General features: G+C 31.9%; 6 protein-coding genes across 7 annotated transcripts in view; 3 read left to right on the top strand and 3 right to left on the bottom strand.

The window, feature by feature from the left end:
• Positions 1-10,996: 10,996 nt before the first annotated feature.
• Positions 10,997-14,506, bottom strand: LOC108473096 (putative indole-3-acetic acid-amido synthetase GH3.9). 2 transcript variants are annotated; one of them, XM_017774658.2, is made up of 4 exons: positions 14,034-14,506; positions 13,810-13,911; positions 11,968-12,791; positions 10,997-11,725 (listed from the first exon to the last, which is right to left on the bottom strand). In XM_017774658.2, exons 1-4 carry the CDS (start codon positions 14,321-14,323, stop codon positions 11,154-11,156), a joined length of 1,788 nt encoding a protein of 595 aa, XP_017630147.1. In that variant the 5' UTR covers positions 14,324-14,506; the 3' UTR covers positions 10,997-11,153. The 2 variants fall into 2 exon arrangements, with proteins under 2 accessions (XP_017630147.1, XP_052878031.1); XM_053022071.1 differs by lacking the exons at positions 13,810-13,911; positions 14,034-14,506 and adding an exon at positions 12,877-13,040.
• A 4,918-nt stretch (positions 14,507-19,424) lies between these two features.
• Positions 19,425-23,974, top strand: LOC108470706 (protein LOW PSII ACCUMULATION 1, chloroplastic). Its single transcript, XM_017772140.2, has 9 exons — positions 19,425-19,848; positions 20,550-20,653; positions 21,017-21,152; positions 21,310-21,541; positions 21,682-21,839; positions 22,514-22,702; positions 23,026-23,126; positions 23,346-23,442; positions 23,744-23,974. The coding sequence occupies exons 1-9, from the start codon at positions 19,612-19,614 to the stop codon at positions 23,816-23,818; spliced, it is 1,329 nt and encodes a 442-aa protein (XP_017627629.1). The 5' UTR covers positions 19,425-19,611; the 3' UTR covers positions 23,819-23,974.
• A 1,084-nt stretch (positions 23,975-25,058) lies between these two features.
• LOC108471085 (protein RALF-like 33) lies at positions 25,059-25,660 on the top strand. The gene has a single exon (XM_017772665.2). The coding sequence runs from the start codon at positions 25,151-25,153 to the stop codon at positions 25,496-25,498; it is 348 nt and encodes a 115-aa protein (XP_017628154.1). The 5' UTR covers positions 25,059-25,150; the 3' UTR covers positions 25,499-25,660.
• Positions 25,661-25,998: 338 nt separating this feature from the next.
• Positions 25,999-27,860, bottom strand: LOC108471086 (heat shock factor-binding protein-like). The gene is made up of 5 exons (XM_017772667.2): positions 27,709-27,860; positions 27,164-27,217; positions 26,932-26,955; positions 26,825-26,867; positions 25,999-26,375 (listed from the first exon to the last, which is right to left on the bottom strand). The coding sequence occupies exons 1-5, from the start codon at positions 27,709-27,711 to the stop codon at positions 26,230-26,232; spliced, it is 270 nt and encodes an 89-aa protein (XP_017628156.1). The 5' UTR covers positions 27,712-27,860; the 3' UTR covers positions 25,999-26,229.
• A 1,181-nt stretch (positions 27,861-29,041) lies between these two features.
• Positions 29,042-31,083, bottom strand: LOC108471218 (xyloglucan 6-xylosyltransferase 2-like). The gene has a single exon (XM_017772837.2). It carries the CDS (start codon positions 30,797-30,799, stop codon positions 29,420-29,422), a length of 1,380 nt encoding a protein of 459 aa, XP_017628326.1. The 5' UTR covers positions 30,800-31,083; the 3' UTR covers positions 29,042-29,419.
• A 29,150-nt stretch (positions 31,084-60,233) lies between these two features.
• Positions 60,234-69,820, top strand: part of LOC108473551 (uncharacterized) — a 9,886-nt gene continuing 299 nt past the window's right edge. The window contains exons 1-27 of the mRNA XM_017775196.2: positions 60,234-60,650; positions 60,784-61,009; positions 61,126-61,262; positions 62,442-62,558; positions 62,637-62,783; positions 62,929-63,563; positions 63,975-64,096; positions 64,206-64,297; positions 64,478-64,697; positions 64,809-64,875; positions 65,193-65,341; positions 65,440-65,510; positions 65,602-65,775; positions 65,869-65,940; positions 66,350-66,451; positions 66,520-66,609; positions 66,968-67,043; positions 67,320-67,416; positions 67,539-67,608; positions 67,731-67,910; positions 68,010-68,132; positions 68,227-68,310; positions 68,405-68,589; positions 68,676-68,814; positions 68,897-68,956; positions 69,402-69,506; positions 69,720-69,820. The exon at positions 69,720-69,820 is cut by the window's right edge and continues 299 nt beyond it. Coding sequence (XP_017630685.1) covers positions 60,561-60,650; positions 60,784-61,009; positions 61,126-61,262; positions 62,442-62,558; positions 62,637-62,783; positions 62,929-63,563; positions 63,975-64,096; positions 64,206-64,297; positions 64,478-64,697; positions 64,809-64,875; positions 65,193-65,341; positions 65,440-65,510; positions 65,602-65,775; positions 65,869-65,940; positions 66,350-66,451; positions 66,520-66,609; positions 66,968-67,043; positions 67,320-67,416; positions 67,539-67,608; positions 67,731-67,910; positions 68,010-68,132; positions 68,227-68,310; positions 68,405-68,589; positions 68,676-68,814; positions 68,897-68,956; positions 69,402-69,506; positions 69,720-69,820 — 3,731 coding nt within the window. The 5' untranslated portion in view covers positions 60,234-60,560. The remainder of the gene's footprint in view (positions 60,651-60,783; positions 61,010-61,125; positions 61,263-62,441; positions 62,559-62,636; positions 62,784-62,928; positions 63,564-63,974; positions 64,097-64,205; positions 64,298-64,477; positions 64,698-64,808; positions 64,876-65,192; positions 65,342-65,439; positions 65,511-65,601; positions 65,776-65,868; positions 65,941-66,349; positions 66,452-66,519; positions 66,610-66,967; positions 67,044-67,319; positions 67,417-67,538; positions 67,609-67,730; positions 67,911-68,009; positions 68,133-68,226; positions 68,311-68,404; positions 68,590-68,675; positions 68,815-68,896; positions 68,957-69,401; positions 69,507-69,719) is intronic.

Below are 69,820 nucleotides of genomic sequence, written 5' to 3'. Positions count from 1 at the left end.
CCTCTAAGGCACCAATGCAAAGCAAAATGGAAGCAACTCAAAAGATGAACGAATTTGAAAGAAAAGAAAATCCACAAAAAATCAAAAGCACAAGAGAGAATATTTGAGTGAATGCTCTCAAGAATTCTATTACTCAATAAAATTATTTACAATGAGTGGGAAAGACCTCTATTTATAGTTGAGCCTCTCAAAATCAATGGTATAGATTAAAGTACATCAATGACTAGGATTAAAAGCTATCTATAAATCAAATCTCTAATATTACAGAATCATATTTTCTGAAACTATATATCATCCCAAGATTGCGTATAGTTAAATATTATATTCCATATTTGTCATACCTTGTAGATAGACATTCAATTCTTCCAAACAACAAATCAATTTTATTGAGCCATGTGACCTCTTATGAACATGATGGATCGATAAAAAATGTCTTATAGGTTCTCATACACAACCCATGACATAAGTAAGGACATGGAGGCTTCATCATGACGGCTTCTTCTTGACCATGACATAAGTAAGGACATGGAGGCCTCATCATGACGGCTTCTTCTTGACCAAGTGGCTGTCATTAGCAGTTCATTTTAATCTTTTTCATATTCTTACATTGGTTTTCCATGGAAACTAATTTATTATTGTTCCTAAACTTTTTTTAATGTGGGGGGGGGGGTGTTATAATGGTATGACTGATGGTCGATAAACATGACTATTACATGGCTTTTCTTTTATATGATTGTATTACCTTCATGTTTTATGTTAGTTGCAATTTTCAAATTAATGTTAAGTTAAGCAGTGATATTTGGTATGATTGTTGATGGGTTGCTTTGAACAAGATAATTGCTAGAAATTCAGTCGAAATTTACAACAACAAAGAAGAAATGTTACCAGCAGAAGCTCTCCCATCGTAAGTGTCATTGTGACAAAAATAAAAAACACAAAAAAGTTATTTATGCATATCAATTTTTAAATTCATTATCTTTAACCTCGTATTAATAGTGATTTAAGTCCTATCACGCACTAATATAACATTCTCATTTTTCAACTAAGATCTAAATAATTCTTAAAGAATAGGTTAAGTGTTAAAACAAAAACAATTTTTTTTTTACAAATATGGGTATATATACTATACAGACGGAGATAAGGGATATGCAAAATTTTATCTTAATTTCTTTAAAATTTTTAATATTATATAAAATTATACATTCATCCCTCAAACATAAAATTTTCACTTTAAAATTCTGAGAAATGCCTTAAAATTTATAATTTAATTTAAACCATTTTTAAAAATAAATTATAGCTTTGTCCCTTGTAGTGTTGAAAACGTGAGCTTTACTTTTAGCAATTTGGCCTTTTTAATTTAATATAAAGACATCTCATAATGGCTAATTTTTTTAGGGAAATCTAAGACATCACCTTAAAATAAATTCGTTTATATTTTGATCCTTTTAAATTTTTTTGTCAATTTAATTATTGTCATTAGAAATATTGACCAAAATAATCACTCAACCGTTAAACCCTTAATGAATTGCGAATTGGACTTGCAAAAAAAGAAAAAAATGATTCTTTTAGTCCTTTTAAAAATTACAAAATTTCAATTAACACCATTGCTATATTCGTGAAGTTTTAATTTTTTATGTTTAGATAAAGAAAAAGACAACGGTTTACTGTAGCTCTACCCTCTATGACATCATCACCATCCCCGCTCTGTTATCTTTCATCCGAACAAAAAATCTTTGTTATGATTTCTGTTTTAAAGAAAAAGTCGAAGTAAATCAAATGAGGAAAACATATTGTAACACTGTAACTTGTCTCCATTACCAGATTAGGATTACGAAGATTACGACACACATTCAATCAAATGACATAACAAAACCATTCAATTATTAATTTAAATATGTGCATTCACTCCACACATTAAGCATAGCATACATACACTTATAGGCCTTAAATCGAGCTTACGATACATTAAAAAAAGTTTGGAAACAATCCGTGACTAATTTGAACAAAACAGAATAACATAGAAAATTTTGAAAAACTTTGGAAATAGGGATCACACAGCTGTATGACAGAACCCAGATCACATGGCTCAGAAATATGGCCGTGTGGCCAAATCATGTACAATTTGAAATTTGGGTCGTACAACCATGTCGCAGACTGTGTGCCCGCCCTTGTGCAAACCAAAATATGGTCACACGACTATTTTGCAAACCGTGTGAGATTCGAAATAAGGTCATACGACCGTGTCTCTAGGCCGTGTAACAACTTGATGCCATGTGGAAAAACTTGCACTTAAAATCAATAAGACACATGGTCGTGTGAGGTGACCGTGTATGACACATGATTGTGTGACAACTTGTGTCTCAAGCCATGTGTGCTAAGCCAAATAAAAACAAGCATTCATATACCTTTAAAACACATTTAAATAAGCTTAAAACATACCAAATCATACAACCTAAGTGCCTAACCAGTGTGCCCTTAATGGCACCACATTTCATACACTAACCAATTCACATTCAAAGTTCACAAGTACCTATTTTAAACATATATCAAACCTACAACTCATCCGTTCCATTCATATCTAAGTCTACCATAACCTATTCATTCACAAGTAACCTAAACAAAAATGATCAAAACCTATACATATGGACCTTTACAAGCCAAAAACCAAAAGCCCAAACTCAAGTTTAAACAACATTATCCATGTATAAGATGTATCATAGGTAATAAGTATCCAAAATATATATATAACACACCTATTACATGCCATATAACCCAAAAGTAAACATGTTAAAATCTACCAAAAGATATCTGGATTGTGTGATCTTCAAATTGATCCGATCGTCCAATTCCACAAAATGTTATCTACAAAGAAACGGGAAAATGATACAAGTAAGCTTCAATAGAGCTTAGTAAGTTCAACAGTTGAAACGATAAAACTTATCGTATAAACATAGCAATTACACATTAACATGGCTAATAAAAAATAATCATGTCAACCACAATCATTCAACATGTGAGTTTATATATATACGAGTTGCATAATATATGTAATCACGTAAGAACGTTTGATATCAAGTCACGATAATATCAGAAAATCATACGAACATTTATATAATTCAATAACAAGTCATCTACCACTAAAAATTTACCCGATGAATGATATAACATATATAGATACGTGGTTATCCACTCGAAACACGCCAGAAAGCTCAAACGAGCTAAACAAACCGAGAACACACCTTGGCATCAAATGCCTAGCCCGTAGGCTAACATTACTTCGGAAACACACCTAGGTACCAAGTGACAACCCTGAAGGCTTTACATCCGCCCCTGATAACACTCCAGAATCACTGTAAATATAATACGGCAGTCTGTAACAAATGCTAAACTCCGATATATTTAGTGGATAATAACAAGTTAGGAATCATCATCTCATCACAAGTCAATCCCGTACAACATGCAATATAACCTATTGGCATGCCAATTGTATCCTATCCTATGTTCATTCGAGCTCAATTCACATATTTGTATAATCATTTACATTTCAATCATTTCCTCACCAATTCAATCGTAACATTTCAATTTATAACCAATGTCATCGAATTACATAATTTTAATAATAACATTACTAGAATACACAAAATAATTCTATATGAACTTACCAAGGCTAAACTGCAGAGATAGCAAAATTCAAGTACAAATCAACAACTTTCTCTTTCCCCCTATTATCTACTGGTTCTTGATCTATAAAATAATTTATTTAAATTTATTAGCTTCAATTTCATGTAGTATTCAATTTAATACATATGTTTTTCTATTTACAATTTCTCACATTTGCCCCAAACTTTTACACCTTAATCAATTTGGTCCCTAAGACCAAAACAAGATTATTTTAACAATTAATCCTTATACCCAAGTGCCAAATTCATTTACACCCAAATATAGTCCACACATGCTCGAAATTTTTTCAAGAAAACCATACCTATTTTAACTTGTTTTCAATTAAATCCTTGAATATAAAAACTAATGAAAAATTACTTTACAACTAGATCAAAACCATCATCAAGAAAATTTCAAGAACATCAATGGCAAACTTTATAAACTTTGACAGTATTTCAAAATAATCTTTAGGCTAACTAGATTAAGTTACAACGATATCAAAAACATAAAATTTATGAGAAATCGACAAAAATAACACTTACATGCATAAACTTTTGCTTGACAGAAACTTAAGTTTCTCTAATGGAGTTTCTTTCTTCTATTTTCAGTGAACAAATAAGGCAAAGATGATGCTTACCCATTTTAACTTTTGTTTTATTATTTTAATCATCGTATTTTAATTAAATTAAAACATATGTCCAATAGATTAACTTCGTGACAACCGGCCATTAACAAATATATGGCTAATTTGCCATATAAAACCATTATACTATATTTTGTACTCAATTAGCCTAATTATCCTTTAGCAAATGATTTTTACAAATTTTATGATTTAACTCTTTTTCTTTAATTAGTCAACAAAACGTCAAAATTTCTAAACCAAATTTTAATACGATATTAATGACCTCGTAAATATTAAATAAATAATATTATAGACTAACATGTTAAAATTATGATCTCGAAGCCACTGTTTCTAATACCATTGAAAAATAAACTGTTACACGTATGATTTGAGTGGCTTGGCATGATGTTGAACTCAATTACATATTGTTTTTTTATTACTACTACCGTTGTTGTTGTTGTTTTGGTTTATTTATTTTATTCATTACTATGATTTATGTGTGCCATTTTTTTAAGGTTTTTATTCTAGAACACACACCCTTGAAAGGAGGCAAGGCATGAATTTCCTGAAGGAGACTGTAGCAGCTCAATTTTTAGTGGTGTTAAAAACAGTGGTTCGAGACCACTAAATCCTACGAGTGAGTTTGAAAGTTTATTATTTATTATTTATGAGTTAAGTGTGATTTTAGAAAGATTTTTGAATTAGTGATTTGTGTTTTAAATGAATTTATTAGGTTAAGTGGTTTTGAAAACGAGGTATCGAGACCTTGATTTCATAAATCGAGCCGTAAATATTTTTATAAATATCTACGGAGTGTCATTAAGTTAGTATTAAAGTTTCGATAGAAAATTTTAACGTTTTGATAGTTAATTAATTTTTAAAAAAAAACTAAATTAAAAAAGGTACAAATTTTGCCAAAGTGATAAAATAACCTAAATATTAAATGAGGAAGAATTTAAGGAACAATTATGCCTAAAATAAAGGCATGAGACGACGAATAAGGATTAGAGGTGTTATAGGGACAAAAAGCATGAAATACAGTCATGGTAGAAAATTCTCTTTATTTTAGAAAGTGACCTCCCTTTATTTTTTCTCCCTTTAATTTTGAGAAAAAGAAAAAAGAAAAAGTAAGAAACAAAATGACAACATGATAATAAAACTACAACTAAGCATTCATTAGCACTCTGAAAATCATTAGAGTTTGAATTTCACTAATTATTAATTATACTTTCTTGTGGGTACTTTTAGAAGTAGAAGAAGAACCCCGACCACCGTCAAGGTACCGAAATCTAAACCAAAGTCAACGGCGGCAACAATGGAGGAAGAATAAGGTATTGAACCAGTGATGATGTTTTTTAGGGTAGAAACCATGATAAAATTTTCTTGTTCGGATGAAAGATGATGACGAGAAGACAATGACAACGATATAAAGGGTGGAGTTACGACAAATTGTTGTCTTTTCTTTAGCCTAAGCATAAAAAATTAAAACTTCGCAAGTATAAGAATGGTGTTAATTGAAAACTTTTAACTTTTGAAGGGACTAAAAGAATAATTTTTTTTTCTTTTTTTTTGCAGGTCCAATGACGGTTGATGACCATTTTGGCTATTTTTTTAATGGCGGTGATTAAATTGAAAAAAAAAATAGAATGGCCAAATTAAAAATGACACTATTTTAAAATAGATTCCGATGTAATTTACTTATTTTAGTATAAAATAAGGTGGTGTAGAAGCTCAATTTAATAATTTATAGGTAAAATGAGAAGAATATATTAGTTAATTGTTAATTGCTAGAATCTTTAATCGAAACTAAAACCAGTTATGTAGGTAAGGCGAATGAATTTTTATGTTTAAACTCGGGCCATTCTTTTTTGTTCTTTTTCTAATGCGAAACCCACTCATGTTAAAATGGGAATATCAAGTCATTCAGTTAATATTCTTAATCTGCTCCCATCTGATGAACCTCCTTATCCACAATAAACATTCTCCTTTTGAAAATTGCAGGTCACTTTTTCAATTTTTAGGATAAATTACACGGTAGGATACTTAACTATGTCTAAATTTCTTTTTAGTTATTTAATTATAAAGAAAACTATAAAATAATCACCCATTATAATTGTACTTTACGGTATTAAAATTAATATAATAATTGTGTCAATTTGATCATAATTTTAAAAAATTAATTTTGATGTTTATATATTATCTCAATTTGATCCTAAAAGGATTAGAGCTTATAAAATATTTAAAATTTTTAAACATAAAGATTATAAAAGAATTTAAGTAAAAATTAAAAGAAAATGAAAGCTTTCAAAATTTTTATTCTTATTTTTTCTTTGCGCTTCAAAAGATTGGAGCTTACAAAATTATTGTTCCTTTAGAAAGAAGAAAAATCTCATTTCTAACATTGATTGAATTAGGAGAAACTCAAGAGGTTTTAAAATTTTTAATATTATCTTTTTAAATTTTTTGTTTTTTGTTGTTCCTTTGGCTTTGTTTCATGGGATTAGAATTTTAGATTGTTAACTTGTGCGGCCTTACGTAGTAACTTAACTTTAAATTTACTTAGGTCAGTTTTATTCTTGAAAAGTGAAAATTTATAAACGAAATTCCCTAGAGTATTGAACTTAACAGAAGCAAACTCAAAAGTAAATAAGCAACAATCGAATAGAAAAACTACAAGGAAGCACATAGCACGTCAAGTATTTGAGTAACTGCTCTCAAATATATTATATTACTCAATGATGAAGTGATTACAAATGAAGAGCAAGAACTCTATTTATAGTTGAGTTCCCCACAATTCATCAGTATAGTTTAAAATACATCAATGGCTGAAATTAAAAATAATCTACAAGTTAAAATTCCTAAGGATTTTAGATACTTTACAAGATCTTTTTAAGATTTATAATATTTATATTGATAAAATACAAATTATTGAAGTGTTTATATATCCATCAAGCTAAATAAATGAGTATTAAATCTCTTCAAATAATGGATCAGTTCTGGCGGGCCAAATAACTTCAAGGGAACAAGATAAACTATCAAAATATGTTTTTATTGTAGGTTTCTTTACACGGCCTATGACAGTTGCATGCACCTAATGATGACAGAACTAGTAGAGCCTCTTGATTGCATAGACTAGTAGGGGAATTCTTGAATAATTAGCTTGCATATTTGACGTGGTTTTATAATGTTTTAGTTGCATCTTTTTTTGAGGATGATTCTTGAGATAAGGTGATGTTTTTGGCTGAATTTTTTTGGTTTAAAATATGGAACGCCGGTTTATGGTTTCAAATTCGTTTAATTCATTGATGTAAGAGTAATTACTAGATTTGATCATTTGATGCTTGAGATTCGACTTTTTCTGTTCTTTCTTTTTTTTTCATTTTTGAACTAACAAAAAGTTAATCTAATGTTTCAACTTTCTATATTTTTGTATTCAATTCACCCAACTATTTTCTTAAAGTTGAGCTCAACTTAAAATTAAAATGAAGAAAATACCCCAAGTACTATAATGGTAACTAATTATGAATGTTAACAAAATACCCCAAGTTTAGCTAAAAGTGGAGAATCAGATGAGGTTTTGGTTCATCTTTTATATGCTGTTGCTGCATTTTATTTGGTTTGGTAATAAACTTTGCTTTGTTTGATAAAAGGTAATTGGGTCCGCTCTTTATTGTTATTTTCATTAAAGATTTTTAAATTTTAAATTTTCTATAACTTTTTTAATAAATTTTGTTTATGATTTTAAAAATAAATTTTAAATTTTAAAAGCGGTTTAATTGATTTTTTAAAATTTGTTATTAAGGTCTTTTTGACCTTTTAATCTTATAAATTTCAAAAAAATTACTTTTAATAAAAGAAGAGTGGTCAAATTAAATAAATGTGTAAAAATTGATAGCTAAATTATAAACATTAAATTTTAATAAAGACTCTATTTTACACATTTATTAATATATAAAGACTAATTTACTTTTTAATAGTAATTTTACCTAAACTTAATCAATTAATATTTTATATAAAGAGCAATAAGAAGAGGAAGTCGAGGGATTCTGAGTTTATTGGGTATGACTTGTATGGGTTTTTTGGGTTTTCAAATTTATTGGTTTCCTATTTTTTATGGCAAGTTTTAAACAATGGATTCAATATCAAGATAATATGCAACGTTAAGTATGTGTAAATGGTGAAGTCTAAATTTATTATTTTTTAATTTTTGTTATTGTGTTATATTATTCTAGATATATAATTTTGGAGAAAAGATAAATATATTAATTTTAATATTTCATTTTTTAAGTGTAAAGTCGTAATAGCAACACAATTTGAACCTAAATCACATTTGATGTAATGAACACCCTAACTATCAGGCCAATACATGGGATTCATTTATTTCAATTTTTAATAAAATAAAATCTTAGTATTTTCTACACTAAATGATAAGTAGTTACCTAACTACCTATCTTATTCAACATTTTTCTGTTGAGAATTTTTATCAAGCAAAAATTAAAGTTGAAAATTTTCAATAATTTATCATACACACCCAAAGTTAATGAAATTGGAGTAAAATAAATAAATATGATTAGTTGAATGACTATTTTATAATTTTTATAATTGGATGGCAAAAACTTAAATATAAAATAATTAAGTGTCTTGCAATGTAATTTATCATTTTTTATATTACGAGAAACAGCATTTTCTTTTTTGGTCGGTGTCGATTTTCCAACTACTGATCGAATCTGAAATAGATCATATATCTTTTGTCTTTGCCTTCTTATTACCCTCTTGTATTTTGTTTGGACACTACGCATGAACTGTTTTGTTCTTCTTTGAAAATATCTCCCATTTCGATCACAGACCCAGTGTGCAAAGATCCTTTAAATAATCGTCCCAATGAATCCCCTCAGTCATTCGATGAATTTAAGATAATGATCCCTTGCTAATTAAATCGTACCCACCTTAAACAAATCATTAATCTTTCATTATTCCCTTTTTTTTCTTTTTTTTTCCTTTTACAGCATGTGGATCAAACGCCACATGAAACTGTTGGATTTGACATCATTATTGCTGAAAGATGCTACTGCTATTCATATTATATATATTCCGTACTTTTAAAAGCCGTTTACGAGTCCTTTTCTCCTTTTTTTCTCCTTGTACCCCATGGATTTCTTTTGGCAGTGGAAAGTACAGTCATGACACTTCATGTGGTGAGGGGAGCGAGACGGACTGGGACAATACTTTATTTACTTTTCATAAAAGAAACTATATGCGTGTGTGTATATATATATAAGTATCTGGAACATTAATTAGGGTTTAGTGCTGGTAGTTCATACACTATATATAACAAATCCCTTCCGTTTTAGAGAGATTACCTTGTATATATAACACACTAGATTTGTGTGTGCCACAGTTTGAAGAATAAAGTGTGATTAAATTTTTTTTTTGCAAGTTCATTCATGCAAGACCAATATGTGAAACACGACAGATTCCAGGCAAATCTGTCGAAAAAGCAAAGATTTGAAGGTCATATCTGGTAGCCATATTAGGCACCTCTTCTCCAATCCATCATTTCAAGCTGAAAGCGATGTAAAAGAAGAGGGGATGCATGCGCATAACATATCATAAGGCACGCACGCTAGCTGGAGGTAGAAATGTTGGGAGTAAATGGCTGAAGTTATGATTATGTGCAAAGACGCGCACAGCGTTGCATGCAGGGATTTCAAACCGGCAGTGTGGGGCACATGTTTAAAGAAAGGCTATCCAATACTGGAAAAGCAAGGGGGAATGCTACAGCCAAATATATATAATTAGTTGAATTGCACAGTTGGATTAGATTGATCAATGGATAGGAACATATACGATTGTGATTGAAAGAAAGCTAAGTGCCAAATTATCCGGAAATCTTTGTCAAGAATAAATCATTGTGAGACCTTGGTGACACATGCTTCTCCCAAAATATCGCAATAAAGCTCATAGATCATGATGCTATACGCTATGGCTGTATACATGCACATGCGCACATGCACATACATATGCATGCACTCAATAGTTAAAGGTTGTCACTCTGCCAAATGCTCTTAGCGGAGGAATCCTATAGAACGATGGATGCATGTTAAAACTTTGGTGATTATATTCTCTCTCCATATCATCTATATATATTTACCTAATTAAGGATTACAGTAAACCCGAAACTTTTGCGTAACCCATTAATGCTAATCCGATATCTTACTTCTCTCGGTTCTGATGTGCACGATCTCTTTTTGGCTGAAATGTTGTTGGAATCAAAATCAAACTGTTAGTGCCTAAGCGCCAATGAAACAAAGGGAAAATGGCCATTATCAGAGTGTTTTTCTTTTTGATGTCTTGTCAAATTAATGTTTCGTTGAAGAATAACTGTAGAAAGCAGCTTTCCTATTCCTAGTTATCCAGTACCATACGTACTCCTTTGCAAAGACGTCTGGAAAGAAACTTAATCGCTTTATACTACCATACAACTACAAAGCACTTGGTGTTCAAAACACTTTTTCCAAATTATATATATCATAAAATTTTGAAGTTAAGTGCTCATTCACCTCTCATCCACTGTCTTTTGAGAAAATTACATAATCAAGCATTTTAATCAAAGAATGGTATGGAAAACTAAAGTTATAATATTAATCTTTTCATGAAGACACAAATTATATATGTAAGGTATTGGAGAGTAAGGTAGAAAACAGAAATAGTCAATTGCACATAAGATGAAGGTTACATTCATAGCTATAGTCTGATAAACTGGGTCATCAGATTGCTTGTGATACAACCCACTAGAAACTATAGCAATAATTTAGATAGCTAGACTGAGTGGACAAACTAAACCAAAGAAAACAAAGTTAAGATTCGTTTATTAGCCATTCAAGGGAATCCATTTGGGATCCCTAGGACTAGAGAATGAAGCCAAGGCATGAGAATTAAGCAACTTAAGAGCAGTACTTGACTTGATGCACCTTGGTGTTTTGTACTGATTAATTGAGCCCCCTTGGCTGATGATCAAATCCATCAATGCCTCGAATGTCCCAGGCTCAACAACCCGTATCTCAAGTGGTCCTATGGTCTTTTCCCGGCTACGGCATTGCCTGTAGACATAATCGAGCTCTTCTTCCACAGTAACACAACATTCTTGTAGCAGCTTAGCATCAATGGAGGTGGCTGAGTCTACCATTTGAATTTCCCAGAAGAGTACGTAATGTCCAGGGACAGAGGATGTATCGGCATAGCTGGTGTACTCCACAAGCAAGGCGTTGTAGGGTTCTAACAATTTCTTTGCTGTGGTGATGCTTCTGTGAAGATCTTCCTCGTTGGTTTTGTCATTGTCAACGCTAAGCACAACATTCCTCCTGCATATGAATCGGAATTGTGGGGCTTGGTTGTGAAATCCAGTCACTTGGAGCACATCTCCGATTCGATATCTATAGAGACCTGAATCATTAACCAAGCATCAACTAGTTCAGATGGTGACAACAACGATAGCAACATGCAGAGACATATTTGTTTTCTAGAAAAGACTTGTTTAATTGTGATAAAATATTTTATCAGTAGCAAACTAAAGGAAACATGAGTTTTCGCGTAGAATTCATGTGAATTTGAAAGCTGACGGACTTAGAATTAATGACATACCATTTTTGGGCTATTTAATTGTCTTAACAAGGTACTGCTCTTACCAGAGAAAGTAGTAACCACCAATTCATAATAGCAGCCAACTTTAACATTCACCAAATCAACAAGCCTGTCATTTGGCACTGCCTCCTCTTCATCTATGTCCATGGCAAGTGCTCCATTTTCTCCCAAAGGTAAAAATTCAAAGTAACCCATGTTAGGCAAGAGAGTAAATGCTACTTCTGCAGGGTCACATATTGGTTTCAAGTTGACACCAAAGTAACACTCGGATGAAGCATACATAGTACAAACCAAAGGCAACTTTCCTGCACTGTAATACTCGAGAGGTGGTATATACTGTGCCATGGAGCCAGTAACTACAGCCTCGATGTATTTGGCCCTGGGCCATAGGTGACACAGGATTCCTTTCCAAGATGGACGGCTACAGATGCTCTCAATCTCATCAGCCAGATCGGGGTTAGGTGATGATAGTATAGACATCATTGCTGACCGGCATGCAGGGTCTATTATCGACAGGTCAAGATGGCCGGTGCGGATATCATTGCATAGTTGAGCCCATTTACGCTCAAGAAAAGATATGGCTCGGAGGAGAGCCGATGCAAATACAGCCCCTAATCTCATAACCTGGTGACGATGTACTAGACCAGCAAGCAACTGGCAGTACATGCTTTGGTTGCTATCATTGCACAAGATTGCCTGATCTGGGCTTGTAAAGTCATTAAATGGGTCTCGTGTTCGGCACTTGAAGTGCTTACTCTTGTAGTAGCTGGTGAGCACAGTGCGAAATGGCAGACCACAAGGTGTAGATAATTCAGCCTTGACAAAGTATAGATACATGGCCTTGCCGTCATCAAGACCGGGAATGTACCTGAAAATCAAAATGTCAATACAGGCATCATTGTAACCAAAACATCTACATTTAATTGGAGAAGTAATACTTAGTGTGTGCTTACTGAGAAATTCATTATTCAGTGATCTGAATATCTTTTACGATCATGATACTTGAGACACTATAATAGTGCTTTCATTAACCTCAATGCTACTATGCAAAAAGTCTGAATGCGGATGAGAGCAAAGTTCTTTTTCATGCATTACACGCAAACTTGCACTAATAACATCATCTAAATTCTAAAGACTGAGCAACTTGTGAGTGGATAAAAAGTTCTTTTACACACGCACAAGCTTTCTTTCTCTCTAAATCAACAAAGGAGACAGTAAATTGAATTTCACATGCAAGTACTAAACCCTACACTTTTTTTTTTCTGTCAAAATAGAGAAAGAGGCTATGAGATCAGGGACTAAAACAAAATATTCTCATACTATTCTGGCCCACCACGAGTCAGATGTTATACTAACAATGCTTTCGGTCTTTGGAGGGTTTTCTCGTGCACTAACCCCCGCATGATTCACCAATATTCATTTTAAACTGAAAAGTTTTGGTGGCTCAACTCAAGTAGGGATTGTTCCCACAAATACTGAGTTCGTAGCAAATTCTTCTTTCAGTCTTGTTAAAGGATAGTAGTGCGTACAGTTTACCCTTCAAACACTACACGTTATGGCTTTTTTCTATGCATCAAATCACATTCATCCTTAAACATTGCTCAGAATGGAGAATCCAAAAACTTGTGGTGGATGGCAGAGATCCAATAAACTTTTTTAAACAAAAATATGGAATAACATCTTCTCAAGAGCAAAGTGATAGAAACCACTTCAAAAAAGAATAAAGGATTAAAAAAAAATACCAAGATGGTATTAAGCTGCTACCAAGTCCAAGAAACGATCAAACATGCATGCACAAATGCATACACACAGAGTTATAATTGGCATGATGGAATCAACGGAAAACAATATAGAGAAAAGAATAAAGGAAGAAGATGTAAGATAACTGGTTCATAATTGGCATGATGAGATTATAAAGAAAGGTCCGACGGTCAAGATCTTCTGCTATTGATGGCGTTAATTTAGGCTCTCCAGCAGATGTTCCCGAGCTGCAAATTGAGAAACATGTTTCAATTAACTTACAACGTAGAACATAAAATATGTCCAAAAATAAAAACAAAGAACAAGCCATAAATGGTATAAAGAGTTGAGACAGTAAGGGAGAGGAAACCTGCACAGAATTTCAGTTATGGTTTGACCAGTGATGAGGAAAGAGTCTTCACCATTAGCAATTCTCTGGATATAAGGATATATATTCTTGTAGGTAATAACCGGGACACAACTTTTAAACTGAGAAACATCTATAGATCCTTTCATATACTTATTCAAATACTCAGTTTCTGCATTTCGCTTTAATATTTCTTTCAAGATGCCATACTGAACTTCACCAGCTGTCGTCGTTAACTTTTCAATCTCCTTCAAGGCATTTTCACCCTTGTATTCCAGTTTCTTCCCATCCATGTTATGATTTAAAGGAACAAGTAGAGAGTTCACAAAAGAAATAACAAAAGCAATACTTCTTTGATCACAACTAACAAACTAGAGGTTCTATATATAACAAGTTTGGTTTGTCATGTGCCTGGTGAATAATAGACGTATTTTCCCCACATTTACAAGCCGATCATTTGAAGCATATGGTGCTGGTTTGGTATTTTCTTTTCAGATAAATCAATATTCCGCTGATATGATCTGTACTGTAATGTGGGCCCTCACTTGTTTTTCTTGATTAGAAAACAATGACCTCATCCAACAATATAGTGGAAATGGTCTTTCATGAATTATACAATAATTCAACTAATAGTCCATCATTTAATGTAATGATTTAAGAGAGAAGATTCTAGTTTCTGTAGCAGCCATTTGAGCAAAAATGTTGAAGGATAAGTGTAAGGAACTAAGACGAGTAAAAGAGCCTTTCATCAAATATGAAACTATGAGTTTGCATACCTTGAAAAGTTGTACTAAATGGTCATGATATTTTTATGTGTACTGCACAACAGTATATCATACTGATTCTTCAATTTGACTGCAACATGTGACATATTTCATAATCATACATAGATCGTATATTCTGGTCAGTGGCAAGGTAGTTGGTATCTGGTTCTAATTCTAACATCAGTTATTGTCCATAAGATGGAACTTTTCATATTTCTTTTCCCCATAAAGGGATGCAAAAGGCCAAGAAAATCAAACTCCTTCCGTTTAGTATCTGTTCTCTTTCTCCTTCTATTTATTTTCCCCATAAGTGACATGTATAGCAACAAAACTGGAAACCATTCTCCCTCTCAATAGCCAAGTCTAATGGTTAACAGGCTGCCACGGAAGGTAATTCAGAACAAGTCAAGTTGCAGGTATAAAAGGGTCAATTACAACTCCCATTAACAAAAAGTTATTCATCAGTACCATATGAATGACATGGAAATGAAATGTAAGAAATTCCATCCTTGTCCTCAATGATAGAATTTGAACAAAAGCTCCTAAAGAAAATAAGAAACAATCTGGACCAGTCAATCAAATTTGAGATGCTCAAGGGGATTTGCCATTATTAGGAAATATCCTTATACAAGCGAGCCTGTATGCATTAATCAATACCTTTAGAACATATGCATTCAGTAATATTGTGTCTGCATCATCTGTTTTATAGAATGGTGAGAGACACGTATGCTGAAGAAGTGCCAACAGATCCAATGTCCCTCCCACATGACAAATTTGCAAACTACACTGCGGTTGAAATAAAAACTTTTTTTTTTCCATATCTAGGAAGCTTGTGATAGTGCAGAAGAAAGTAAGTCTACTAGGCATTGTTTTCCAATGACTCTCTAATTGGAGCATAAGGCATAGCATCACTAAAAGTATGATCTCCTACAATATATACCCACTTGAAATTGAGTCTGTGCAATTTTAATTTCAGCAGACTCATCATAGTAACTCGCCATCTTTTCTTTTGATTCTGAAACGATTTCTTTTCACAATCCTAAGATAATTTGGATGTTTAGTGCTTTGAATACAAGCATTTAGTTTATTTTATGGTCCACCACCTTTACTTCAAGAAGTGCACGAAATAAAAATAAAGATGTTGAAAGGAACCTTAAACTAAATACTTATAAGTGATTAAGGAAAAAAATAGTGGTATTACAATTTATATGAATTGTAATAATTGGAGAACCAAAATAAATAGTGCACATTTCTTCTTGTTCAAATGGAAGTAACATTTGCCAGAGATATAAATAATTTACCAAAGGAAATCATATCATTTCTTTAAACAGACAAGGTTTTAAATGGTTCCACTTCATTCTGAAGTCCTATCAAATCTACTCAAAGACAAAATGCAGTCATGGAGGATGCATGCATGAATGATCACTGTTACTGCAACCTATATTATTGAGCAAGACTTCGGACAGAAAGAAATATAAAAGAATGTGCCAAATAAGATGTACAGCCAGCTTTGAGGGAAAGGTAGGTTTTTTTCTTTTTTTCTTTTTTGAGAAATATGTGAGAATGAAAAATGTCCCTCCATAAACCTTGGCTCATTGATCAAGGTGATTCATTTAACTTTTCTGTGATATGGTGAGACAGACACTGTTGGTTTCCAATTTAAATGGCCTTTAACTCTTTCGTTTCTCGGTGTTAATCGAATCCTCTACAAGCATAATAAGGGTCACCTCATCTCATGTGGAACTCAGTGGAAGAAATATCATGAAACACAAATCCAAATTGATAGAGAGGTTCTTCTTTGACTAAGTTGTAAGGCAATTGCAAAACCAGTATTCTGGTTGTCTGAGGTCACCATTCACTTTCAAAGACCCATATTTTGAGAAAACGTCTAGATTTAAATCATAGAAGCTTCAATAAATGAATTTTTTGACAATACCTTGTCTCACCATCAGACAGGACAGTGCAAGTCTTTAAGTCTCAAACACTGAGTTTTGTCCTTGAAAATGAATTTTAACTACCTATTTTAAATTTTTTACAAATCTTATTTATATTAGTAAATCTCATATAGACAGTCAGGATCGATTCAATTCTTTAATTAACCAAAGTAAGAATAAAATATCACCAAAAGTTTAAATGCTGCTTTTCTGGGCACTTTTTCCTCTTTTACCAGGGACAAAGGACTTGTCAGCATCTGATGCAATATTATTCTCGATGGTCAGTATCACAAACTTTCATTTTACTAAGACCGCTAATTTTTATCACTCCAATTATTAACTATTTCATATAGATATTTTCTTTCTTTTCTTTACGTTTCTTCTTGGTCTTAGGCAGCATCATAACTCTTCTATAGCTCCAAAACATCATCATGAACCATTCTGGGAGGTATTGAGAATGTCTATGAGGGAGCTAAAATAATTCAGTGTCATTCCTAATCAATGAATTGCTTTGGAGTGTGTTAATGTAATTTAAGTAACAGGTAATATTTAGTTTACCAATAGAGAACATGAGATATCTCAATAAAAGACGCATACATGATCAAAATTTGAGAATACAAAAAAGTAACCTACTAAGTGGAGTGAGGGATCTCAAATTTCTAAAGCAAATACTTCGAAAGAAATTACAAATAGTTGCTTTAAAAGTTTGAGGAGATATCAGAACAAAAACATTTATATGCAAAGCGGAATTTAAAGACGAGCATAGCCTGATCAAGCTTTTTACAGAAGAGTTGGACAGGTCAGACATAACACAAGTGCAAACTAATAGTGCACTGCCTACATAATTGTTATTCAGAACTGTATATCCTGGATTTATTTCTATGTAGTGCATCCCTCCTTTTGCCTATTTCATTTATTAAAATAGAAATGCTATATGCACTTCATTATGACCATTGCTCTAAGTGCCACTGGTCCACACCTATCTTTTGTGTGTGACCTAACCAATGTTTCTTGTGTAATATCTGAATAGCTACAAGAGAATAGCCATATTGATGTGAGCATAAATTAGAGAGAACTTTTAATTATGAAAACTTCAACAATCCAAGAAAACCCATTGAACCGGAGTTGGACGTTTCCAAAAGAGAACAATGAAGTTACCGCAGCACATTCCATTTCCATCCAAATGCTCACAGTTAGTACAAGAGTGTGACCCTCTGGTAACAAGCTTGCCTGTTCCTGTTGCTGAACTTACGCAACTGGAATTCAAAAGATAATATTAACTTAGCTATGAAAGGTTTAAACCCCCAAATATTATTTCCCAATGGATGCTAGCCTCTTCACACATCATTAAGAACAGTGAAATTTAGTATCAGGAATTTCAAATTTAGACACAAAAAATTTGTGACATCTATGACAAAAGGAAAATAGTACCAATTGGTCTTTTCACTCCCCACTACATCCACATTCCATAACGCCCCTGTTTGGACTGATCATCAAGCAAGAAGATATCTCGGTGATCAAAATTTATCTGCTAATTCTAATTACACAGGTACCTTCTGGCAAAAGTAAAATTAGTAAAAGGAAAAGCATTAATTCATAGTTGGGTAACATTTCACCTTGAGAATGGAAAACTTGCTGTTTTTTTAAGAGTTCCACTGTGAGAAAATCCGAATATAGCCAATAGCAATGAATCAGTACAACTCTTCCATCACATCAGTAATCTTACTTCCTAATCCACCAAATAGTCGACTGTCAGTTGGCCAGAGTCATCAAAAGGCAACCCTATTTAATATACTTTTGAGCAATTTCTAAGACTCAAAAGCAGCGACGTCCCAATCATTATCCCCATCGCAACTTTAACAACAAACATCACCTCAATTCCACTAACATGACCACCAAAGCATTATACAGAACATCATGTACGCGTCTTATATGAATGAGAGTAGGTGTGATACAAAGAACTTCTATGTTGTTTCACATAGAATTAACAAATAATTTCTCGTAGAATAGGTAATATAAATGTAGCAAATGCTTAAATATGAATGTTAGGGTGACAAAAATTCATTGAAAAAGAAATAAAAGAGAGAACAAAACAAAAACAGACATAAAATATCATCTATGAGTACCGTAGCAAAAGGAGAAAAAAAAAAGTTACAGCTTAAAAGCACGTACAGTTCTTGTGCAGCCCATTTGCTAAGTTTCTACTTGATTCGATATCGAAAAAATGTGCTTAAAATTTTATTCAAGCTTAGTTTGAATAAAAATGCTAAAATATAAATTCGACTTGGTCAGTCTATTTTAAAATTTTTTTATATTATATTATTTTTACATAATTTTTAAATATATAAAATACATCAAAAATATTAAAATATTAAAATAAATATTTTCACCTAAATAATACTAAAATAAATGCAACTTAACAAGAAAATATCTCTAAAATAATAACAAAATTAAGAATAAAATAAGTGTTATACAATATCCAAATAATAAAAATAATAATAAGATAATAATGAAATAATAGTAAAATAGAAAAAAAAAAGAAAAATGTCATTAAAATAACAAAACAAAATAGTAATTTTTTTTTTGTTATACCAAAAATATCTTAGCCGATGCTTGGCTCAATTTTAAAATGGACCTTATTTTTTTTCCTTAAACTCATTTTCTTCCTATATATTTTTGTTCAAACTTCTTCACTTTTCGGTTAGATCTAGGTTGTTCTGATTTGAAACTTCCCCAGTATTTTCAAGTCTTCAACAATTATATGTAAAACGACGACGTCTCAAGCATCAGTCAGCAGCCCCTAGAGTATGTGTGGAGTATTTAAAAAAGACTTTAATAAAATACAGTTGAGATAAAACTGTTTAGTTTGGTCGCGAAATCTGAATGGCTGTGGCTGCTCTGGCACTGAACCGGCAACTCCTTTGCCTTTCATACCCAAAGATAAGAGCAAAATCAAGGCCATGGTTCCCGCAAAAAACAACCCTTTTGAATTCTCAAAAGAAGCCTCATATCTTTATAGTTTCTTGCTCTTCCTCTCCAACTTCCCAGTCCCCAGAGGCCAATGTTCAGACTGCTGAGTCTTGTGTCAACCTGGGTCTGTCCCTCTTCTCCAAAGGACGCGTACGCATTGATCTCTTCTTGTTTTTGCAGTATTTTTAGGGTTTTATGGTGTTGATGTCTTCAATCTTGGTGAATTTTTCATAGAATTAGAGCCAAAGGTTTTTCTTTTCTTCTTGCAAATGGGTTTTCTTTTCCTTTGTTTCTTAAATGGTTCCCTTGGATAGTACACTACATAGTGATTTAGTTTGAATGTGTCTCTCATGGTCTGATATGTAGGACAGGTTTCTACTTGAACAAGATTGCATGATATCTTGTTTAAAAGTTGCTGCATTTCTTTTTTTTCTTTTTTTCTTTTGGCTGCTTGGTATGTTAAAGAGCTTAATTTTATTGTCTAAGTATTAAATTGCAGAACATTTTGCTATTCCTACAGTAGCTTGACTCACATTATAGTGCATAATTTAAAGAGCGAAATCACGCTGGTTTGATGACACGCAAATTCGTCCTAGCTCAATGAACAGCAAACTGTATCTAGGAAAATTGAGATTGAGTTCTGGATTGATTGATTTCCATGGAACGATCCTCTAAAGTACTCTTTTGAATTCATGAATTTATTGATCACTTTCTTCAGAAGTTCAGATTCTTAGATAGTTCATTGTTCTGCATTGCTTTAAATACTTGTCTTTACAAACCATACTTTTATTTGGAAATTCAAATAATATTTTTTTGTAGAAAGTGCTTAATATGTCAAATGGATATTTCAGGTTAAAGATGCCTTAGTCCAGTTTGAAACGGCACTTAGTTTAGACCCAAACCCTGTGGAAGCCCAAGCTGCTCTCTATAACAAAGCCTGCTGTCTTGCCTACCAGTACGGATTTCTGATCCTTTTTCCTTTTTCTTTTAGTAGTTATTATTTCAAATTACCATGCATGATTCCAGAAATTCTCGTTTACTTTAGGGAAGAGGTGAATTCTGAAATATAACTCCCTTCAGGTGCATCTGTAAAGTATATAGCTTATGTATAATATTCATAATCACACCTCCATCTATCTGCCTAAGTCCCTGGATTCCTGTTATATGAAATCCGAAAGTTATGAGAATCAGGCCTCATCTATGTTTTTGTTATAATACTCTTCTGCATGAATTTCAAGTAATGATTTAGTACAAAATGGGGCTGTTCTTAGTAAGAATCCTTTTTTTCTTTTTATTTGTTTTGTTTTTATTGAGGAAGAGGGGAAGCAAAGAAAGCTGCTGAGTGTCTCCGTACTGCTTTGAGAGACTATAACCTCAAGTTCGGTACAATTCTCAATGATCCTGATCTGGCCTCCCTTAGAGCATCACCTGAATTCAAGGAATTGCAAGAAGAGGTATGTTGCTTAGGTTTTCTTCCAGAGACTCCTCTTTCCCAATCCCCACCAAGATATCCAAGTGCTATGATTATGGAATCAAATGAATTTATTCATTCACATGAGGCTCAAATTACTAAAAGTTGGTATTGCTCATAAGTATTTGTTATCTTTCCAGGCCAGGCTGGGTGGAGAAGATATAGGCTACAGCTTCCGAAGAGATCTCAAACTTATCAGTGAAGTCCAGGCCCCGTTTCGTGGAGTTAGGAGATTTTTTTATGTGGCATTCTCTGCAGCTGCTGGAATCTCGCTGTTATTCACTGTACCCAGGCTATTTCGTGCTATTAAAGGAGGTGACGGTGCTTCTGATATTTGGGAAACTGTTGGCAATACTGGCATAAATATTGGAGGTAAATTGTGAAATGTGTTACATATATATATGTGTGTGTCATTTCATGAAATCTCGTTTACTTTCTTGGTGTGACCATCAAGCTAATAGTTTGTAACTGCCTTTTTAAAATGACTAAGTTCTTGAATCAGCTATCTACAGGTATCATTATTCTTGTGGCGTTATTTTTCTGGGACAACAAGAAGGAGGAAGAGCAACTTGCACAAATATCCCGAAATGAAACACTCTCTAGGTTGCCTTTACGCCTTTCGACCAATCGGATTGTGGAACTTGTGCAGCTACGAGACACTGTTAGACCAGTTAGTATTTTTTTTTTTTTTTTTCTTTTGGTTGAATATTTTTCCAAGTTCTTGCTGCTTTGTGTATGCAAATTTAGGTAGATAGTTATGCCTGTGTTGTCACTGTAAAAGTATATTCTTCAAAAGCAACGTTGCTAACCATAAGCAATTTTTTTTCGCCGTGACCATAAGCAAATTAAGAATTGAAAACCTTCATCTCATTTCATCGTGAGATAGAATTAGATTTCTTGCACTGGATTTGGTAAACATACTTGACATGTTTCCAAAGTAACCAAAGTATTAAAATTTAAGCTTATAATAATTAATAAATAACATGTTACAGCTCTATGAGAACAACCGTAACAATTATCAGTTTTGTTTTGTTACCTCATTATTTAGTGAATGCTACTGCTCTGAGTGGTGATCGAGACAAAGAAGACAAGTTGGAAGGCAAAACTGAGACCTAGACCATTGGATCAGAAGTCTTTTACACTTACCATAGAAGACTACATTAGTATTGACTACTTTAGTCGAGTATGGCTACATCTTAGTGCACTGTCATTTCCTATTTGGTCAGCAAAATACATGCCACACGCAACTTGTATATTGCTAACTTGCATGTTGATGCATTATTTTATGCCTTCTCCTGTCTATTTGGTTTTTATCATTACATTCTAATTGAAGGTTGGATTCAGGTTATTTTAGCAGGGAAAAAAGAATCTGTTTCTTCAGCTTTACAGAAGGCTGAGAGATTTCGATCCGAGCTCCTTAGACGAGGTGTTCTTCTAGTTCCTGTCATTTGGGGTGAAGGTAGAACACCGCAAGTGGAGAAGAAAGGTTTTGGTGTTTCTAAAAAGGCAGCTACTGCTCTTCCTTCTATTGGGGTAAACTACAAGTTTCTGACCTATTGTAGATTATTAGCCATATAAGGATAAGTCTTGTCCACTGATCATATTTTCATTGTTCCTATAGTTATTAGGACTTCTTATAAGCTTACTTTGTGGCTTATATGTGATGTACTATGCATGTGACTCTCTTTATGCTCTGGTGTACTTGTGCTCATATGCTGAATATACATTTGGTTGCTGTCTTATATTAATCAACTTTACATGGAATTTCAGCTCTGGAAATATTACTGCATGCACTAGGTGTGTTTTTTTAATTAAATTCCTTTCTCCAAACATTTTATCTATTACTGTCATGGCAGGAAGACTTTGAGAAACGAGCTCAGTCTATAACTGCAAAATCAAAGTTGAAAGCTGAAATTCGATTTAAGGCTGAGGTTGTTTCACCAGAAGAATGGGAGAGGTTACCTGCTACTCAATAATTATTATTGTTTGTTATTATTTTTCATTTAGATAGCGAAGGTCCTTATTCTTGTATCTCTTCAGGTTACAGGAGTTTGACTGTTTCCAAACATTGATTATATTTCCAGTTACCAGTCATATGCTCAAATCTTCATTCAACGTCTTTCCTTCTGTTAGCTTTACTATATTTTTTTTTTACTGAAGATTCTTACTTACTCAGGTGGATCAGGGATCAACAAGAATCTGAAGGAGTTACCCCTGGTGAGGATGTCTACATAATTATGCGCCTAGATGGTCGAGTTCGAAGATCGGGAAAGGTAAGAAAATTGTTGGAAACTTTTGCTGCCTCTTTTTGGCCTGAGATAATTGCAAATATCAATCATCAGAGGATGTCACAAGTTAGTTTAGGAAGGGTTATGACTGATTGCTGTTTTCTTTTCTTTTCTTTTTTCTTCAAAAATTTGGATCAATTAGCGTTCCTTCAGCTGGTGTTTTCTTTTTCCATGGCTGCTAAACTAATCAATCTTATAATTCTCTATCTAAGATTTCAAATATCAGTAATGCAATATTGGAAATTTTTTTCCTTTGTTATCATGGTAAATTTTTTCTTGTTTGCAGGGAATGCCTGATTGGTCACAAATAGTGCAGGAGCTGCCTCCAATGGAAGCATTGCTAAGCAAAATTGAAAGATAGAATTTATGTTACCAACCCTTATTTTAGTGCGCTACAAACTTGAAAGCTGATGGGAATCTTCTTTGTTTATCTATTTTTTAAGTATTGTATATTTATTACTTTGTACATCACAGCATGCAAGATTTTGAACACGGTAAAGAACTTAATTTCGATCTAGTCATGTAGCCTTTATTTCACTGTTATTGAGCTTTTAACAATGTTTAATCATTACCCCCTTTTCTTCTCTTTTTCTTTTATTTTCTTTTCAGAGGTTGGCTTTATGGTGTACTTTATTGGTTTATTATATAGTTATACCAATCACGCTGTTTCCTTTTTCCATCCTTTGTTATGATTTGGTTGCACCAGCTGTTTATAACTCTCACCGCTTACCAACAACTCTGAACTGATAAAAAAAAAAAAGAACCCTCTTCTTCTGGGATTTTCACATTACTATTTCTGTCATTTAGCTTGTATTAGGTATGGAAGAGGTCATATATTTACAGCTTAAACAAAGATTTCGAGGAAGTTTCTAAATAGCTATCCAGGCGAGTTTGACCTTTGTACAAGAGCCATTGAACATATCAGCTACCCGTATCACTGAATACATTTTTTTGTCTTCCATTGTTGGGTTAGGTTCTGCTTTTTATTATTATTCTAATTGTTCTTGTATTAGTCAAGGGATTAGGACAGCCAAACTATTGAAGGTTGTTGGACAAACTAGCCTCTTTTTTTTCTTTTTCTTTTTTTTTTTTTTCGAAGTTTGAAGTTTTAACCAAATTAATTATATCATATAAGCCTCTACCCATGACCCATGGGTCAACCATTTGCCGCCTCGGTGTGCTTGGACGTTAAACCATCATTATCTCTACATGTGCAAATCTACAATGTGGTTCAATGTAATCTGTCTAAATATTTTACTAAATATTTTACTTTTAATTAATTCTTTGAACCATATTATTATCTATCCTATCAATTTAATCTTTTAAAACAATGAAAACAACAAACATAAATTCTTCGGTTTCAGCTTGTTACATTATCATATTCAGTATTACAAAGTTATTAAGTAACCATATTTTGAAGCTTTCTTCAGATGTTGCTCTTTGGCCTTTTCTTTTTTTCGTTTTTATATTTATTTTTTGGTTTAGTGGGGGTACTGGTTTGTTCTTTGTCTGTAAATATAAAAAGAACCTAACCACGGGGCCAATGTCATTAGTCAACGACTCAATGTCGATCTTCCAACTCTCTTATTTAGTAGCTTTAAAAACAAGTTGCCGCACAATCTCTCTTCTTGTCCCAACTTAAGCAATTGCTTTATAGAAATATAAACGACAGCCAAAACAAAACATCAACAACATGGCTAATCCCTCTTGTTTTCTCCTGCCTGTTTCATTGATCTTTGTGGCTCTGATCATCGCCTTGCCGACCGTCGACGCAAGTGGCGAGCACCATTTGAGCTGGAGTCCAAACAAGTCTGGCTGCCAGGGCTCAATGTCCGAATGCATGGCTGAGGATGAGTTTGACATGGACTCCGAGATCAACAGGCGCATATTGCAGACCATGCAGTACATTAGCTATGGAGCTCTGCAGAGGAACACCGTGCCATGCTCACAAAGGGGTGCATCATACTATAATTGTCAACCGGGAGCACAAGCTAACCCTTACAATCGAGGCTGCAGTGCCATTACTCGTTGCCGGAGTTAAGGTTTCCTGCTCTCCTCTTCTTCTTTCGGTGTCATTCATTTCTCTGTTTATGTTGTTGAAGAAGTTCCCATGTAATTCTTTTGACCTTTAATTTGCTGTTTTGGAATTTGACCTTCAACTTTAAATAAAAAGGAGGAACATGAAGTTGTATTCTTCTAACAAGTACAGATCATAACCAACTTTGAAATGCTATTTACCATCCAATAATAATCCAAGTTAAGTTGAAGCACCATCCATTGAATTCAAAATTTAATATAACAACATATGATTATGTCTGGCTCCGAAGCATTTTCCAGATGAAGTGTGAACTAGGATAAATGTCTTCATTAAGACAACTTTAGTCATAATCTCATTAAGTTCATAAAGCATTTCAAGCACTGAAGTTTGGGATGTTAACATAGATTAAGGATTGAGGTTAATAGCAGCTTATCGTCTCTTTAAGTTTAATGAACAATCTTAAATTGTATCTTTGCTATTGCACAGTGATAAGAGATGAAATGTGAACAAGCCACTCATATCATTAATTTCCTCTACTGGTGTTAAAAGCAGATAATTGTTTATCCCACTACAGAGAAGAAATACTTGATACAAATAAAAAAGGGGGATAAAAAAAGGGACACTCAGTAATGTCCCTGGTCTCTGGCCAAAAGTAATCTCAAATAAAACAACATATCACCAAATTACAATCATAATTTATAGCCAACTGTTAAAAACACCCTTGGGGCCAAGCTTTATGCTGAGCCTTCCTCTTGCTTTGCTTCATCCGACTTTTGGTTCGATGGGGCTAATGGGGATGGAGAGCCCTCCACTCCCATCTCTGCTTTTAGGTCATTAATGCTCTGCTCCAGCTCATTTACACGGTTTCCCATTTCATCAAGTGCTTTGGAGTTAAGTAAGAAATAGATGTCCCACAATTCACAATAATACTAAAGAAAAAAACTATTTGCATACTAATTAGTAATTAACTATCTATTTCCATTTAAAGCATTATCGCTATAATAGAGCAAAAACATAACAAAGTTCCAAACTTCTTAAAATCTGGCCAGCAAAACAGTTATTAGATACAGGTTCACATCAGTCTCGCGAAGCTTAACCTTTTAGCCCAGATTTCTCAATAGTCCAATAAGTAGACAAAAGAAACTAAAGCGCACATTGCTTTAGGTTCAATAAAGAAGAGAAAAGGATAAAATTTTCATGAACCTATCTTTCACTAATACTTCATCCATGAAGCAACTATGCGACATTTTATACATTTCATAAAGCTGCTATCTTAGGATTTAAAAAGAAAACACTTCAATGAACTTTAAGAACACGAGAAAAGGATATTCTTTGTGATAATGGAATCAGACATTATTTGAAACCTAGATTGCTGCAACAAAATCTTTGTCAATAACAGAACACCATTCCAATAAGAGAATCCAGTTATAACTCACCATTTGTTGAAGAAGACTTTGCACCTGCAAAAATTAGTCAAAGAAAACATTACTAGACTTATAAGAAAGGCACGTCAAAGACCACAATAAACAATTGCTGAATTACATCCAGTACAGACTATGATCTGGCTTGGCAATCTAAAAGTTCGGAATTAATGAAATGGTACTAGCAGAACAGCAAACATTAAAAGCAGTAATGGTTCATGTTATGAAGAAGGGTTGATGAACTCACAAAAACAGTCATATCAGCAGTGCTTTGCTTTGAATCTTCAGAGCTATGCCCGTCCTGCAAAATGTATACCAGTCAGTACAAAGAACTAATCCCTAATACAGATTGTTTAACGCAAAAAATGCAGTTTGATCAAATTGTCAAACATCTGGAAATTATAACCCTCTTCTAACTTAAAACAAATCAGTAAAAATTTGGGTTGGCTGGGGTCTCAAAACAACTAAAACTCTAACAGCAGCATTGCAAGCACGACCAATTTTAATCCAATGAAGCTAACAATTTCTTTTATAAAGTTAAAAACCAAACGAGAGATGAGACAGAAATGCGTATTGTTGAGAAACCGTAAAGATTCACAAGTCAGAGAAAGCCGGGTCTAAAACAAGTCGAAAACAACGATCTTTTTTTATCAAAACTTCATGAACCATGACTTGACTTTTGGATCGTAAAATTTATGGGAAATTAAAAGAAATAGAACAAATGATAGCGACGAAGATGAACAGCTCCAGAGTTTGGAGAATGAAGAAAATAAAAATAAAAGTAAAATTTACCATGCTAGGCAGTGGATCTTGGGTAGTTGATGACGCCGCACCTCAGTTGCTAACCGTAGGTCCGTAGTTTCGATTCGAAAACTTGGAAGCGTCGAGGGAAAACAGAAGTGATCGCAGCTTGCTCATTTTAAAGACATGGGTCATGTTCAACGCCTTTAATTTACAAATATGCCACTCCCACTTCAAACTTTTAATTATTATTATTACATAAGATTCAACTTCAAATCTAGCTTTTTTATCTGCTTTATTACAAATTTTTTGTGAATATTAATGAAGTTTGGATGATGGCATTTTTGTCATTGTGAGTATTAATGCAAAGCCCAGTAGGAGCGGCAAAGTACATTCAAAATTCAAATATTTGGGCTAAGTTACAACCTTGTGTGAGGCTTTCCAGCTTTTCATGAATGGACTGGACCAGGCCAGCGAAAATAATCAAGAAAGTGTAAGCTTCAATTTTCTTTTCAGAAATAAAAATGGTTAATTTAAGAATTATTATTTGATTCGAATTAACTAAAAAAAAGTTAAATAACTAATTAAGCACATCTGACAGTTTCCTAAATATAATAATTCTTAGCTTATGAACACTAATCTAGTGGATCCATAAAGAGAAATTTATTCCCATGTAGGGAAGCAGGAATTGTGTTTCCATTATTATAAAAAAAAATAATTATATTTCGTAATAAGATTGCGTAAATGTAAAATAATCTAAACTTAAAAAAGTTTAAGATTATGCTTGTAATCTAAGATACCTTAATGAATAAACCTTAATAAGAATACACTCTATGTTAAGGCATTTTGACACTATTTAAGAGTATAATATTATGAGGTGACCAAAATATTAACAACCAAACAACCGTAATGTAAAACTCAGCCAACCAATAACAGACTTGTGATCAGTATGATACGCTTTAAGATTCTCAAAGACAAAGTGAGAAAAGAGAAAGAAAATGATGGTGATGGTGATGAGTCGGACGATCGTCGTCAACCCCCAACACATATGATCTTTTAATTGTCAATACTTCCGGACCATCCTCGTATGCACGTATCATATTTGCTAATACTATAAGTTATGCGGTCCACGAGTTTCAGCCATTGAAAAGAATAAAGAAAGCAAGGAACTGCAGCACCCCTAATCTTATTCCTTTAAGACTCGTCTTCATCTTCCTTCTGTTCTTTCATCATTCTTATCCTAATTACTCTAAAAACAATGAAAGAGGAGATACAGAGAGAGACTAATGATATTGGTTCAGCTTCCATACATCATCCTATCAATTTTTCTCACTTTCTTTCAAACTTAAAACCAGATTACATTTTTTCTTAATAGATGTCTGACTGATTTAAAATGCTACTTTCTTTCTTTCCTTCTATCAGTAAGTAATTGTATCAGCTACTTACAACAATAAATGTCACTGCTTCATGATGCAGAGCAACGATATATACATGCATCGGTATTTATCTCTCTGATTGAATTACAATGTAGCAGCTTTCTGGCTAACAAATCCAAGTGATAATCACAGATCCAAGTTTGCTGATATACTACAAAATTGAATAGCTGCACACAAAATAAGGCACTATTTTCCTCTGGAAAGCATTTACAACTTTTAGTACCCAACATGGATAAGAAACAGAAGGATACTATTTCTCCTAACCTAAAACATAAAGTTCCCACTGCATACACAACATTTGAACATCATAAGATCACATATACAACCTAAGAAGAGGATACCTTAACCACTTTAAAAGCTGGATGAAGCGATCTAAGTACATCTTTCACCTCAATGGGATTCCTGCTCTCGTTTCGAACTTTCTTCACCCTTCTACTAGCCAAAGGTTGCTGAGTAAACCCATAAATCTGAAGAATCTGATTATCCCCAAAGTTGAATGCTCTATCTATCTGCTTCAAGCACCTCTCAACAGGGTAATTCCCCAACTTCCCACAAGGCTTACACCCCACAAAGTGAGTCACCAATGGCCAACGATGGTCACCTAAACCTGGGTGATAAGTTTCAATCATTTCCTCGTACCTATCAACCAAAAGCCCCCAATAACCATGCAAATAGTAAGCATGCTCAAGGTAAACCTTATCACCCCACTGCTCCCTTTGAGTGGCCAACAAATAAACCATTGCAGACTGATCATCAGCTTCGAAAACAGGACGGTTCTTAAGTTCCCTGGTCAATACCTTCCCTGCTTCATCCCTAATCTTCCCTTTAGGATCCATTGGAACCCAAGCGTCAAGAAAACCAAGTGCCCATTGCCCATTCCTCAACAAAAAACTCCCAGTATTTAACCCAATCCAATTCTTTTGATCATAAACCCTCTCATTCCAGCCATGCATAACCAAGTTCGAGTCTTTATACCTTTCCCAAGGAATCTCAAAAGCCATGTCGGTAAACATCGCGTCACTGTCCATCCACCACAGGAATTCCACCTCCGGATGCGAAAGCAAAAGCCTCCGAATCAACGGTAATTTCGCCCAAAACCCTGCCATTTCTGCATCTAACAGTGCCATATTGTAAAATATTTCAATCCCGTGTAACCTACAGTAATCTATCTTGTTCTTCGTTGATTTTAACAAGTAATGTTCACCAACCGGGTTCTCACACGGCTTGGGAGATGAACCAGTGACTAAAAGAACCCTCGGTTTGTTTGGACCGATGAAATTTGGATAATCAGGATTTTCTTTCAGCCATTCAGATCGCTGCTTGTCCCAATCGGAGATTTTCGGCCCAAGAGAATATGGCTTGTCGGAGTCGAGTTTCGAGTCATCGGATTCCTCCTCAACTAATACCTTATTTAACTCGAAATCGTTGTAACTATTGGTTTCGGCGTTGGCGTCGCTGACGACCTCGTTATCGGACGAGGTCGTTTGAACTTCTTCGAGTACGCGGTGCGTCTCAGCGCGTCTCCGGAAATAGAAATGGTCGCGAATCTCAACGAAGTCCTGCTCCGGAGTCCCGAATTTCCCGGCACCAATAGTGCCACGTAGAACGACTACGGTGAGGACGAAGCAAAAGACCGTTACCTTGCAGTGACGGAGAGTCCTGTGGATCTTTCTACACCTTTGAGCTCCCAAACACTTGCCTATCATCTTTCCGGTTGCTTGCCCCACCCGCTCTTGGCTCAACCCAAACAATGCCGGATTGGAGAATTGATAACCCTATGATTTGGGAGATTCTGAGAATGATTATGGGAATTTTCTTAAGGACGCAAAAAAAGTTAAAAGAAAGATGTTTCTCTTTGAATCCAAAACGTCTTAGGATGGTGGAGTTTGATTTGTTATCCCGACACAAATTTGAAAACAGCTGTTGGGTGATGCCGGGACCCACCGCGACGTAGTTGGAACGAAAATAATAAAAATAAAAACCCTTAATTTAGGATTTATAAGTCTGCGTTTGTAATAAGCACTTAAATAGATAAACATTGTGAGCCGCTTAATCTATTTTTAGGTGGTATTTTACGAGTACGATAATCTGAAGTGGAATTTCCTTTTTATGAAAACTAATATAAAGAGTTATTTAGTTAATTTAACTTTTTTAAAAACAGCTAAATGTGGTTTGTTTTTGTTTTAAGAGATAAAGATTGCGTTTTTGTTTTTATTTTTGTTTTAAGAGATAAATATTTTTTATTAATTATACAACATATAAAATTATTTTTTCTTCATGAACCGATTGTATGTATTAATTAAATATATTATATTATATTATTAAAATCAATATAAAATCTGTAACATTTCATAAATAATATTATTGACCAATTAAAAATAATATGAATATTTAATTTTATAACTATGATAATTTAAATTATAATCAATATGATAAAATTTTTAATATTTAAAATAAGCTTAAATGGATTGATATTACTCTCAATAATGATTTTAGTTTTACTATTTAAGAAAAGTTAAGAGTATAATTTAAAAATTAAAAGAAAAAAGACCATGTAAATTAAGTTATTAAACAAAAATATACAATCCATAACTAAATTAATAAATTAATTATGATTTCAATAATATTTATAATATCTTTCTCATTTATCTATTAAAAAATATTTTATATATCTTATATATGAAATTCATTTTTAATAATTAAAAAAAGTGCATGAATGAATATGTAAATTTTAAATTTTACTTCCTTGAAGCACATATTTATATTTTTCAAGTATTGGATATTAAAACCATATATAAGGACTGAATATTAAGAATAAAATTAAAACGGAACTAAGTGTATACGCATTTATATTTTTGTAATTTATGACAAATTAATTATATCAAAGATTATTGACATATATAATTTTATTATATAAACGAGTATTCAATTTTGATATATTTTTATAAGGAAATTGGGTTGAAATAATATTTATTTTAAACTTAGTCAATAAAAGCGGCAAATAATTAGCACGCCAAATGGATATTTAGTTGTATCACATTGAAATAGTTTCCTTAATTGCAACTTTAAACTGCTATTCTCATTCAACTATTAATAAGTTATGTTTTTGGTCACTTAACTTTAAAAGATTATAAAATGATCATTGAACTATTCGAAAGTTTTCACTTAAGTTACTGAACTATTTGAAAGTTTTTATTTAAGTCATTAGATTTTTTTTAAGTTCAATTAGTGAGCTCCAGCAATGATTTTATGATTAGTGCGATAGATTAGTACCCATTGATAAATAGAACATACTTTAGATTTAAGTAGATTTGAAGGTAAGTGTCGCAAATCAAAGGAGAAAGTTGCTAGGATTTTGGTTTGTAGATTTGTGTCGTTTAAAATTGTTTCATGAAAAAATTTTGAATTGTAGAAGAGAATAAGGAGGAGGGCTTCTATTGGTTTAGGCAAATTGAATGGAAAAGGCCATACAATAGTAATTTTAATAGTCTAGTGACTTAAATGAAAATTTTCAAATAATTCAATGATTAATTTGTAACTTTTTGAAGTTGAGTAACTAAAACGTAAATTTACTTTTTGAATGCTAAAATTGTTAATCATTTGGTATCGATTCTTTTAGTCTGCCCTTTTAGAAGGATTTTTCCCTTCACAGGCATTGAATAAGCCAAGAAAAAGGGTTCAAATTATTCGTATTAAATATATCAGAAAAGTAATTATTGAGTATACCAAGAGTGAAAATTTTTATTTTACAAATAAGTTTGAGATTTTATCACATCTTATTTTAAAAAAATTAAATACAACATAGTTACAAATATTAAAATCTCAACTTTATTTGTAAATTTAAAATTAAATTTAACTACACAAATGGAGTTCATATGATAAAATTAAGGATATATTTTTACCAATATCTCAGTCTCCATTATTTGTGTACTAAATGTGGTGACAATAAATTATGGAAAAGTAATGAGATTTTGGTTGATTTGCTTTCAAGATTTTGATGTCTTGAGTTAAAACATTTAAATTGTTTTTTTATAAATTTTATATAAAAGATAAAAAGATAATAAAAAAACACTTATAATAATATTTGTTATGTACCATACGTATTGATGGACGTACCGTTCTTCTAATGGTAAGTACCTGTAATGGCTTAAATTCAATGTTATCAGAACAGTGGTTTCGTAACCACAAATTCAATTTAAAGAGAAATTTGTTTTAATATTTTTGCATAAATATTGATATGATAAGAAAATCGTATGAAAATATCGATAGAAAAATTGTACCGATTTAGTGATTAGTTAAAAAAAGAAATTATTGAAGAAATTGAGTAAAAACAAGGTATCGAGACCTCGATCTCGTAAAACCGAGTTGGAAATATTTTTATAAATATTTATGAAATGTTAGTAATGTGGTATTAAAATTTTGTTAAGAATTTTAATATTTGGGTAGTCAATTAAATGAAAATGGCTAAATTAGAAAGGTGTAAAAGTGGCTGGGATGATTAAATAGCTTAAGTGTCTAATGAGAAAGGATTTAAAAAGCAATTAGACCCAAAATTTATTTGGGCAGGACGCCAAGGGCATGAAATCAGCAAGAAAATGTATGGTTTAAGGGTAAAATTGGAAGATTGCATAATTAACTAAATAAATTTAGGACTAATATGAAAATATCTAGATTTCTTATGATTTCTCTTCATTCTCATCAGCCAAAATGCCATAGGAGGGGTTCTTTAAGCTGTTATTTCATAATTTTTACACCAAGTGAGTTAATCCTTACCTTTTTCTTGTAATTTTTGTGTTTTTAAGACTTTTACAACTAGGCCCTACTATTAAATTCATTAGTTTTTGATTTCATGGATGAAATTTAAAGTCACCATGGTCGAGTGCTGAAATTTTATGATGAAATAGCGTGAAATTGAAGCTTTAATTTGTTTATGAGATGATTTTATTATGTAATTTCAATAGAAATTGATTTTTAGGACCTAATCGTGAAAAAGTTTGGAATTAAAGCCTAGTGCTGAAATACTGATTCCCAAAGGTTATAAAGTAGTTTAAAGTGATAGAATAAAGTGTTAATTGAGAACAATTAGCTCAATTGAGAGGTTAATTGAGTAGGGACGAAATTATCATTTATTAAAAGCTTAGGGGAAAAATGGTAATCAACATCTTGCATTAAAATAATTTTGGACAGCAGCAGTAGGCTAACTTTGAAAAATCACCATAAATTATGGAAATCAAATTAGAGGATGAACAAACTATCGAATTAAATCTTATTGAGTCTAGTTTCTCTTAAAAGAAATGATGTAAGAAATGAAATTATAAATCATGAGATAAAATAAATTTTGAGAGACAAGGTCAGAATGAATTCGGGTTCCCCTGTTTTGAATTTGGAAAATTATCAAAAATTGGATAAAAATAATTAGGGTTTAAAATTTACAAGTTTAAATTATTAATGAGTCTATTTTCAATAGAAACAAATAGAAACATCATCCAAATTTTGTATTAAGAGATAATTAATTTTTAGTAAAGAAATGTTGAAGCTGTCAGACAACAGAACAGGGGTAAGTTTGAAGATTTTACTGTACTTATTGGCTGAACCAAAAATTCTGAAAATTTTATGGTAGAAAGATATTTGAGTCTAGTTTCAAAAACATCAAGTGGTTTTTAATTTGGAATTCTGTAGCTTGAGATATAAATGATTTAGTGATTACAACTCAAGTAAACAGCTTTGAATGAACTATAAATAATAGTGGAATTATAGAGAATGGTACGTATGAACATGAAATGTATTAAATTAATGATTAAATTTATTTATTTAGATTCAGAAAATTCAAATACCAAACTAGATCGAGGAAAGGAAAATTTTCGGGATTAGTAGATTTTTGTATACAAACAAGTATCGAGATAAGTTCGTGTAACTTGAATTATATTCTTAAATGCTTGAAATGTATGTTATTAATGTTAATATGATTTGAATGCTCATTGCATGAAAATTGATAAAACATTGATATATTTGATAAAAAGGGGAAGAAATCCCGGTTGAATGAAAGAAAAATTCGATGGATCTGTGAAAATGAATTGACGGTAAAAAGGATCTAGCCCGAATGGGTGATCTTATCCTGATATAGCCCTCCCGAAGAATATGTGTAAAATGGATTTAGCCTAGATGAGTAATCCGAATTAAGGTCTGAATTTAGCATAGATTGGTAATTCAGATCCAAGCTCATTAGAGTAATTGTCGTTACAGGAGATTTAGCCTAGACTGGTAATTCCGACAATACTCTATGTGTTTATATTACAAGGGATTTAGCCTGGACTAGAAATCCCGCATGAGGTTCACGAGAGTGTGCTCTCTGAAATGGAAATGTGCACACATGAATACCAATTGACAGACCCGAAATTGTACACTAAAAGTGTACCTCTGAAAATCCATCAAAATTCTAAGAAATTCAACGGGATAAATATGGGAAATAATAGGGGTAATAGAATACATAGAATTGATGAGTTCATCAATCATTAATCTTTGTATTGAACTCATATGATGCTATTTGATTAATGTTTTGGTTGAGTTTGTGTGTGATAAGTAAATGGTAAATTGAATGGATGTATGAATATTTATTGTATTGTATTGAAAATATTAGGTAAGTATAATTCTTGTTACATGGGCTTACTAAGCACAACGTGCTTAGGCTGTTTTCTTTTTCCCTGTTTTGTAGTATTAAGAGTTCGGAGGTCGGATTGGGTCGAAGGCACATCACACTATCAACCTCAACATTTTGGTATATCAAGAAATTTTTTTTTGGAAATCAATGGCATGTATAAGTTAATAAAGTAAATGTTAATGTAAAATGAATGTAAAGTTAGCCATTGGTATGGCTAACAAATCTTGGTTTTGGTATGTGACGAGGTTATCTTATAGATATCTATGAATATATCCTGAAAATATGTTGAATTTGATTGGTTGATTTGGATTGGTCTATGTTTAAAATTGCAGGGAAGGTTAGATATTTATAAAGGGGTTATATTGAATTCATAAAAAAAAATTAGGGTTTTGCAAAAAATTTCCTATGGTTTCGATTTAATCCCGTTTTGGCCCTGGTGTATGTTTTGGGCTTTGGAGACCTATCTAAGGGACGTCATAACATGTTTCGATAAACGAATAGTATTTAACTCGTAATAACGGTAAAATTAAATCGGTAAACTCCAGCAATGCCTCGTAACCTATTCCGGCGACGAATACGAGTAGAGGGTGTTACATACCAATATCGATTTATTTAAAAATATCAAATAATGACATTATTTAAATCTCAAATACTAATCAAAAATAAAACTTTGGTTCAAATAATAAAGAAAATATTTTAAAAATGTTGGTGGCATGGGTTCAAATCTTACCCTATATAAAATTTAAGATACCAAAAAATAAAAAAAAATAAAATACTCATCAATTATATAAAATATTCTTTAATAAGCTTCACAAATACAATACATCATTAAACAAATTCAAAATAAATAAGCAAAAAATTATTTTATAAATAAGATTATCACATTCTATGCATATAACAATTCACAATTCAACAAATCCAAAATAAATAATTTAAATTTAATATATATTTTAAAATTATTTCTTTAGTACTAGTCGGGACACCATGTTTCGACCGATACGGGGGAAATCAATTGGTATAGTTGATATCAATAAAATTTGCACCGAAACGGAACCTAAAATTTATTGTTCTAGTTTACTATTAGAACGAAACATTCCAACCAATACGTTGATACCACCTAAACAACTACCATACTTTAAAATATTTAGCTAATTGAATTTATATTCGATTATTCAACTTAGATGTGAAATGTTTTAAGATTATAATAAATAATAGGATTAACATAGTTTTTATATCAACAATCCAAGGGGCTAAAAATACTTGTTTCACAGAGAGACTCAAACCTTTATGAGAAATTTCTAGTAGCGAATAAAGGTGTCATCTAGAAAGGTGAGGTAGTTTTCGGCTCCAAGAACTCACATCAAAACCAGTATTGACATGGTGCAAACTGTAAATCTACAAAAATGGCCATTGCACAACCATATCAATCGCATTGAACCAAAACAAGAGAAACAATTAATCCTCTCTTACCTATGGAAATGAGAGCCGTAAGGCAGGCGGCAACCTCAAATACCATGCATATATAAAAACTAGGTTCCACCTTTTTCTTTATCATCTATACTATTGTTATTGTTACTTTACATAATTACACCTTGTTAGTTCTTTTATTACACCGCACCCTTTGTTAGTTTAAACATGGAAGAATATTTTGTAGTATAAGATTTGATGTTATTTATTTAATCATTGTTTTTTAAAGGTTGATATTTTTTTTTAAAATTTGATACTTGAAGTGTAACTTCCTGTCTAATTTGGTACTTACCCCTTTTTTTTTTCATTTTGGTACCTCAATTTGCCAAATATTATACAGATGATTGCAATATATTAACAATGTTATTTTTTATGAGATAATAAAATAATCAATTTATAATCTTCACGTGACAAATGACATGGTATTTGTCTTTTATATTTTAAATATTTAATTACTTTTTGTTTAATTTAATTTAATTTATTTTACTTATTTTATTATACAATATTAATTCATTAAGTATAACTCAATGCATAGTTTTTTAACACAATTTTCCTTTAACACTAACGATATTTTTTTGTAGAATAACACAAATTTTTAACATTGTTACTGTTTTGGGGTAATTTGTATAATATTCAACAAGTTTGGGCACCAAATTGAACCTAAAAAAACTTTGGTACCAAATTAGGAAAAGTGTTAAGTTTAAATACCAAACCAGACGCAAAAAAAGCTTAGGTGTCAAATTAGGAAAATTGGCAAATTTAAGTACTAATTTGGGTAAAAAAAATTAAATACCAAATAAGGAAAAAGTGTTAAGTTTAAGTACCAAATATTATATTAAACCTGTTGTAAAAATTCAATAATTTCATTTCAGCTCACTAGCCTAAACACTCAACCTCTATTCTAACTCATTACAAAAAGTAGTGTGGTCAATATTTTTATAAAGGAGAGTGAGTTGTACAGATTTGAATCTGAGATCTAATATCAACCAAAACTTCAAATCAATAGAAGTCTTTTGCCATGAAACTCGAATGTTGTAAACATATATTAAGACTCAAAACTATACACTCTTCGTAGATTTGGATTTAGTCTCATTACTTTTTTTTTTAAAATTAAAAATGCAAGTTCAATTGTTAATATCGTTAAAATTGTTCTGTCAAGTTCAGTACAACCTTATTTTTTCTTGCATTACTACTAAGCAATTTTTTTTATTACAAAATGTTACACTAACAAATTTATCCAAAAAAATGACAACATTGACAATTGGACCCAAACTTTGAAATCTAAAAAATATAGGAACTAAATTCCTAGAAATAACAATAGTTGGACTAAATTTCAAGTACATGAAAAATACAGGGACTTAGAACGTATTTTAAAATTTTTAAAAATAGTGTTTTAAATATCTTTAGTGGATGTTAATACACTCAATCCTCACTTTTTTTTAGCCAAAATAGATTAATTAAAGGAGAACCTAGAAGTATAAGTGATAACTCAGTGAGCATGACAGTTTATTCCCACCACCGTTAGAGAAGTACCTAGAAAGTAACAAAAGATAACCTACATTATCATGTGAGTTGTGTAGGTCAAAGTTAAACAAGAGAGGTAGGTAAGCCATCTTTATCCAATATGAAAACCAAAGAATATGAGGATCGATCAACCCAACCTATCAAGCACATCTCCTTTAAAGAGTGTTTAGCCACCTAATTTGCTATACAGTTAGTAGTTCTCTTCACCAGATTAAACTTAACATCAAGTAAACTTCTCGACATTTCATCAATTCTTTTCAGAACAAGGTCAAGCTTCCATCTTGAACATTTTCCTTTCTTATGTATTGCATCAATCACTATTTTAAAATCTGACTCAAATGTGACTTTCTCATATCTATTTTTAACTGGCAGCTTTACTCTCAACTTAAGTGCCAGAGCTTTTGCTACATCTACGCTATTAGTTCTAGATTTCTTTCCAACACCGTTAATAAGAATATCATCTTTATTTCACACCATCATCCCTATTTGATATGTCCTAATTTGATAGGTCAAATTAGGCTCCCCAGTAGGCTAAAAGAGTTTGTTTCTGAGCAATTTATATTTTTTTATTGTGTTTTTACTTAGTTTTCATTCTTTGCATTAATAAGTGAAATAGTGTGTTTTATACCACTTTTGAGTCCCAAAATGGTCAAATGCGTCATAGGGGACCTAATGGTTGATTGAGTATTGTAGAGAGTCATCAGAGGCCCAAATGTGAGTGAAAATATCACCTAGCAAGGGATATTGCGGTATCGAAGCCTAGAAGTTGTGATGTAATACCCTGAATTAGGGCCTAATCAGAATAGTGGTTTCGTGACCACAAATCTGAGATAGAAATAATTATTTTATGATTATTTTGAGGTCTATGATATGATTTCATGATTGTGTGAAAATTTCGTGAAGAAATTCTATGCATAAAGTGCTTAATTTGAAGTTAGAGACTAAATTGAATAAATTGCAAAACTTACATTCTAGAAGTTTCTAGTATGAAATTGCTTTGAAATATTAATTAGGAGGTCTTAAATAAAAATTTGACCAATTTCTAAGTTTATGGACAAAAATTGGACATTGATGGAATTTTTGGAAAGTTTAGTAAAAAGGGCATTTTGGTCATTTAGGGGTAAAATGAATTAAAATACAAAATTAAAAGCCAATTTTGTTCATCTTCTTCACCATGGACGTGTATACCGAGGGATACTCCATGGCTAGGGTTTCCAAGCTTCCAAGCTTGATTGTAAGTTCGTTCTAGCCTCGTTTTTAATGATTTTTACTTTTTTGGAGTCCCGGTAACTTGATTTAGCTTATGCTAGCAATAATTCAACCTAGGGTTCATAATTGGAAAAATACCCATAGGTGAAATTTGTGTATTTTGATGTTTTATGATAGAATATGAGGTTTTAAATTATGTTAGACAACTTGTGCTACTCGGTTTTAAGTGAAAACGAGTAAAATGGCTTAATCGGTAAAAATACCTAATAGTCATAAGTACATGTTAGAGTGAGAATTTGATGTTACCATAGAAGGGGAAAGTGATCAGCATGTCATAAAACATAAGAAAATAGGATGAAGTTTAATTTCCGAACCTTGGGGCAAAAGTGAAAATATGCAAAAGTTTAGGGGTCAAAATGAAAATTTGTAAAAATATGATTTTTGGACCCGTATGAATAGTGTAACTAATTATTAGGCTAAATGTGATATTATAGATGAAGGAAATCGAGATTCGGGCTTAAATCTAGAAAATACAAGGTTATGGATTAAAATGGTAAATTGTCGTTTCTGGATCGAGGTAAGTTCGTATGATAATAATAATGCAGTGTTATGTTTGAATTATATTTCTTACTATTATTGCATATTTTGTATGATTTAATATATTGGAAAAGTTGATAAAATGGTGTTTATGATGTGAAAATATGACATGAAAGAATGTTACATGAAATGCAAGAAAGTGATGATACATGACAAATGATATATGAAATATGTGATATATGTTATGTAAATTCTTAAAAGTTGATTTGATATTTGAGTTATGTCTTATTATGCTATGAATGGACAATTGGTACTATGGATAGTGAGATCGACACTTCGAGTAAGTTCGTACATAAATAATCTATCGATTCATTTTATGTTATTATATTTTGATATCATTTGAAATGTGGCTGCTTATCAAATGGTTATTTGATGTAAGTTATGAATTTAAATTGATTACGGACAATTTAGTAAAATGTTGAAAAGTAAGGAATTTCCCGATTGAACCTTCGGAATAGAAACGATACAAATGAACTATTGTGAGGTCACGGTGTAGTACTAAGTGCGAGCTACTACGTTATCTGGGATAATTGGTCGCATGTGTAGTACTAAGTGCAGGCTACTATGCGTACCCGAAAACTGTGATCACGTGTGTAGTAATAAGTGCAGGCTACTAGGTGTACCAGATTATTGGTCACATGTGTAGTATTAAGTGCAGGCTACTATGCGTACCAGATAGCTTCGGCTACAAGTGTGGAAATGGGAAAATGTGCAGGCAATTGTGTATCTGTTATTATTCCGATGAGTTCAACAGGAAATCGATTAAATGAAAATACATGTGAAAGTGATTATGTAATGAACAAGTGCAAGTATATGTTCATTTGAATTTATGCGAATATATGATTATGCGAACCTCGGTAAAATGGAATGGATTAAGTGAATTGTGTAAAAGTTAACTTTAGTAGTAAAACAGTGTTGAACAGCAGCAGTGCATGACTTTGAAAATTTACCAAAAATTGTGTAAGTTGAATTAAATTTCAAAAAATTTTGGAATTAAAGATTAATGAGTCTATTTTCATATAAAATAAACAGGGGGAGCAAAAGAATTATATATTATGTGATATTGTAATTTTTGTGAGACAGTGTCAGAATAAATTCAAGATCCCCTGTTCTGACTTTAGAAATTCACCATAAATTGTAAAAAAATTATTAAGAGTCATACCTTACATGCATGGATTCCTTATTGAGTCTATTTTTAAGAGAAACAAACTTCATGGTCGTTTAAATTCTGTGCAGGGAGAAATTTGGTTCGTAGTGCACAGGGGTCAGAGTAGTCGTACCCTAAAACAGGGGAAACTTTAATGAATAAACTGTACTAATTGGATAAACCAAAAATTCTGAAAATTTTAAGGGGGAAATATATATGAATCTAGTTTCAAGGAAAATTAAAGAAACTAAATTTGGAGTTTTTTAGCTTCAGATATGAATGATTTAGTAACTGTAACTCGATAACACAGCTTAACCTGAACATGTGTAATTGTACAATTATAGTGTTTTATCTTGAAAATCGTGGTAGTAATTGCTTATTATTTTCATATGAACTTATTATTTTCATATGAAATTACTAAGCGTAAAGCTTACCCATCCTCTCCATTTCTTTAGTATTGGCAGGTCGGCTCGGGGTTAGAGATTGTCGGAGGCAAAATCACACTATCAAACTATCATTTTGGGAGAATTAATTCAAATATTAGAAATATCAAGTGAGTGGCATGTATAGGAAGTTGGTTTGTGATATGTATTTTTATTATGATTTTGGCCATACGTATCAGTCTGCATTGAGTTATCGTATATGATCATGAGATGTAGTCCTTATCCATTATGATTTATAAGTTTAATTAATCGTGCCATGTCCTATGTTTTGATGTGATGATATAGTTAGTTTTGTTTGTTATGCATGTGTTCGAAAAATTTTGAATTAAATGAAATTTTATGGCCTGGTTTTCGTCTATGTGTATTGTTAAGCCTGGTAATGCCTCGTACTCTGTTCCAGCCTTGGATACGGGTAAGGGGTGTTACATATGATACCCTGAATAGTGTTGAATTGAAGAGGATCAAGGTAAACTATAATGGTATCACGATACCCAACTCCCAAGGATTCTCCCAAGTCAAAACCAACATGGGTATCGCGATATCAAACCATGGGTATCACAATACCCCTGACGTGAAGAAACAAAAAATGACTGCAATGGCAGACCTTGTCCAACTTCAACACCAATAAAAAAACACATTCTAAACGGCATTTAGGGCATAAATGTTGGGTCAGAAAAAATCCTAAAAGAGGCCAAAATTGGCTGAAAAAGGGACACACTTCACGTTATCTAGTTTTACATATTTCTATTTATCTTTTAGAGTTTAGTTCTTCTTTTCCATAGCTTAGGGTTTATTTTCTTGATCATTCTTTGGTTTTTCTTAGTTCTATAACTAGTAGTTAAGTTAGTTATTACTATAGTTGGGATTAATTACTTGTTAAGCCTTTCAAAATTTCCTGTATTTTCAATTTAATCCATTAGTTTATACCAATCAGCTTTGTCATATTTCCTCTGTTAAAAATCTTGTATTGGGTGTTCTTATTTATATTCTTATTGTCATTGTTGTGTTCCTCAAGCTTTTGCTAGAAAGCTTGAATCTATATGTAACACCCCTAACCCGTATCCGCTGCCAGAACAGAGTTTCAGAGCATTACTACCATTTACAGATCACTAAAAAAATTTAAATACTTACCGATTCAATGCATTATATAAATAAATATATTACCATTCAATCAACAGTTTGACACTTGTATAAGCATCAAACAGCAACATTGTTAGTATACTTGCACATATCTCATATAAATTCAACATTGATATATCTATTTTCTCGACATATCGCACTTGAGTTTAATAATAGTCTCAACTTACATAATTTCCTTGTATCAATATATCAAAGATAATCATATATGTACATGTCATGAAACATATCATGCTCTTACCGTTTCTTCATAAGCATATATCATTCATTTCATTATATCAATATTTCATGCTCCATCATTTCCATATATTTTATGTATATTTATTCCGGTAATAGCTTATATCAAACTTAACATAAATTATATTACATGTACTTATACTTATTTCGTTTATCTATCTTCATAATTATTTCATATAACCATTCGTCATCGATACATATTACCGATTATCAATTGTTCAATGATGTTAGGCGTCTCCCATCCACGGTCTTATTTATCTTTGACATGATGCCATAGTGTCTTTCAACTATGGTCTTATTCATTTTCATCATGTTGCCATGGTATCTTTTAACCATGGTCTTGTTCATTTCATATCACGTTGCCATGGTATCTTTCAACCATGGTCTTACACATTTCATATCGAGAGCACACTTCATGAACCTCATCCTTACAATGGGATTACCGTCAGGGCTAAATCCTCATAATATAAACTCATAGAGTATTGTCGGGATTACCAGTCCAGGCTAAATCCCCTGCAACGACAATTACTCTAATGAGCTTGGATCTGAATTACCAGTCCAGGCTAAATTCAGACCCTAATTCGGATTACCCATCCGGGCTATATCAGAATAGGATCACCCGTCCGGGCTAGATCCTTTTTACCTTCAATTCCTTTTCAGAGATCCATCGAATTTTCCTTTCATTCAACTGGGATTTATTTTCAGTTTATATCGAGTATTATTAATATTTCATCAAATATCATGAATTGAACATTCAAATCATATTTTCATCACATAACCACATATTTCAAGTATTTAAAATACAATTCAGGTTACACAAACTTACCTCATTGCTTGTTTGGGTTTATAATTTCATTAATCCGATATCTTTTCTTTTCCAAGATCAAGTCTCATATTTGAGTCGTCCGGATCTTTATAAATAAATTTGATCATCATTTTCATTCATTTCATCTTCTAATGCATTTAATTAATGCTCTAGGCATAATTACCATTTTGCCCCTAAACTTTTAATTAATGACGATTTCGTCCTTAAGGTCAGGAAAATAAAATTCTTGCAATTTAATCCTTATTTCCAGCTATTATTCTCATATATATTGATAACAGTCCATGTAACGCCCCTTACCCGAGACCGTTGCCGGAGTCGAGCACAAGGCACTACTAAACTTATTTGAGCACTTAACCAAATTTAGATAATTTATATAATACTTTTCAGACAAGCTGTCCAACTGTGTCATAGTTGCTAAATAATTCATATCTCGAGTTATAAAACTCGAAATCCAAATCCGTAAATTTTCTCTGAATTTATACTCATATATCTACTTACCAATTTTTTTCTAGAATTTTTGGTCAAGCCAATTAGTACAGTTTATTATTTAAAATCTCCCCTGTTTAAGGGTTTGACTACTCTGACCTTTGTGTATTACGAATCAGATATCTCTCTGTAAAGAGCTTCAATGACTATGCCGTTTGTCTCTAATAAAACTAGACTCAATAAGGAATCTGTACATATAAAGTATGACTTCTAATTATCTTTGTAAAATTTATGGTGAATTTCCAAAGTCAGAACAGGGGATCCAGAAATCGCTCTGGCCCTGTTTCACAAAAATTTAAACATCTCATAAAATATAGCTCATATACCTGTTTTGCTTCTTCCATATGAAAATAAACTCATCAAGATTCGATTCCATAATTTATTCATTATTTAATTTCATTTCTACTATTTTTATTGATTTTTCAAAGTCAAACTACTGCTACTTACCGAAAACTGTTTTAGTACAAATATTGTTAACTAGTTTATAACATCTTTACTTCAATTCATTCAAACTCTATACATGCCATATAAATCTTTAAACATAAAACAAAAACTACCGAATTGATCTGAATAGTGTGCCTGTTGTGTTGATCCGATCTACCCACTTCACTTCAAGTCAATCTACATAAAAATATTAAACACACACAAGTAAGCTTATTAAAGCTTAGTAAGCTCATAGGCATATAAACACAAATCATATCAAATATCGTACACAATCATATATCTATTAGTTTAACTATTTCATCCTCCAAATCACAATTTCATTAATAACTCATTGGAATAATTTCCATATGGCAACTCACAATTTAACTCCCTTAGGCCCATTTCTCATTTACTTCATTGTCAAATTAGGGAACAATAAGGAATTGAGTGCTTCATTATCACATTGCCATAGTAAACTATGGACTTTCACATTGATACGCATCACACACCGAAGCCATAGCCTTGCCATGGTCTTACACGGTTCACATATCATACCGAAGCCATATCCCAGACATGGTCTTATACGGAATCACATTATCACATTATACCGATGCCATAGCCCAGCTATGGTCTTATCTGAGTCACATTATCACATTGCACCGATGCCATAACCCAGCTATGGTCTTAAGCAGGCGCACTTATCACATATTTTTCGTCAATTCATCGAGGTCACGAATAGAAGCACTCAAATCCATTGTTCCTACTAATTTGTACTTTTAGTTACACATTATTTATTAGTTAATGCAAATTGATTGTATTCATCAACAATAAAATACTTTAACAATCATAAGATTTTCATAACAAAACATTGAACTTTGCCATATGAACTTACCTGGACTAATTTGTAAAAGTCGTAAAAATTCAGGGACTATTCTTGAATTTTCTCCTTTCCACAATTCAGTTCGTTTTCTTGATCTATAATTATAAAATCATTCCTTCATTAGCATCCATTTCAATTCTATTTCACTTCACAATTTATGCTGTTCAAATTTTGAAATTGCACTTTTACCCCAAAATTTACAATTTTCACAATTTAGTCCTTCTCAATTCACCCATCAATTGAACTAATTTTTCTCAATTAACACTTTATTTTATCATTATAAACTATTTCAAAACCTTTTATATTCTTAATTTCAACAGAAACCTTCAATTCACAACTTTTTCACAATTAGGTCCTAAATATCATTTCCTATCAAAATCACTTAATAAAACCACCTTAATATAAAATTAGAACTTAAATTTCATAATAATTCATCATAAAATTCCCTTATCCATCCAGGGTAACTTCCAATTTCACCCATAAAATCAAAAACTAATGAATTCTACAAGTGGACGTAATTGTAAAAGTCATAAAAACATAAAATTATCAAGAAAAGTAAGAATTAAACTCACATGATGTAAAATATGAAAACCAGCTTTCTCCAGACCTTCTATGGCGTTTTAGCTGAGAAAATATGAAGAAATGTCTAGATTTTTCAATTACATCATTATTTAACTATTAACTTTTATGCTATTTCCAATTTTGCCCCTTGTTCACATTGTTTTCTTGCTTATTTCATACCCAAACCGTCCAGCTATTAACCTTTGGGTCTAATTGCTCTTTAAATCCATCTTTTTAAATACTTAAGCTATTTACTCACAATTTAACAAATTTTGCGCTATTTTCAATTTAGTTCTTTTTAATTAATTAGCCATCCAAACGTTAAAATTTTCTAACGGAACTTTAATACTAACTCAATGACACTCCATAAATATTTATAAAAATATTTATAGCTCGATTTTCAACTTTGAGGTCTCGATACCTCATTTTTGACCCGTTTGACCTAATAAATTCTTTTAATTCACTAATTTCACCATTTCACAAATTCTTCTAAATTCTTACTTGACTCATAAATATTAAATTACTATCTTGTTCAATCTTATTTGTCGAATTTAGTGATCTCAAATCACCATTTCCGACACCACTGAAAATTAAGCCGTTACAGTCCATGAATTCTATAAAATATCAGAATTTTCCATAATTTCAACACTTTTCAATTTAATCCCTAAAACATGTTTTCCCCTGATCTTGAACTAAATTAATAATTTCATTCAATTTTGTAATTTAAATAATAAAATAATCCATTTCATGCAATTTGGTCATTTCTGACATTTTTACAAAATTACCCATAAAGTTTTACTTTTATTCAATTTAGTCCCTAAACCTAAAATATGCAAATTAGCCATGCTTAATGAATATTCATATATGTTTTCCTCCTCCTCCTCTCCATTCCACATCCTTGATGTATGTAGCACACTTGTAAGTAACATTATCTATAATCTTTATTATTTACTTTTATGAATATTCAAGCTGTCCATCTGTGTCATAGTCACTAAATTATTTATATCTGGAGCTATAGGACTCCAAATTAAGATCCGCTAATTTTATCTGAAACTAGACTCATATATCTTCTTACCATAAAATTTTCAGAATTTTTGGTTTATTCAATAAGTACAGTTTATTCTTTAAAGTTACCCCTATTCTGCTGTCTGACAGTTGTGACCCTTCTTCACTAAAAATTAATTATCTCCTTGTACAGAATTCTAATGATGTTCATATTTGTTTCTATTGAAAATAGACTCATTGAGGATTATAAACATATAAATTTAAGCCCTTAATTATTTTTATCCAATTTTTTTTATGATTTTACAAATTCAGAACAAGGGAACCCGAAATTATTCTGACCTTGTCTCACAAAATTCATCATATCTCATGATTTAGAATTCCATTGTTTACATAATTTCTTCTATAAGAAACTAGACTTAATAAGCTTTAATTTCATATTTTATTCATCCTATAATTAGATTTCTACAATTTTGATGATTTTTCAAAGTTAGACTACTGCTGCTGTCCAAAACTGTTTAGTACAAGATATTAATTACCATGTTACAACATCCTTATTTTCTTTTTCTACACCATTTCTCATCACTTTCTCTTATTTTTTCTTCACTAACATATCAAGAACATAGGACCTTATGTAAGAAAACTCTACTATAATATTATTTCCATGCTTTATCAATAATAACAAACTTAAAAACATATTGAAATTTTGATGTACTTACCTTTTCTTATTGACTTCAATCTTTAACTTGATTTTTCTCTCTCCTCCAGCTTCGATTTCTTGAATCCAACTTGATATTCTTGCTCCCCATCATCTCCTTGCTGTCTTTCTCTCTTGATGGCTATGGAAATTCTTTCAATTTTTTAGGTGAAAATAATGAATTTTTGGTAGAAGGACTAAATTGTAAAGAAAGCAAACTTCTTTTCTTCTTCTTATCTTACGTTAGTTTGCATGGGAAAGGAAATGTGTTGATAATTCTTCATCTTTCCTTCCTTTATACTAAATAAATAATAATATAATAATAATAAACATCTCATAAAATATTAATAAAATAATATTTATCTAATTAATTAATTTAAAATATCATCAACATAATCATTATATTCTAGAATTCTCTCTCTTACTAATTGACCATTTTGCCCTTCATGATCTTTTAGAATTCCATCCTTAAGTCATCACTTAATTTGGTAAAATTGCGATTTAGTCCCTCATAATTTTTTTACCTATTCAATTTGGTCCTAATTCATCAATTTTTCTTGGTTTCTAGATCATTCCACCCTTAAAATATTTTCACCATTAGTCCTTAAACTTTTTTATATTTACACTTCAACCCCTTAAATTTTGAGTATTTACTCTTGTGCAACAAGACTTTTCTCATCTTTGCAATTTAGTCTTTTCTTGAATTAATATATCATAATATACTTTTCAATATTGACATCACTCAAAAATTCCCTTTTTGTCACTTTATTTCCTTATTTTACATCACGAATATATAATATTTTACTGTAAAAATTTTCGGGGTATTACACTATATCATTTTCTTTTAAGTTAAGTTAACAGAGTTTCTATTTGATTTCTTGTTGTTAATGGGTTCAAATATGAGTATGGGTAGCTAAATCCTACGTGGTTGGTTGATGGAAGTGATGGGTAATTGATTTTTGGGTTTGCGGACTAAATCACAAAAAAAAATTTGAATAAATTTCAAAACTTAGGATTGACAATCCTAAGAGAAAATTAAGATAAGTAAAGACCGAGAAGAGATCTTATCGAGTATCAATTTGATAATCTAAGTTTAGTTTGGTGTGGTCGAGAGATAAACCAGACTAATTTTTTGAAATTGGTAAAGTTAAAGTCGAGAGGTAAAATTGAACCAATTTAGGAGTAATAGCGATTTAGATTTCTAATTCGAAAGTTAATCAACCTCATGGAAATCATCCAACTGCTGTCTATTATCATATTTGTCTAAATTTGTTAGTTTCATATTTTGTTTTATTTACCAATAGCTGTCTATTAATGTTGATCCAACCCTTTGATAGTTTCATTTCATAGCCCTCATGGTTGCCTAGTGGCTAATTGTTGGCAGCCACGAAACCCTTACACCTTCCACTATTATTTGCCATTTCCATTAAATTACCTAGAACCTTCACAAAACCTTCAGTTAAGTATAAACATGCATTATTCCTAACCTGCCTTTAATGTTTTTTGAATGTTGAGTTATTGTTTTTCTTTACTCCCTTATTCATATTAATTATCTCATTTTACTCTTTCTCCTCCTCTTGCTCTAACCCATATCCACTCAAATCCATTCGCCCTTTTTTTTTCACACCATTTCTCCCTCTCACTCATTTTCTAGACCCCTGTTCAGATTCAACCTCTTAAACTCACTAGGCAAAACCATATTCCCAATAACCTAAATCTCTTTTTTTTTTCAGTTTTTGAGACTCTCTCTTCTCTTCATCCTCTGGCATTTCAACAATATAAGGACAATATAGCCTTACCTTCTCACTTTCAACAGTATTTGTCTTGTTAGCTACTAAAATGCTCAGTTCCCCTTGTTTTTGTAAATTTGGGTTTTGGTTTTCTTTGTATGGTATAGACGAGGCCAATAAGGTATCGTACTCAATCAAGGGTAAATTATCCACTTGTGTATCAATCATAATATTAGGATGACTAGACAATTTAATAGAAGGTTGAACAGTATCCATATAGTTGAGGATAGTTAGAACTTCTTTATGATCAAATTAAATTTTGTTATTGTTAGTGGTAGAAACAAATTGTTTTTGAGGAACTTGTATGTCACAACATAGGGTACTCAAAAGTTCTAGAATAATGTTTCAAGTTGGAAGAATGACTATTGGTAAGGAACTGAGCACTAGTATCAATATTATGAATTAAAACTCTCTCCTCCCTCTTTCTCGTTTCCCCCTCCTCCTCCTCCTCCTCCTCCTCCTCCTCCTCCTCTCTCTAATTCCTCCTACATCATTTTTTCCCATTCCCAACCTGAATGCATTCCCCACCTCTAGTCCCTCTTTCTTCAATCTCATTCCCACACTAAATTTACTACCCTTAACTCCATATGTTCTAAGATGCGGACAATATTTCAAAACCAAATCCTTAGAACCATCATATTTAAGAGGCATACTGCAATTTTTAACCGTGTGTCGTAAACAACCATAGTTATAGCAAAAATCATTAAGTTTCTCATACCTTTTTTATGCCTAAATTCGTTCCATGTTTGGCCTTGGTACCCAAAATCCCTCCACTAGTGGTTGACAAATCAAAAGCTCAATTCGAATCCCAAGGAAGTTCTATCCAATTCTTTCCTTACTTACCAAGTCATCAATTTGTATCACATTCCCCAATCTCCCCCTATAATCTTTGCATTCTTATCTATCATCAAAACCAAAGGAAGATTATGAATCTGTGCCTAAAATTGAACACAAGAAAAATCCAACTCAGAAATTATCTAATCTCTCTGCCATTTATGAAACTGTATTGGGCATACCATGACTGCCTAGGGACCTCCATCGATAGCTCTTTTCATCCAATTCTCTTATCAAAATTGAGATTGCGTACGTATTATACCCCCAACTTTATGAATATACAAGCAAGCATCTACAACTCAAATCCCCTTTAAAATACCTAGCACTCGCTTTCAATTTAATACTCAATCTGAAATTATCCGTCCAATAACCATAAACTTTGTTAGTTGCTTTGATTGACTATACCCATCTTTCAATTAGATCTCCATATCTCCAAACCCAAGTCATACCACAAATGAACAGATTTTCAACTTAGTGATTGATAATGGCTAAAGAGTATTTTCAATTTATTTATTTAGAATGAAAAAGAAAAAAAAAGTACAAATCCTAGGATAAAAAGTTTTATTCCATGAGACTCAAATCTAAGAAAACCTAATCCTAATTGACTTAGGGCCAGTTCTTCATTACTTTTGAAAAGTGCTGTGAAAAAGTGCTTTTGAGAAGTACTTTTGAGAAGTGCTTTGGAAAAATTTAAGTGTTTGATATTGCTGTTAAAAAGTGCTTTTGAAAAGTAAAATGTCCATTTTAGACATGATATTATAAAGTAACAAATATATATTTAACTAATGTTCGATTAGTTAATCTTATGATATTTTAGTAAAAATATAAAAAAATAATTTATTATAACTTATTGTTAATATTTTAATATATAATATTAATTTTAAATATTTCTAAGTAATTAATATTAATTATTTATTAAATTTAATTAGAATATATAAACTATATTTAAATATTTAAATATAATAATTAAATATTTGTAATTAGATATTGACACAATTGTATTATTTTAAAAATATTTTTATTTTTAATTAATGCTTTTAACACATTTGTAAAACTCATATTAAATAACCAAGAAAGAGGACACAAAATAATAGCATCAAACACATTTTAAGTCAAAAAGTAAGGTTAAAAAGGTAAAATAACAGCCAAAAGTGCTTTTTGGTGAAAAAATAAAATTTATGCTTTTCATCTCTAAAAAGCTCATCCCAAAAGTTAAAAAGTTGCTAATGATATGTATTCTTCATTGCTTTTAAGAGAACAGCATTTTTTTTAGAAAAAGTTCATCCCAAAAGTAATTGAGAACACACCCTTAGACTTAATAAGAAAATATTCCTGTGATGACTTAAATTTAGACTCAAAACGAGAAATCACGACGAGAGAAAAATTTCCTAGAACATATACTCAGTCCTCGCTTCTTTAGTACCTCTGTTAAAATTTTGTTATAACAATATTTAAGATTTAAACCATATATATTTTTATTTTAATTTCAAATTAAAAATCATAATATATTAATAATATATTAATTAGAGAGATATATATAGTAACTTTAAGAAAATTTTCAAATGTAGTTCCATTTATTAAAAATTATTTTATTTAATAAAATACAATTAGTATATTTTTATATAAAATTTAAACATTTTATTGAGATAATATTTTAAGTAAAGCTCATTGTTTTTATTTCACTTAGAAATGGAACTAATTTTACTAAAATTTGCACTAAGATGCTATTACAGTGAGTTATTTTAGTAAAAAGTATTTTCAATTTACGATTGTTATAGATTAAAAAAATGTTCTAGAGGGTATATAAATAAAACAATTTTACAACAAACTTAATAGTTATAATGAAATGTTATTACAAAGGATAATTGTTATAAATAAGGTCGATTGTAGTTAGATTTTCTACATAATTAAAATATCATCTGTATCTGTTTTACAATTCATGAAGAATTTTTCAAAATCTAAATTGCATCTCCCAAAAATATTATCTCTAATATTTAAATCTAAATTCACTCTCTAAAATATATCTATCTTACCATTAAATCTAACATTTGTTGGCAAAAGTATAGCTTATAACTATAATTAAACATTTTTATCATTGTGTTGCAAGGCAAAGTGATATTCAAGAGTCCAAAGACAACCCCTCGTGGGCTTGAGGGTTTTCTTTTTAAAGTAATATATTATTTACATAATTTGAAATTCATTTCAATGACTATTTACAATTTTTTTTTAAAATAAGGCTCGTTTCAGAAAAAATAGAGCTATTTTTGTTTTCATTTTGTGGAAAATTAAAAATTAAAGAAATCTTGTTTGGTTTTAAATATTGAATGCGGTTTTAAAAGTGAAAATAAAAATATGTGACAATTAAAATATAGAAAAAGTATTTTCATCGTTTTCATTAAAATTATTTTTAAAATTTTAAAAAATTGCAAGTAAGAGTTTTAACTTTAATTTTAATTAATTGAGACAGATTCAAATCCACAGAAATGTAAAATATTTATTTTCTTTTAGCAAATTTTAAATATTAAATTTTTGGTATTGTTCCGAATTCATATAAATTTAAATTTTTATTTATTTTAGTTATCATTATTCTTTTATGAAAAAATTATCAAATATAATTTTATTATTGAAAACAATTTTTTAATTTCTATTTATTAAACATATTTTTAAATTTTTAAAATAAAATAAAATTTATTTTCTAAAATGAAAATAGAATTAGAAAAGAACTAGACGAAGTCTTATAATCAAATTTGACTGCAAAAGCGTTGCATTTGGGATTTCCAAAGTGTTTTTAGGGCTAGTTTGGCAATACTTTTAAAAAGTACTTTTGAAAAGTGCCGTGGAAAAGTACTTTTGAGAAGTGCTTTTGAAAAGTTTAATTTAAAATTTGAGTGTTTGGTATTGCTGTCAAAAAGTGCTTTTGAGAAATAAACTGTCCATTTTAGACATGATATTGTAAAGTAACAAATATGTATTTAAATAATGTTCAAATTAGTTAATATTATGATATTTTAGTAATAATATAAAAATAATTTATTATAACTTATTGTTTAATATTTTAATATATAATATTAATTTTAAATAATTCTAAGTAATTAATATTAATTATTTATTATAACTTTAGCAGTCTTGTAGTCTGCTGGAAAGAAGAAAACATAAGGCTAAAAAAGTCACATAATGCCAAAAGCACTTTTAGCTTAAAATAAGTGGCAGATTTACTACTTCTTCATCTGTAAAAAAATGATTTTGTTAAGTTGAAAAATGGTCAAAGATGGAGACTGTTCTTTAATGCTTTTAGAAAAAAAGTGATTTTTGAGCAAAAGCCCATTACAGAAGTAAGGCCGAACGAAGCCTTAGAGTCAAACGGAAAAGCACTTGATAGGTGCTGTGGCTTTTGGGGTTTGGAATGTGAAAATACCATTTAACCATTATTAATTTCATTATTATTAATCTAATAGTAATTGTTGTAATATTACTAGAGTTTCTCATGGCCAGTCCCAATCAAAATTTTAGACCCACTTGCTAGATCCAAGTTTGACTCGGATGAAAATATTAAAACTCGAGTCTAGCCTAACCCAGCCTATATTATTTTTTATATAATTTTTAAAATATATATATAATACATCAAAATTACTAAAAATATTAAAATAAATATTTTTCAATAAATTGAAAACAAATTTAAATATATATATACACTTAAATAACACTAATATAGGTGCAACTTAACAAACAAATACATCTAAAATAGTAACAAAACTAAAAATAAAATAAGAGTTATACAATAACAACAAAATAGTAGCAATATAACAGTGAAACAGTAGCAAAATAGTAAAAAAAAATTGCAATTCTTTTTTTTTTTGCATATTCTGGCCGGGCTGGATTCGGGCAAAAAAGTTATACACGAGGTCTGACCCATTTTCTAAATGGGCTTTATTTTTTTGCCAAAAACCATTATTTGAACATATATTTTAACCCAAACTCTCCCACTTTTTAAGCGGGCCTTTGAGCCAGGCCATAAGCAAGTCTAAATATTACTAATATCTATTAGATGGCTTATCAATATTACATATATTAAGAGGTTAATTGAGATGATGCCACCTATTAATTGAGTCTCAACTCAGAAATTATCAAATACCCTTTCATTTTATAAAATAACAAATATTATTTTTAGTATTTATGTCTTTTTATATTTTGATAAATTTTAAAAAAAATACGTACATATAAATAATAATCACAAGATTTAAACCAAATACCTCATTAATTCCAACTATCTCAATTTTACAATTTTAATAAAAATCACATTTGATCTTTATATTTAATATTTTTAAAAATAATATTGTTTTCGCACACATCACAAGTGTGTTATAATTAAATTACATAAAAATCATTTAAAATAAGTAATTTAGAGTAATTGTTATCATTGAACTAATAACACTTGTTATTATATGGAATTTTGGCTTTTGGATATAAAATTTAATCCTTCCCTCACCAATTAGAAATTTAATTGATTATTACATAATATTTATTTTACAACTAAATGAATCTATAGCAATCAAATGTATAACTTATCACATAGCAATTAACTTCCTATTATTTAAAAATCTTAACTTAGTTTAGTTTATATGGTAAACTTAAATTTTACAAATAACTCATATGAATAGCTTAAAAGGTATTTATATTAGTATATTAAATTATTTAAATACTATTTAAGTTAATATATTTTTACTTTCTACATCATTTTCTGAAAATAATGCTACACACTTATATTAATAATTCACATTTTTCATAGCTCTTTTTTGAAGCGCTATAGAAACATTTTTCAATCATAACAATAATGGAGAACAAGCTCTACAAACACTTTCCCATATACAGTTTTTCAAGCTCACGTTTGTTTCGCAACAACAATGCCAATTTAGCCCTAAATGTTAAATGTGTATTTTTTTCTTATTCTTTCTTATGACTTTCACTCTATTTTTATTTCATAGATTCTTTAAATGATGGGATCAAGCATGTTAGACTATCGTGTGTAGGTTTTAGGCAATGTTTTAAAAATCAAATTAATGATTAAATTAGTCAAATAATTAATTATCGATTCGACTGATTCAGTAAATTTATTTAATCCAATTAAATAAATTATCAAAAGTAAAAAAAAAAAGAAACAAATAAAATTAATTCAATCGGTTTGTTACGAATCGCAAATTAACCATTTCAACTACTTATTTTGAATTAATACTCTAACTAATTTCCAATCCTGATAGATTCATTTTGATTTAAAAAATAATGGCTTCAGCCAAGGTTTGAGCTGTGACTTTGGAGATCCACCAAACCGGCTAACGAGGACCTTTAGCACGAAGTATGAACCGACCACTAGTTGCACTGCATGCAGGAGCCAGTAGTGAAGCAGTACGATGTCCTTAACTTGGGTCGCTTAATTGCATGTCTCTTTTGCCTCAAGTGGCTCGGATCGTGGCCCCCATTGCTTCTTACCGGTCAGTGAACGGTTATGCTGTGGCGTCGTACCTACCGTTGATTTCGAGTGATGGGTTTCGAGGAGGATGGGCGCCCGCCATGTTGACCAATGGGATCCGTCCATCAGTTCCTAAATTGGGGTTAATTACTTGTGGGTGAGTTAAGTAATGCATACATACTAGACGCCAACCAATCACATTTTGCATTTATTTTTGAGCCTCCTTATATGAATCTAAAAAGTTGTCAAATCATAATTATCTGCATGTGACGATTGACAGGTTTGGATGGGCAATCTTTTATTACAGAATTCAACTACTGTTTGAATTCGACATTCCCGCGTCTGTTTTCTCAGCATCAAAATTCTTAATTTGTTCAAACTTATTGGTTTAATTGTTGTTTTAGTCCATCTTTTATGTTGAAATTTAGAACTTAAACCTATTTATTTTAAATTGATACATTTTTCCCTGTTTTGATAGCGTTAGTAGTGGGTTGGAATTGATATCACCATTACATGAAATTGTTAATGTGATGACCAGTGACGAAACTAGGGGCTGGCAGGGCCCCAACCCACTCTAAAATGATTTTTTTATTTAGGCCATTTTATAATTTATAAAATTTTAAATTAATAATGGTAAAATTATATTTTGACCCCCAATATAATAAAAATTTGAGTTAATCAGTTAAACGGTAAAATTATATTTTTACTATCGTAACAATATAAAATTTAATTTCAATCCCCCAAAAAATTTCTACCTTCACCCCTAATGATGACCTGGTTTTCTTCTCAAACACTTTCAAACATTCTATTGATATGTAAATTTATCATTACTTAAACATAGTTGACTAAATTTTTCGCATGACACAGCTTGTGATATTGAACAATAAAAAAATAAAATATAATGTTTATCAATTTTAGTGAAAGTAATTAAATATGTTATCAATTTATACATACTAATAATATTATAAAAATAGAGAAATTAAATTGTTTTAATCTCAATTTAGAACGAAATAGATAGACCAAAACCATAATTAGACAAATATTTGCTTAATTAATCATTGACCAACTGTGGAAAAAGCAAGTTAACCACACATACACTACGCTCTTCAAATTGTAAGTTATTCAAAGCTAAAACAAAAACCTTCTAGCCATTGCTAAACAGGGTTTACTTTTTTACTTAAATTATGTTTTGACAAAATTTTTAATTACAGATTCATATGTACGAACATGGCAATGATTAAAATGTAATCAGTCCATGCATTTATAAACATTGCCTGATTATCGTTTTCTTCACGTTCTATGGGCCATGTGATCGCCGTGTTAGTAAAAAGAGAAAAGAAAAGAAAAGGGCTTAAATTACTTTATTCCCCAACCTTCCCGGTTGGTAGGCGACTATTAGACTTAAATCCATTTATAATGACTAAGTAATGTTAAATAATCAAGATATAAAGCTGAACTGGGGGTAATAAATATTTAGAATAACTTGGCTTTACTGCGAAGCATCTAAAGAATAATGGCGGCCAGAACAAAATACACACACCATCAGCTCATCATGACCTTCCCAGAACTTGCGCCATTTCTATAAATTATTATTTGTTAATTAAAATTAATAATTATTATTTATATACATGTGCATATTTTTCTTGTATGGAGCAAAATATAATATTATAATATTGTAATTCTACTATTTTTATGTCGTGATTTAATCATAGGTAAGCAAATAATGTTGAGATACATATAATATATATATATACACACAACTGAAAATTGACCCTTTTTTTTTATTTTTGTTATATATAGTTTGGGATAATCATAAAAATAGGAATTATTGCTGAGAACTTGTATTTTTTGAGACTGGCCACCTAATCCGAAGCTTTGCCGCCCTCTATACTACCACCATCTTCAAAATCAACTTATTTATTTATTTACTTAACGATGAAATCATAGCTGGATACTCCTGTACCCCAAAAAGTTTGGCTGCCAAACAGCCTCTTACTACTATCACTTTAGTTACATTAGATCAAACTAAAACACTCTTTTGTTTAAAATTATTTATAAATATATTTATGGCTATTTTTAGGCATAATCATAAATATTTTTATCTATTTTATAATTTAAATATTCGAATTTGGTCTAAATTCTTTAAAAGAAAATTAACTCTTACTTCTTTCAATTATTTAAAGTTTAATAAAATATTAAAAAAATTATCACCCTGTTCACCATCACCAAAGTAAAAAATAAAATTCTAAAAGCTAATTTAGGATGATGTCGCTTTAAAGAAGATATTTGACAACATTTTAGTTCCATTTGGAGGTTTTCTATTTTATTGACAATTAATATAATAACTATCTATACAAATATATGCATTTTATATTAATATTTTTATAATAAAATTTAAAATTACTTTTTGAATTTGGATTGCAAAGCAAATAAATTCTCAAGTAATAATAGATTAAGCCAACATTAAACTCACATTTTATTATTTTACCAATTATTTTCCACGTGTAAATTACAACAATCCACTTTAAAATTTTATCATTTTCGTAAAAAATCGATTGAGTTTTAACTTAAGTAGAATGAGTATTGTTGTCAATGAGAATGTGAGTTCAAGTACGTTTAAGCACATTATCCTTTTATTTATTAATCGAGAGCTATAGATAATTTTAAGTATTGTATAAAAAATAACAAAATGATTAAAAAAATCGTAAAAAATGAAAAATGAGGTTATAAATTTAATAAACGCTACAAATTGTTATTTGCTAAAATATTTTTTATTGTATTTTTATTATTCATGTTAAATTAAATTACTCAGTCCAAGGTTGACGTCTTCATACTAAACTACAAACGAAAACGTGGCAGTTTTTTTTTTTTTTTTTTATCTTCAAAATTATAAATCAATCGAGGTATTATCTGAATGTGGTCAACCAAATAATTGAACTGAATCTTTTATTTTTCGGCTAAACGTCCTATCAAAACCCTCTGTTCATACACAGTTTTCCTAATTTCTATATGCTTATTTTATTTTCTATAAATCACGTAAATTAAACATTGAATAAAATAAAATATTAAAATCTTAAATAAAAATATATTATTTATAGTGTTATAAAAACTTTGATTAGGTAATACGAAAAAGCTATTTTTAAAATATTAGACTATATGCATCCATTACGTAGTGAAAAGTAGATTTATGTAAAACCAACATATTTATTAATATTCAAGCTAAAGTTTTTTTTAATTTTACATAAAATATAAAAATAATAACACTTTATAATAATAAATTATTACTTTTTAATAGAAGAGTATTTAAATTTCTTTTAAAAATTGAATTAATGTTTAGTTAATAATAATATAAATAAAATTATCATAAGTACGTTTATGCGTTTTAATATATAAATATAATAATTTTATTGAAAACTGACGAATTGTAATATAGAATTCAATTGATAAAATGCTGATAAAAAATTAGGCTAATTTAAAATCCATAAAGCAATTATTTATTTACAATAACTTCATAAATTGTCATAATATATATATATATATATAGAGAGAGAGAATTTTTAACAGCGTAAAAGGTAAGTTTGATTATGTTGGGAGTAAAACATAAGATTTTGTACTAAATGCGTATATTATTATATTTATGATATTTTATATTTTAAGACAGTAAATGATAACCAAATCCAAGCAAAACAGCAATTAATGTAGAAAGGATAAACCAGAACATGCTTTAACCTAATTGGGTTAAGATTATAAATAAGCCCTTTTTCTTAATTTTTTAATTTCGCCCAAAAGATTTACACTTTTCAACAATCAATACTCAAAAACCAGAGACAACTAATTTCTCCGTTTCCTCAAAAATAAAATGAAATTAAAAAAAGATAATAATTATAGGTGCCCAGCACGGGAACGTTGATAACTGATCTCCCCGCAATCATTCACCTCTTTTCTCTTCCTTTTCCGATTCTTTTTTCCTTCCTTTTTAATTCCCCAAAGACCCAAAGGTCGTTCCTTTTTTCGGATCAGAGAAAACCCAGAGTGAATAAACCCTCAAAAACTTCCTGTTTATTTCTCTCTTTTTAACAAAGAGGATGGTTGAAACGCGACGGAGCTCCTCCTCTTCCAAACGCCCTTTTTCCACTCCTGCTACATCCCTTCCTACATCTAGTAAACGATCCAAGGTCCTACCTTTGTTTCCCCTTTCTAACAATCCCATATCTCCCTTTTTTTTTTCCCTTTAGGGTTTTTAATTTGCATGCGTGTCGATTTTTTTTTTAAAATTCTTTAGATTTGAATCTGAGACTATTTTTTTAGGCATCTGAGCCGGCGTCGTCATCGACCAATGGAGCTGCGGTTTCTGGGCCGGTTAACGAAGCTCTGGGACCGCCTAAGGAATCCGGGTCGGACTCGCGTGTAACGGAGCTCCGATCTTCTGATCTGCCGGTATCTGATGCGGCTAAGGCCGTTGATGCGTCTGTCCCTGATAAGTCTGCTGATGTTGATGTGGAGAACGGTGCTTTGGTGTCTCATCGGTCCTTAGGTGCGATCCTCGATTGATTTCTCATTTGGGTTTATGTGGTTCTGATTTTTTCTTGGTAGGGTTATGTGAGTGATTTTTAATGCGGGGTTTTGATGTCTTTCTTTTTGGTTAAATAGGTGAAGCTGCTGTGGATGCGGAAAACGCGAAGGTGATTAGTGCAGGGTTTACCGCTCGGGTTAAGAAGAGGCCAACGAAACCTGCTAAATCTGGTTCTAAAGTCCCATGGGGAAAGCTTCTTTCTCAGTACTCTCAGGTACGTTTTCTGAAAATTGCCTTATTATACAAGCAGGGCTTTTGGTTCATGATCTCTGTGTTTAATGGGGTAAGATTAGTAACACAATAATTCTCGGTATTTCAATCAATAAGTGACAAGAAATAAAGATAAGGGTTTTGGTTCCAAGAACTGTTAATGGCTGAAGTACTAAAAAACTTCGTATTGGTGAATTTTAGATAATTTATGATTACATAATTTATGATTATTTGGGTTCCAATCCCGGAGTGTAGTCTTGGAGTTCATAATAGTAGTGGTCAAACTGAAATCCTATTTTAAGTAAGAGACTTAAACTCACATGCACTGGATTTTTTTCATTAGAGAAAAGATCTCAAATCATTTAGGTGAATGGGCATATCGTTCCTTCTTGTTGGTCTATCTGGCAAACGCTATGCTTTACTTTAAGAACTTGTAGATGTTAACTTCTTGTCCTGAAAACTTTACCAAACAAGCTGTTGTTTTGGCAATTATGCTTGGGATCCAAAAATAGTGATTTAACCTTGCAGATCATTCTCTTTAGGTTCACTAGATCCATTGGAAACTCTATAGTCTTGCTAGTTCAATTGGAGCTTTTCTTCAGAGAAAAATTGGGACTTTCAGAGAGCAAGTTCTATTATTGTTAGGTTGAAAATTTTCTTTAGGGGAAATTTTTTTTATTTGTACAGATTCAGTTGTTGGAAGAATCCCTCTGTGTGAGATGTTATTGTTACACTTGGGAAATTGGCAGGAAAACTACTTTTAGGTTGTCTCAGTAAGTTGGCCTGCTTTCATAGTGAGCTCTAATTTGATTTGTCATTTTCTTCTCAACTATCGGAATGGATGAACTAGGCAATTTGTCTACTCTCTTTTCTAGCCGAAAATGGTGGAGTAAAATTTTCTTGTGCTTGGTAAACAATGGTCGGGTATATATGTATGTATGTTTTGCTTTTTGGGTATCTTCCAAGGGTGAATCTCATCAGCTAATTGTTTAATCAATTGGTTGTGTAGTCATGGGGAGGTAATTTTTACTCGTTCTGCTCAAAGCCTAGATGCGAATTGAATAGTTGACGTGCAACCAAGTTGCAAGCTATTTTGCCTGTTTATCGGTTTTAATTCTTTACGGTTGTTTCATGCTAAACTACTATTCTTCTGATTATTATTAATGTTTCAATTCATCCCCAGAACCCTCATGTTGTCATGTGTGGCACTATCTTCACTGTTGGCCAAAGTCGTCAGTGTAATTTATGCCTTAAAGACCCCAGTATTAGCACTGTTTTGTGCAAAGTGAAGCACATAGAGGTATGGATCTTCGCAGACTATTTGCTCATAATTTTTCATCTGTTTGTGAGAGTGATGAAATTTTTTTTCCCAATGTAGAGTGATGGAAATTCAATTGCATTACTAGAAATTACAGGAGGAAAAGGCTCTGTCCAGGTTAACGGGAAGGTTTACCGTAAAAATGCTAGTTTAATTCTAAATGCAGGCGATGAGTTGATTTTCACTAGTACAGGGAATCATGCTTATGTATCCTTTTTATTTTTTTACAAATATTGGTACTCTTTGTTCCCAAATTAAATTCTATGTGGTACTATCTTCCAGCATGTTCCGTGATTTTATTTTGATGTTTGTTCCATCTTTGCAACTCTGTAATTCCTTAATGGGAACTTAGATTTTTCAGCAGCTCACCAATGATAACTTAGCTGCCCCAGGCATACCTTCTTCTTTAAGTGTTTTAGAAGCTCAGACTGCTCCTATAAAAGAGATTATTGAGGCACGATCAGGTGATCCATCAGCTGTTGCTGGGGCGGCAACAATATTGGCCTCTTTGTCAACAAAAGAAAATTCAGAGATGTCTACTTTACCTTCGGGTTGTGAGGTGTCAGATGACCGTGTTCCAGAAGTGGATATGAAGGATAGTGCCAGTAATTCTGATCCAGCAACTGCTTCTTCAAGGGAGAAAACTGTTCCTCCTACACCTGATGCAGCCAATGAAAACTCTAATCTTGATAGACTTGGATTGGATGATAGTATGGATGCTGACAATACAAAGATTCCTGGTGCAGGTTACTCTTTAAGGCCATTGTTGCGCATTCTTGCTGGTACATCTACTGATTTTGATTTTAGTGGCAGCATTGCCAAAATTCTTGATGAGCGAAGGGAAATTAGAGAGATGCTTAAGGAATTTGAACCTCCTTCAGCTTTGATATCAACTAAGCGGCAAGCATTTAAAGATAGTTTACAGGAAGGCATTCTCAATCCGGACAATATAGATGTCTCATTTGAAAATTTTCCATATTATTTGAGGTAAAATTTGTGCTTTCTGCTCCGAACTGGACACGTTTGTCATATTTAGAAGTTTATTATTATCATTCCTTTCTTCATGTCTATATCTCAGGAAACCAAATTTGTATCATTGCTTTTACTATTTTGCCTATCTAGTTTTTCACAATGTCTATATCTCGGGAAACCTAATTTGCATTATTGCTTGTACTTATTTTGCCTATCTAGTTTTTAACATTTTTGCAAGTCTGTACATTATGTATGCGGTGAATTTTGACCACCCAACATTGTATGTGGCCGAGAATGGAATTCTTTTGGTGTTACTTAGTGTTATCTGTGTCTCTGTTTTGTTATACTTAATTCTGTGCCTATTTATCAGATTTGGAGCCTTGGGGAAATTTGATTAATTTAACTTGAACGTTTCACCTGTGACAGTGATACAACAAAGAAAGTTTTGATAGCCTCAACTTATGTCCATTTGAAGTGTAATAAATTTGCAAAGTACGCCTCAGATCTCCCTATCATGAGTCCTCGTATATTGTTATCTGGCCCTTCTGGTATGACTGCTGTTTTCTGTTAATTTGCACTATAAACTATTTTCTTCAATTCTTTTTGGCTCTTTATAAATGCTAATCTGAGTTTTTAATTGGTTTTGAATATGTATAGGTTCAGAAATATATCAGGAGACTTTGGCAAAGGCACTTGCCAAACATTTTGGTGCTAGATTGCTAATCGTTGATTCTCTTCTGTTGCCTGGAGTATGCTTCTTTGTCCCTTTAGTTCGTTTTGTTTCTTTGCCAATATGGTGTTGTGAAAGCAAGATACTTGTTCAAGTATTGTTTACTTGTGATTGCACAGATTCTGTATTGTTTAGATAATCTAAATGTCTGAACATTTTTGTGGCATAATCATGAATTATTTTTCTCCAATATATCCAGGGATCAACTTCAAGAGAAACTGATGCTGTAAAAGAACCTTCAAGGGCTGAAAGGGCATATGTATATGCCAAAAGAGCTGCGCAGGCTGCTGCTTTGCAGCAGAAGAAGCCAACTTCTAGTGTTGAAGCTGATATAACAGGTGGTTCTTCACTGAGCTCCCAAGCTTTGCCAAAGCAGGAAGTATCTACTGCAACATCTAAAAGTTTTACATTTAAGAAAGGTATGCCACTTCTTAGAGGCAGGGGAGTTGGCTTTATTGTTTTGTAATGCCTTAGCTTTCAAAATAGTTAATTTGTTGTCCTAACAGAATTATTTTATTTAAAACTTTCAGGTGATAGGGTTAAGTTTGTAGGTACTACTTCACCTTCTGGATTTTCCTCTCTACAGCCTGCTTTGAGGTATTTTCTTATATTCTGCAGGCCATGTGGCTGTCTTGTCTTTAATAGAATGTACCTTTTTTCTGTAGTTAATAATTTAGGTTTAGAGTTTTATCTTATTTTGGTGCTGTCCTTATGAGCTTTATATTTGGGATCTAATTTGACTGCAGTGCTTGATACCATAGCTAGTCATCTGAGATGTTAATATTTGTTTCTAAGAAGTTTGCTGCTGGTATTGGCATGGTAGATAGAACATGTAATTTTTTCAAGGGGCAAACTTTATTAGTCTTATCGGTTATGTTCTGCAAAAACTTTATTATAATATGCGTTCTGTATAGGGGACCGGCAATTGGTTTTCGGGGAAAAGTTCTCCTTGCATTTGAAGAAAATGGTTCATCAAAAATTGGGGTCAGATTTGACAGATCTATTCCAGAGGGAAATGACCTTGGTGGGCTTTGTGAAGTAGACCACGGTTTCTTCTGTGCTGGTGACCACTTTGTCCATTTCTTGTATTGATTGTAAACATCTTTTATGATACATTGTGGACTTTTATCCAATCTTACGCATTGTGTTTCCACTCTATAGCTAGTTCACTCCGTTTGGAAGCTTCTGGAGGTGATGATGTTGACAAGTTAGCTGTTAATGAACTTTTTGAGGTACATGTCATTGATTGATGCATGAAAACTATTGCTTTATGGTGATCATAATTATAATAATTTTTACCTCTTAATTGTCTCATTTTTATAGGTTGCAGTGAATGAAAGCAAGTGTAGTCCCTTAATATTGTTTGTGAAAGACATAGAGAAGTCTATGGCTGGAAATACAGATGTGTATAGTTCCCTGAAGAGTAAGGTTGAGAATTTGCCAGCTAACGTTGTCATAATTGGTTCTCACACCCAGATGGACAACCGTAAGGAGAAAGTAAGCAGCATGTATTTTGTTCTGCTCCATCTTTCTTTGATGCTATGTGAAGATTTTTAACTGTTTGATGTCTGCAATTTTGTGTTTCTGCAGTCTCATCCTGGCGGCCTCTTATTCACAAAATTTGGAGCCAATCAGACTGCCTTACTTGATCTTGCATTTCCTGTATGTCAAGCATTGGCATCTTTCTTTTGCCTTACACTTCTTTAATCTTTAGTTGAAAATGTTGGATTATTTCTTACAGACCGCTCTTGACTTTTATACAACCATCTAAATTTATATAGAGCCCAACTATATGCTAACATGTCAATGTTTTTACTTTTGAGTTTGAATGCTTTGAACTGTTCTCTAACTGTGGTATGAATATCATTGTTGAAAGTTTTAGATATGATACTTGAATTTAATAATACTTAATGCACACGCCATTATCTTGGATGTTCTTTAGTGATTCTGTTCCTGAAGAGTGTCCTCTCACTTGTTGCCATGACATCCTTAGTGCATTCTGATCTCGTATTTGCCTCTTATTTTTCTTTTTCAGATAACACACCTAATGCAAGTATCATTCCTTCTGCAGGATAATTTTGGTAGACTTCATGACAGGAGCAAAGAAACACCTAAAACCATGAAACAAGTGGCTCGGCTTTTCCCTAACAAAGTGACAATCCAATTGCCTCAGGTATATCTATGTCAGTTTCTGCATCAGTTAACCTTTTATGAGTATTTAATATTCCTGAATCATGTCAGGATGAAGCTCTACTTTTGGACTGGAAGCAGCAGCTGGAACGCGACATTGAAACCCTTAAAGCACAGTCAAATATTGTTAGCTTTCGCTCAGTGCGTACAGCTAAACTCTTGCTTTGTTTTTCCAGTTTTTGCACTTCCTCTTTCTGCATGCCATTATTAGCTTCTGTCCACATAGTGCATTGCCTGAAAATGGCTTACTTTCCTCAACTTGGTAAAACACTCCTGTAAGTGTAGGGTAATTAACCTACTGTGTTGAGAAACTAAAAGAAACCTTAACAAGGTTAAATATACATCTCTCCCATCTCCCACCCCCTAAACCCATCCTTTCTCTCTCAAACAGATAGAAGCTGCCTTCTGTAAGCTTGTTATATTTAGAAACTGATAAACAGTTCATTTATGCGGTACTAATCTGTATTTGGAGATTTTCACAACAGTTTTATGCTATCAGGTTCTCAATCGAAATGGTTTGGACTGCCCTGATCTTGAAACACTTTGCATTAAAGATCAAACACTTACAAATGAAAGTGAGTATCCTTGAGCTTCTTACTATATATGAATTCCATGCCAAGTTTATGGATCTTTTTCTTGGTTCATAACATTTTATTTCTCTTTTATATAAGATTTTCAGAAGTCTTTTTTTTTTTTTTAATTTAATTGATCATTTTCTAAAAGTTGTCAAGTGAGTAAAACTTTTCCCTCAAACTAAAAAAAATACATGACTATAAATTTGGAAGGAGCTAATAGTTAAATCTTGTACTATTTACTTCAACTTATTAATGTTTTACCTTCTACTATTGTAGGTGTGGAGAAAGTGGTAGGCTGGGCATTAAGTCACCACTTCATGCATTCTTCAGAAGCTTTGATAAAAGATGCTAAACTTGTAGTTTCAACTGAAAGGTTCTATTTTCTGTTCATTTATTGCAGCCTAGATCTCTGAAATCTTAAAGGAGATAAAATTATATGAACTGAAACATCTGCATTTTATTCTTATGTGACCTTCTTTGTGAATTCTCATGTAGCATCAAATATGGGCTGAACATTTTGCAAGGCATTCAAAGCGAAAGCAAAAGCTTGAAGAAATCACTTAAGGTACTGTTGTCTTCTTTCTCTTCAGTTCTATTGTAGCCAGTTCTTGTGATATAGTTGTCCATGATCTATCTGGTTGGAAGGTTAGTATGCTATTCAATTCGGTTTTTTGCCCTTATTTTCAGGATGTGGTCACTGAGAATGAATTCGAAAAGAAACTTCTTGCGGATGTTATTCCCCCAAGTGATATTGGGGTTAGCTTTGATGATATTGGAGCCCTTGAGAATGTCAAAGACACCTTAAAGGAATTGGTGATGCTTCCCCTTCAAAGGCCTGAATTGTTTTGCAAGGGACAGTTGACAAAGGTGCTTTCTATATGTTCTGCTTATTGTGTTTTATTTGGAAAGTGCATGTTTGAAGTAACTCCTGATGATCTATTATCTACTACATTATTGCTTTTGCAGCCTTGCAAAGGAATATTGTTATTTGGGCCACCTGGTACTGGCAAAACGATGCTTGCGAAGGCAGTTGCAACTGAAGCTGGTGCAAATTTTATTAACATATCAATGTCCAGTATTACTTCAAAGGTATTTTAAGAGCAAAGAACTGTGGCATCTACCTTTTATGTTGGCTGGGTTTTTCATCCAATATGTGTATGTGACATATTTGTATGACTTGCAGTGGTTTGGTGAAGGAGAGAAGTATGTCAAAGCTGTTTTCTCTCTGGCCAGTAAAATTGCACCTAGTGTTATTTTTGTCGATGAGGTTTGGTCAACTTATATGTTATTTCTCCTATTCTTTTTGGTGTTTTCTGTTTCTTTCCCTTATTGTTTTCCCCTGACTTGGGTGGTTATTTTAGGTTGATAGCATGTTAGGAAGACGAGAGAATCCGGGTGAACATGAGGCTATGCGTAAAATGAAGAATGAATTTATGGTAAATTGGGACGGTCTTCGTACAAAGGATAAAGAACGAGTGTTGGTTCTTGCTGCTACTAACCGGCCATTTGACCTTGATGAGGCAGTCATCCGGAGGCTTCCTCGAAGGTAATTCTCGTGTTGTTTCTTTGAGTTGCTGTAGTCTGACCTTATTATGCTAAGCCCCAGTGATTTCCCTGTTAAACTTTGTGCAGATTGATGGTAAATTTGCCAGATGCTCCAAACAGAGAAAAGATTTTAAGAGTTATATTGGCCAAAGAGGATTTGTCACCCAATGTTGATTTGGAAACTATTGCAAATATGACTGATGGATATTCTGGAAGTGACCTGAAGGTCGATTTTTCCTCCTTTTATCGTGTTAAGTTAATTTGTGTTTTATCTATATTTATTTCCCTATGTCATTTTCTGATTACAGAACCTTTGCGTGACTGCTGCACATTGTCCCATAAGAGAAATTCTGGAGAAGGAAAAGAAGGTTAGTTTGACATTTTAGTTTATATGTCATATAAGTTTGCAGCTTATATATGTGGGTGTGCATAATATTGGTTTTCTAAATGTTGCTAAGAAGTGGTGCATCTGTAATGGACGTGTTCTATGGGCATTACATATTGTCAGGCTATTGTTGTGGTGGTGGCTGGTACTATTACATATTTTGATTAGTCTTGGTCTTTGCAATAACATGGAGTGGGTGATTTGACTACCATGTTTTCATAGGCCAAGAAGATGATGAAATAAATTTTTGCTAACATCTAGGGTTCTTTCTGTTTTACATTTGTTCTTGTTTTGGAAGGACTAGAACAGTGATACTAGGGTGAAATTTTAGACGGATAATTATACCCCATTTATGGGGGTGCTTACATTTTCACAATGAAGTTTACTTTTTTGCCAAGTAGACAGACTCATATATCATGCAACTGCAGGAGAGAGCTTCAGCAGCAGCTGAGAATAGACCTGCACCCACCTTGTATAACAGTGCTGACGTTCGACCTCTGAAGATGGATGATTTTAAATATGCACATGAGCAGGTACCATACTTGGGCTTCATCATTATACTTTTAGAGCTTCGTTCAAATTTTACCTGGTGTTACTTGGGGTGGGTGGGTGGGTGGGTGGTTCAGCTAGCTTTTAAAACACATCTAATTGTGGAATTGAATGATTTGGCATGCAGAAGAAATTGGTAGTAAGTTATTTCTCTTTTATGGATATAGTCTAATAATTGGGATGGGTTACGAATGCAGGTGTGTGCAAGCGTGTCATCAGAGTCTACAAATATGAATGAGTTGCTTCAATGGAACGAGTTATATGGAGAAGGTGGATCGAGAAAGAAAAAACCTCTGAG

This window comes from Gossypium arboreum, chromosome 11 (assembly GCF_025698485.1).
Source record: "Gossypium arboreum isolate Shixiya-1 chromosome 11, ASM2569848v2, whole genome shotgun sequence".
NCBI classification, from domain to species: Eukaryota; Viridiplantae; Streptophyta; class Magnoliopsida; order Malvales; family Malvaceae; genus Gossypium; species Gossypium arboreum.
Note: the sequence above shows the minus strand (reverse complement) of the source record. Positions and strands in the feature narration are given on the sequence as shown.

Coding starts and splice junctions, on each gene's coding strand:
- LOC108473096 (XM_017774658.2), bottom strand. CDS start 14,323: ATGGATGGGAAGAAACTGGAATACAAGGGTGAAAATGCCTTGAAGGAG. Junction 13,912..14,033: donor ATAACTGAAATTCTGTGCAG/GTTTCCTCTCCC, acceptor CTCAATTTGCAG/CTCGGGAACATCTGCTGGAG. Junction 11,726..11,967: donor GGTGGTTACTACTTTCTCTG/GTAAGAGCAGTA, acceptor TTAATGATTCAG/GTCTCTATAGATATCGAATC.
- LOC108470706 (XM_017772140.2), top strand. CDS start 19,612: ATGGCTGTGGCTGCTCTGGCACTGAACCGGCAACTCCTTTGCCTTTCA. Junction 21,542..21,681: donor TACTGGCATAAATATTGGAG/GTAAATTGTGAA, acceptor AGCTATCTACAG/GTATCATTATTCTTGTGGCG. Junction 21,840..22,513: donor TACGAGACACTGTTAGACCA/GTTAGTATTTTT, acceptor GGTTGGATTCAG/GTTATTTTAGCAGGGAAAAA.
- LOC108471085 (XM_017772665.2), top strand. CDS start 25,151: ATGGCTAATCCCTCTTGTTTTCTCCTGCCTGTTTCATTGATCTTTGTG.
- LOC108471086 (XM_017772667.2), bottom strand. Junction 26,956..27,163: donor CTGCTGATATGACTGTTTTT/GTGAGTTCATCA, acceptor TAATTTTTGCAG/GTGCAAAGTCTTCTTCAACA. Junction 26,868..26,931: donor AAAGTCTTCTTCAACAAATG/GTGAGTTATAAC, acceptor ATTTTGTTGCAG/CAATCTAGGTTTCAAATAAT.
- LOC108471218 (XM_017772837.2), bottom strand. CDS start 30,799: ATGATAGGCAAGTGTTTGGGAGCTCAAAGGTGTAGAAAGATCCACAGG.